At 41.1% G+C, this 70,132-nt stretch overlaps 4 protein-coding genes across 6 annotated transcripts; 1 reads left to right on the plus strand and 3 right to left on the minus strand.

The window, feature by feature from the left end:
* Positions 1–871: 871 nt before the first annotated feature.
* On the minus strand, positions 872–10,428 carry treh (trehalase (brush-border membrane glycoprotein)). Of its 3 annotated transcripts, none has more exons than XM_063906624.1 (16): positions 10,262–10,428; positions 9,602–9,702; positions 9,356–9,503; positions 9,176–9,263; positions 8,274–8,374; positions 8,043–8,135; positions 7,785–7,901; positions 7,043–7,165; positions 6,898–6,947; positions 6,090–6,290; positions 5,764–5,981; positions 4,374–4,485; positions 2,961–3,073; positions 2,022–2,075; positions 1,581–1,725; positions 872–1,487 (listed from the first exon to the last, which is right to left on the minus strand). In XM_063906624.1, the coding sequence occupies exons 1-15, from the start codon at positions 10,342–10,344 to the stop codon at positions 1,588–1,590; spliced, it is 1,740 nt and encodes a 579-aa protein (XP_063762694.1). In that variant the 5' UTR covers positions 10,345–10,428; the 3' UTR covers positions 872–1,487; positions 1,581–1,587. The 3 variants fall into 3 exon arrangements, with proteins under 3 accessions (XP_063762694.1, XP_063762693.1, XP_063762692.1); XM_063906623.1 differs by having other exon boundaries at positions 872–1,490; positions 10,262–10,427; XM_063906622.1 differs by having other exon boundaries at positions 872–1,725; positions 10,262–10,427.
* Positions 10,429–10,484: 56 nt separating this feature from the next.
* Positions 10,485–20,936, minus strand: ddx6 (DEAD (Asp-Glu-Ala-Asp) box helicase 6). Its single transcript, XM_063906626.1, has 14 exons — positions 20,815–20,936; positions 19,491–20,073; positions 19,343–19,406; positions 18,711–18,815; positions 17,818–17,947; positions 17,366–17,512; positions 16,418–16,512; positions 16,193–16,315; positions 15,969–16,097; positions 15,701–15,817; positions 15,189–15,252; positions 14,384–14,485; positions 14,101–14,280; positions 10,485–13,646 (listed from the first exon to the last, which is right to left on the minus strand). Exons 2-13 carry the CDS (start codon positions 19,682–19,684, stop codon positions 14,105–14,107), a joined length of 1,446 nt encoding a protein of 481 aa, XP_063762696.1. The 5' UTR covers positions 19,685–20,073; positions 20,815–20,936; the 3' UTR covers positions 10,485–13,646; positions 14,101–14,104.
* Positions 20,937–22,720: 1,784 nt separating this feature from the next.
* Positions 22,721–25,152, plus strand: LOC134879798 (C-X-C chemokine receptor type 5). The gene is made up of 2 exons (XM_063906313.1): positions 22,721–22,885; positions 23,720–25,152. Exons 1-2 carry the CDS (start codon positions 22,853–22,855, stop codon positions 24,710–24,712), a joined length of 1,026 nt encoding a protein of 341 aa, XP_063762383.1. The 5' UTR covers positions 22,721–22,852; the 3' UTR covers positions 24,713–25,152.
* A 641-nt stretch (positions 25,153–25,793) lies between these two features.
* On the minus strand, positions 25,794–56,502 carry bcl9l (bcl9 like). The gene is made up of 9 exons (XM_063907206.1): positions 56,170–56,502; positions 36,314–36,384; positions 35,567–35,978; positions 32,942–33,064; positions 32,055–32,229; positions 31,878–31,962; positions 28,747–31,117; positions 28,395–28,649; positions 25,794–27,841 (listed from the first exon to the last, which is right to left on the minus strand). The coding sequence occupies exons 3-9, from the start codon at positions 35,895–35,897 to the stop codon at positions 26,661–26,663; spliced, it is 4,521 nt and encodes a 1,506-aa protein (XP_063763276.1). The 5' UTR covers positions 35,898–35,978; positions 36,314–36,384; positions 56,170–56,502; the 3' UTR covers positions 25,794–26,660.
* Positions 56,503–70,132: the final 13,630 nt, after the last annotated feature.

Below are 70,132 nucleotides of genomic sequence, written 5' to 3' on the forward strand. Positions count from 1 at the left end.
GCAACCTGAGACCGGTCTAGATGGAGGAGTTAAACTGCACTACAGAGATAATTGTTGCGACACAGGACATTGTACACAAAGCTGCCATTTAGAAATAGAAAGCTATAGTGTCAATAGTGATTGCTAGGTTTTTGTTTGTTTTTTTTAATTGGAAGACCACCAAACCCCAGTGTGCACTAAGCAGTATACTTCATGAATTGCAGACGTTCCTCTTTTTGTCAATGAAGGGATTCAGCGAGTCGTACGTTGAAGGTGATGTCACTGTAGATTCACATTGGGTTGCTATGGACATTACTTGAGAATCTCCCCTATACTGAGCTGGTACTTTCTGCAGTAGAACAGGAAAATAGAGAAAAAGGACCTGGTTCGAAAAATAAGGCTAACCATGATGCAGAAATTAGGTTTACATTCAGTTAATCTGTATATAGCATTTGTCTTTGTTAGTGGCCGAGTCCGCCATTCCCATGCTGGGTTTAAATCACTCTCACATGTACTAGTGATCCACAGGGAAACAATGCATGGATGTACTCCAGCGTGAATGTATCTCCGATCCGCTTTTCTGTTTATTTATCACCCTCTTTCCATGTCAGCTGTATTAAGTTATCAATAATGCAGACCAAACACCCTACTTGTAGCCACAGGAAATGTATTTGTTTTTGTGGTTATAATATGCAATGTGGTATTGAGTGTTGTCTAATAAGATCTTGGTCGTGGGGTGCGTAGGAAGATAAAATCCTGCCAAAGACAGTTAGGAATTTCCACACACTGCCAACTCTAGATTACCAGCATTGTAATCTGAAACTGCTTGCTTGATTTGTAAATATGTATTAAAAGTGTCTCGAGGAGTCCAACATAATAAAGACTGCCATCATCAATGTTTTCACTCTGCATTTTATTCCTCACATAATCTTGTTCACATTCTAACTCTAGGTTGCATGCAAATAAAAAGGCATCCGAGTGAGTTAAGCGGCAGTACAGCAATAAAGTTTGTAATTGAATTAGGTGAATATCTTTTGGTAATGTCAGTGCAATATCTGGGACGAATTAATGTTGTAATCCGAGCAGCAGCGAGCACTGACAGCCTGCACTGCCAGAGAGTCCAGAAGTGCCGGCATGAGCTGCATCTTGTGATATTTCCAGAGATCATTTTCCTCTGGGGATAAATACTAAAATATTCATCAAAGGAATTCTAAGTTTATGATAAATCATATCTAGTTTCCTACTGATTATATATGATTTAGCAAAATATCATATCTTGCTAAAATATGCAAAATTTAGTCTCTTTTATTTTATTTCTGTGTTTGAAGTTGTCAGTAGACAGGAGTGATGTAGTGCAGTGAAATCAGATATAATTCAAAGAGTATTCAGAGAGCAAAGAGTTTTGCAAAGGCCAATCTGCTCCAAATTGTAATGGGTTCGTTGGTTGATCATGCCACACCATTACACTGAGTTTTATAGAATTCAGGGCCAGTAGTTCTTCTGTAATCCTGCTGAAAAGCAAAGCGAAACGGAAAACATAACCTCCTTGGCAGGGGTAATAAAATCCAACCTCAAGTCAGGTTTTTTTTTTTTTTTGTCACCTCTGATTTACTGGAGCATGACAGTGGCTGAGATGACCAGCGGCAGCAGGAGGCCAGAAAACACTTGGCTGCTTCCTGAGGTGAGAGTGGCCCCATACTGGTCCAGGAGCTGCAGGGCCACACCATTGGTCCAACCGAAACCAAGCTACACACACAGCAACACAGTGAAGCATAAGCAATGATTTCATTTTGTACTTATACACTTGGAAATAAAATAAATGTTCAATTTGTTTGAAGGAGATGGTAATACAAAATGAAAAGTACAAAACACACAACAGAGTAGAAGATTGCACATAAAGAAGATGATACTGACGAAGAAGTGAGGAGGAGTATACGTGTACATGAGCATGCAAATGTAGAAAGCATTAACAGGGCTCTGCATGAAATTAGAGAGACTATAAGCACATTAGTTCTACACCCTCAGCACATGAAAGAAAATACCTGAACTTCATATTCGCCTCCACCACCAGGTTTGCCATCGCCATTCACATCATACTGTCGGGAGGGAGGAAACGACACACTGAGCCAGCTGTGTTATCACTGTGCTACATAACCGCTTACATGCTGTGACACATTTAGAGAAATCCGCCACATTTTACGTGGATGTACAATCAGTGTTGATGGATACGGAATTTGAATTGACGCAATAGACTTCTCAGTGAATGGTATCTTATCAGGGAAAGCTGGGTTCTATGTCTCAAATCTGTTTTTTCATGCTACATTCGGCGGTGTCCTTTGACGTTAATGTGACATAGTTGGAAGCAGGGAAAAACTCCACTCAGCTTTGTTTTCTAGACAGGGCGCATGATGTACAGTAGAAGCAGTTGAAAGAAACAACCTCTGTTTTTTATCCTTGCATTGCAACATTTTTTACTACAAACATCAAGAGAAAGGTTATCCCCCCCCAAAAAGAGTGCAGAGGACTATACAAGTGATGTTTATTCGCCAAATAATTGCAGCGTAAAGAGCTCGAAAGTGAGGCTGCAGTTAGGAGGAAATGTCTGGCAGGGACCCTCCTGTACCCGAGGTGCCGAGAGATAACTTTGACTGGTGGTGCATTTTGCACAAATTGCGCTCCAAAGGATAAAGAACCAAATCATTCTGACTCAATTCATGTCAGCTGGGGCTGTTTTTCCTGCATGCTGTCGCCTACGGAGTGTTTAGCTTTGAATTAAAGTTTACCTTCTCTCTTGGAAAGAGGTGAGCTAATGAATCCTGAAGATAAGCGGTCTAACACGCAATGCATGGTACATGTAGCCACACACCTTTCTCTGTCAACATAGCGCAGAGGAATTTAGTGCTTCAATTGACTACATCCACCATGAACACTGATTGGTCATCCACATGAAAGGTTGCACAATATTCCTTTATAAGACTCACCTTTTCAAACATGGCTTCATACTTCATGTATGCCAGCCAGTTTGTCTTGATCCAATGCTGGGCTAAATCAAATGCTAGCTGTTTAGCATCCTCTGAAGGCAGTTTGGATAAACCTGGAAATACAAGAACTTTTCCATCACAACAGACCCAAGAAATTATGTGTAGCATGACGCTGATCTGAGCAAAAACATAAGGAACTGGTTTACTCTCAGCATTAAGGTTATTTGTGATGTCATGGCCCTTTTGGGTGGGATTGCATGTTAAACATTTCTACCCCGATTCTATAAAAAGAGTCATTCTGATGCAGATTCAAGCAACCAAGACGTTTTTAGCGCCAAAACTCTAGCTACTCTCTGATCATGTGTCACACAGACAAGACCAAAGGCAAACATCTCACTAAATAAGCAGTGAAGCTAGATGCAGAACAGGCCTGGCAGAGCATCACCACTGCAGATATCAAGTGTCTGCTGATCTCTGTGGGTGGTTTGGTTTGAAGTCAAATATGAAGCATAAAGACTTTATGTAACTAACCCAATTACTTTCTGTGGAGTTTTTACCACTGGTTAAACTATGGATCCACATTATCTTTGTAGTGGGTAAATGCAGATGCAGACACGATACACATTCCTAAACGTTCCCACTAGTCCACTGACTGACAGGTGGGGGTAACATGCTTAGGCACACACCAATGTCCAGAGAAAAATGCTTGCAAGCATGCTGGTTTGAGGGGCCCTTTTTGCTCAATTTCAGATTTCATTTTTGTATGTTGTGCTTCTATGTGTCATGTCTTCATGCTTTAATGTTCAAAAAGCTCTTTATTTTTTATACTGCAGTACCTCTTTTCACCCTCTGTCTGAAACCAGAGAACAGTCTGCTCTGATTGGTTAGCTGGTTGGCTCTACTGTGAATGCTTAGAGATATCCCGACCCTTAGCCTATCATGTCTAATTTGCTGAGGCGCTAGCCAATAGGAGGCCAAGTGTTATATAGTGATGTCACTATGCCACAGAAGTAAACAAAGGAGTCTAATGGAGGTGTGGGGGGTAGTGTTTGGGAGAGAAACTCCCTCTGGATGGAACTTTGGGATTTTAACCTTTGCAGACCATTTACATGCGCAACAAAAGAAAAACTACAGAATAGGGCTCCTTTTAAAATGTTATGCTGTTGGCTTTTTTTCAAATGTTGATTAAAAGGGGAACATGCATGTTGTGCGACGTCAAACATAAAAACAATGCATTTTAGTAAGTAACACTCTCAGAATTATAACTATGTGTACGGTAGAGGATGTAAGCAGCCTCAAATTACACCTTAAACCGCTGTGCATTTTTAGAAATTATTCTGTAGAAAACAACAGAACTAGTGGAACAATTGGAGAAGATTTAGTACAGCAGCAAATCAATTAACTGCTACCTACCATCGATAAGCATGTGTTGCAAAGGAGGCCATGCGTTCGGATAGTCCCACTGCTGCCCAGAATCTCTCAGGGATGTCGGAACTCCATTGGGGAACTGCAGAGCACCGCTCCTCTATACACACATTTTAAAAAACAGCAATCCAAGAGCGTGCATTGATTAAACCAGTGCAGTGTGTGTGCCATCTGCTGGAGGACATGAGCACCATTTATATAGGCATGGGAAGTGGGCTTCTGAGCAGAGTCAAGATTCATAGCTGAGTAAAAACTAAAAGGGAAATAAAAAATGATCTAAATAAGTAATTCAGCTTAGTATATTATGTCCCATGGAATCACATTGACGGTTCTATAAGGGAAATGATCACACCACAGTTTAACCCTAGCAAAATGATGTTTGTAGTAAGATATGGGCAGATACATGCCTAATCAGGATATATACAGGTTAAAGGGGTTCCGTCCTATAAAAAGCATAAATACATACTTAGAATAGATCAAAAAAAGGTCTACTTTTTGCATGGAAAAATTAATTATTCTTTGGGTTGCATGTGCCAAATCTAATGTTATCTGATATTAGTATATTAAAACACATCACATGCACATTAACATGAAAACACAATAGAAGCTACATTAAAAGGAGCTTCTAGATCTCATAAAAAATGTCGGGTCCTTGAATTTGAAAGAATCTTGCCGGTGTAGTCCTTGAAAAGGCCTTCAATTTTATGTTTAAAACAGATGTGAGAACACTTTGAATATAATGAAGTCCTGTATAATTACATCAGATGGGTTTAAGTTTCTTATATTCTGCCCCCTTGTGCATTTAAATAAGGAGGACACATAATGAGAAGCACCTTTCAATATAACGAAGTCCATTAAACACCACACCACAAATTACAAACAACCTGACAATCACAAGGTAGCCACAACATAAAATTACACTTCTGCTTTACACCAATATTGTTTTCTAAATGGGATCCCCATTTACCAAAATTAACATCCTCTTACATTGAAGCCGACTTGAAGCCAGTGGTCTAGACCATAAACTTTGTCAGGAAAAACGTTTACCGAGGTGAGGCACTGATAGAGGAGGCTCATTTTCTCATACACTTCTATACAATCTGACTTTTTTTGCAGCCAGTAGAGTCTCCCCCTGCTGGCTATTAGAAAGAATGCAACTTTTTGCATTGGCTTTACTTTTACAAGATGGATGGAGACAAATTTCTATAAACTAGAATGAATGAAACTAAACATACAGTGGTTCCTAGCTGCTGTTGGGAAGTTGGGAAAAATGCATCTTTTGTTATTTTGACTGAGACCCTTTAAATAAACACTTGAATACATACAGTACAATTATTGATTGTTTATAATATATTTGAAGCCAAGAATGGCTACCAACCTTTAGATACTGTACTGCCTTCTCCCCCATCTCAGGCCCAGAATAGCACTGGGCCCAAACAGGTGCCAGGTTGGACGGATAAAACTCAAAGTGTTTGGAGTGTGTCACCAGGTTGAAGTCAAACCAGGCTCCTCTCTCAGCATCCCACAGCAAAGACTCTATTGCCTCCAGTCTGCGGGCAGCCGCCTGGTCATACAGTGCGGCTGAGTCACCATCACCTGTCAGGAAACAGCACATCATGGTTACGCAACAGCAGTTTGGAGCTAAAAGATTTATGCAGGCAAAACAATGTTAGTGCCAAGGTCAAATGAAGCTCAAGTACACACCCAGTATCCTGTGAAATGAAGCAAGAGTCTTCTCAGTGAGGCACAGCAGGGCATTAAGGTCAGTGGGCAGGATGTGGCTGGTTCTGGTGTCCCCCAGGGTGCCGTTGTTGTGCCCCTCACCATCTACATACCAGCGGGATGTGAAGTCCCATCCAGACTCCGCACCCGCTTTCAGTTCCATCAACAGCTGCTCCTTGCGCTCTGAGGGCAAGAGAAAGACAGTAGAGCCACAACAAATCAGCATCCAAAATATTAAACTTATTCATGTGTGTCATGTTTGTTAACTGGATGTGGAAAACGCTAAATATGCAGCCTATGAAAAACCTGTTTGTTTCAGTTTTGCCTTTTTTTTTTACTAGGAGCTTTAGAGAAAAAAAAATCTCTTTCAAGATGGAAAAATAACTAAGTGACCATGACTATTTGTTATTATTAAGTATATTCTGACATAAAGGGAAAACATTTTCAGGAATCTGTGCAAACATTTCTCTTGCAGATTTTGTTTTTCTTTAGCATCTTGGAAAACCACTGAGCATTTCTCCTTGGAACAGCTTTTCTTAAAATAATTGTTCAGGGTCACTGTGAAATAATGAATGTTTGTTCATTAAAACATGGTACTTTTGAATTTTCTGAGTTAATATGTTTGGCACAAATGATCCTTGAATAATTTTTCTGTTGGAGAGGATTAATAATACTACTGTACGCCATTTACAAATACCCTTTATTCCATCTCTCATGGAATAAAATGACCATAGACCCTCTCAGAAAAGTTAATCAACCAGCAGAATATGAACCGCAAAAAAGCCTTTACCTTCAGGAAGTCCTTCAGCTAATTCCAGATCATCTGTGTACGATTCAGGCCTTGGAAGAAAAACAAAAAACATAGTTCAGTGTAGGTGAAAGCACACTACACAACACACATCTTACATTTTTCTCAGGTTTTATTTAAGACGTACCTGGGGGAGCCCACCTGCACATGATACCGGTTGAGTACATGCTCAGCCCCATTCATTTTCACTCCCACAGAGCGGTTCTGCATCCAAAAGCGGTACTCCTGCTCCAAAGCAGGCAAAGCTGTTCTAAAATAGTCAAATGTGAAGTGTGAACCGACAGGAGGGAACAACATTTTCATTAAACTACTTTTAACAGTCTTTGAAGGGATCAACATCTGCCCATTTTTTAAGTTTCATATCTGTATTTTCTGCCTCTACTGTGACATGTCTCCATGTTTTAATGTTCAAAAAACTCCTTATTTTTCTCATACTGCCTGTGCTGCAGCACCTCTTTTCACCCTCTGTCTGACAACAGAGCCCAGTCTGCTCTCATTGATGAGCTGCATAATTCTGTTGTGATTGGTCAACCGCTTAGTGACGTCCTGCGCCTTAGCCAATCACTTTCAATGTGTTCGAACCCTAGCCAATAGATGTCTGAGGGTTACCTTGTGATGTCATGTTACGCGAGTAAACAAAGGAGTCCAGTGGAGGCGTGACAGGCAGGGGGGCGGGTATAATAGGGCCCCTTTAATAGCATTACACATAAACGTGTGTCTTAAATGAAGCATGTTAGCAGAAACAAACTGTAGGCACAGAGAGAGGAGCACTGAGGTTCTAGTGTTTATCACGCCTTTTTTTCTATTTTTAAGGAGATGCAGTTTAAAAATGATGTGTTATCAGAACATCGGCTTAGCCATTTTATCACCTGAGAAACTCTTTATCCATGGTAGCTCGATAGTAGCTCTCCACCATTAGAGTGAGGAATGGAGGCTGGCTGCGTCTCTCATAGTAAATCCGCCCACCATTTGGAATGAATCCATATCTGTGAAAGGTTGAAAATCTGTTACTGCACAAAACGCAAAATCCCCCCTGGAGAGCTCCATACACAAAATGTACAACTTAGGTTGTTACTTGCAGTGCGATGAACTTTTAAGTGAAATATGAAAGTTGCTTTAAGGCTCACCTGTTGACAAGGTAGAGGAAGTTTTGAATCATTCCCTGTGCCGTGTCTGTCATCTCCGACAGCAGGAGCCCATTGATGACCCAGTAGGAGTCCCTGTTGGGCACAGAGAGGTGAACGTCACTGTCTGCACACGGCATCAAGCTGGGCTTTCAGCAGAGACCCCTGCCTGGGTCTGACCCGGAGAGTCTTTTCTCCTAGACAGCTGAGAGACAGCCTTCATCCTTCACTCACCAGTAGTAGAGCTCCCTGAAGCGCCCTCCAGGCACGACAACAGGGTGCGGGGTGTATATCTGCGAGTAGAGCTCGGGGTGATCCTTGACACCGGTGCGGATCTGGAGGAGACATTATTCTTCAGCAGTCTTCAGTCATTCAGCAGGATGCTTCAGCCTCAATATACATAGTAAAGGTAAGTTAAAATGCATGTTTATATTCCTGTGGACTTACCTTTTAAATTATGTTACTAACCACGGTTGTATACGTATTTGATTTCATGTGTACTTTCCTCTTTATGTAATGTATAAGGCTACTTCGTATATTTTTATCTGAACTCTCCTCTATGGTGGCCCACAGACGCCAACACGCTACACGGCCAAAAACACTTTCAGCAGCATTTACAAAACATTCACCAACTCCATGAAATATGTGCAGCATTTACAAGAAGTGCTGCACAAACAAAACACTGCTAGAAGCTAAAATCTAACGGAAACAGAGACCCTAAACACTGACACACACAGCTGGAACCAGAGTGCTTGTTAGCGTTCAGTGATTATAAAAGATGGACTGAACATTTTCCCTGCAGTAGGGCGAAGTATGCGTATCAGATTCATCAGGTCTTCATTACATTTTTGTATTATTCTGAATGTATTTTTTTTATTAATAGTTTGGTCTACTATTCAGAAAATAGCAATTAATTTCCTAAATCTTGATTTTACATTCGATGGCTTATTTTGTCGAACAAAGAACAAAACCCCAAAGGTATTCTTTTTAATTAGTTTAAGAATTCACATCATACAAACTGAACGCAGGGATCTTTATCAAATGTTGCTCTCTTTTTTTATATGTACTGCATTAAATTAGTTAGGGTTAGACTAAATTAGGCCAATCAAATTATGGTTTCACTCAGATCAACTTACCTTTCTGCCGAGGGACTTCCACAGAGTATGGATTTTTACAGCCCAGTCGTGTAGTTGTTGGTCTACTATTCCTCCTAGAAACTTTGGCCTATATAGAAATCAACATAGCTCAACAACGTCGACCAAACAAAGAAAAACAGCACAAATCTGATCAAGAATCCTTTTGTAACTGATTCTCACTTGTTATGCCAGTCCGGTGGTGTCCATGACTCAAACTCCGTCCCTGGTTTCTCAAAGTATGTACTGAGGAACACCTGCAGTTTAGCAGGAGGGACGATGTTGTTTGGAGATTCAATTGAAAGGTTGTGGAAAGCAGACAAAACAATGTCTGCAGGAAAATAAAGTGCAACAAGGAGTCAAAGAACAAAACTTATATCTATATATCGATATCTATGTATCATTTAATTTACAGATTTTTAAACTTACCAGGAGTTTCCTTCAGTTTCATGTCCACAAAGTATTTATCATCATCAAACAGTTTGGCGGTCTGTACCTGATGCAAGATGGGCCCGATGCAGTATATTTCACTGAAATTCATTTATAGTGGTTAATTATTAGACAGAAAATTGGCATTTGAGTCCTGCAGGGAAGCAATAAAACCATAATCACTGACATGTTAAGTAAACTGGCGAGGGCAAAGGTCTGCCGATATATGCTAAAGGGAAAAAAAGGTTTGATAAATTGTGAGAAAGTTCTGTTCGCTGGCTGCAGAACATGGTGGTTTTAACATTTACAAAATCCAAAAACAATTAGCAATAGAAGAATGATTTTATCCCGCAAACTAATCAAGCAAGTGTAAGACAGCTGACTGCTGCCAAAATAAATGGCTAGACATTTGAAAATAAGCATTGAAGTAGTTTCCAATACGATCCATTACTGTTGGAAATTCACTTTAAGATGCAGGGTTGTCCACATTTTTGCGACTCATTTTACATGAATCGATTTTACAGCCATGAGTCAACCAGATCTTTAGAATCAAGGAAGTTCAAGATCAGGAAGCCGTCTCAACAGTCTGTTTCTTGGATACAAAAACCTTTCAAGGGGATAAAACCCCTAAAAAAAACGTACTTAACTTAAAAGTCTTACCTGTCACATGGCGGTGGAAAAGCACCATTTACACAGGCATAGAGAGCCACAGTTGATAAACAGAGAAACAGTGACTTGAGCATTTTGAGTCCAACTAAAGTGGAATTACATGCGAGCGTGAACTTCCTCCAGGTCTGGGTTCAGAGCCGCAGCGACACACTGACCCCTGGCTTTGAGAGAGTGACAGGACACTGCAGTGTTCAAGAAAAACAGAACCACACCATAAATTTCAGTGAGCTTTATTTTCAACATAACTTTCAATTGTTTCCAACAATATTGATGACATCCTTTTTAAACTCGTCTATTTTAAAATGAGCTCCACTGAAAAAAAAAACTTCCAATTGAATAACGACCAAATTTCAATCAAAAAGAAGGAAAAAAAATTAACGCAGGCTTTAAATTCTTCACTTAAATTTGGAGATTTTTTAATTTTTTTTTAAGTAAGGTAACTCCACTTCTTGAATGTTTCATTTGAAAAAAAAAAAAGACAAATCCAAATTCAAGGGCAACTTTTTCAAAACGTTTTGAACCTATAACCGTAACTCTGGAGCCCCTCCCTCCCCAATTTATTTTCTGATGCATCAGTTTTGATAGCAGTCCTCTCATTTCCTCCTCCAAAAATAAGTGCTGGGTTGGCCAAAATGTACACACCAATTGTGTTTTTTCGTAAATTTGTTGGAAATCCCAAAGAGAGGATGAACATGTGCATCAGGGCAGCAAGAGCTCAAATTTAACCCACCCCACAAATTTTAAATAATTCCTTAAAGAATGAGACAATTTAGTTACACAAACTATCAAATTGAGTGGCCCAATCCGGGGCGAGATGCTCTTGTCTCAGTCTTTAAGGTTCTCAACAGTGGCAGGCACTGGCAGTAATGCAGCATCCCATCAAAAAGTAGCGATACACTAAACCTTAAAGGATAACCAAATTACGCCCCCGAAGGAGCGTTTTTTTTGCCGTTACTGCCAGGGGGCCAACATGAGACAGGCAGCTGCCAAACACCTGCGCAGTTCGATCCCAGTTCTCTCAACGAATGCTTAATTTAATTTGAATATTTTTAACAAACAGCCCTCCCACCCAACCCACAAGCCGAATCAGCCAAATTAGATGTGCATGTATTTAGGGGACAACAACGACGCTGAGAGAACAAGGATCAGTCCTAACCAATGAGAAATAAAAAGGGAATTTTAAACTGAACATGGTTACATTTTTAAAAGAGCTTAAATTAAATGTGCAATACTACTTCTCATTGATTCGAACAGTTAGGAAAGCATCTCACCATAACAAAGGGGAACCCAGTTTGCAAAATAAGGTTACACACAGGTGTCCAGATGATATTAATGCAAAGTAAGTTATGCTGCATAAAAAATTAACCCACATATCAAAGCCAAGAGGAATAGGCCTTACACTCAGCAGCCTGAGGGGTTTGTTCTTTAAACAAGCAGTCTGACCAACAGTCATATGTAATCCTTCATGCCCCCTCTGTGCCATTTTTTTTTGTTGTTCTGCACCACTGTTCCCATTTGGGCATGAGGAGCATTAAAGCAGTGCAGTCAGTGTTTCCTGAACCGGTCTCTGTGTGCTGAGGTCAGCCTAACCCGCTCAGGTCGTTTAACCAGGCTTCTTTTGCCAGCCTTTTTTTATTTCTTTGAATAAAGCCAGCTAACTCACGATGCACAGAGATTAAATATCTGCTACATTTTAGGTCAGATGGTTCATTTTGATGCATTAGGCTAACATTCTTAAAAAAAAGGGGGAAATAAATCCACGGCTCCCTGCTCAATGTGTGTGAAGCAATGTAGCCGCACAAAGAGCACGTAGATCAACGTAACAGCTAATACTCCCCCCCCCCCCCAAAAAAATAACTGTTCCAATTCAGCTGCACTGCAGCAAGTAGTACTACTACATGATAGAATATTATTTCCTCTTCCAATAACAACACTCTCTCTAACTGCAGATCTTCAGAGTGTGCTTCACAAGTTAAGGCTGGGGACAAACAAATAATTAATTACTCAACAAAGCCGTCCGTCCACACTGAACTCTTAATACTGCTAGCAGGAGAAAAAGGGCGACAATTTAAACAATCTCATTTTAAGTGCAGCTGTGAAGAATTGCACTCTCCTTCGAATTTGGAGGGGCTCAAAAGATGATCAGTGACGGACTCTGCCTCCTGAAACATTCCATGCACACGGTCATTTCAATGTTTTAGATTCTAATAAACTCTGCACTTTCTAAAATTATAAATAAATTCATAGGCCAATATTGCAGATCAAACAAACCGGCAGTAAAAAGGAAACAGTCTCCAGTGCTAACAAGAGAGAAAGGGGGGGACAAAAAAAAAAGCTCTTCAGTTTGTCAGCCAGCCTTTTGAACTTGTTTTAAAACAATCTTAAAATGAAGGTATATACACAGAGTAGAGTGCAGCCAACGTGTCGGCTGCACCTCTCGCAGAATTCAGTATGGCCATCCATAGGAAGGTGAAACACAGGACAAACAGAGGGGGGAAAAAAAAGCGTTCCCTAAAATTAAACTCCACCGAAACAGGAATCCTCATGACTCGTGGTGTTGAGAGGCTGCTCGTTCATGTTTAGTGTTCTGGTGCTGAAGACGGAGGAGAGGTTCTGGGTCTTTTAGAAGCACAAGCTTCTTCCAAGCGACCGGGACAAGTCTGGCTGTTTCTTGGGAAAAATCCAGCATCTCTGTCCATGGAACATCCAAGTTTTGTCCTCATTTATCAGCCAGACTCGAGTGCAGCTAAGCCAGCAAAAAGATAATTCTGACCGGCCTCCCTCCTAAAGATCTCCATTCCTTGCAAACGTATGACTCAACCAAAAAAAATAAAAATAAGTGATGATTTCACCTGTCTTAGGACGTTAAATTAGTGTAGCCATTTCTCAATTAGGTGAACGTGAGCGTGTGGCGTGGAGTGATCAAGATGACGGGTAATGGAGGGTTATTACTTTAGAACGAGTTGAACTGCTTGTTAAGGCACTTGATACAAATTGGTTAAAACTTTCAAAATAAAACGTGGAGAATGGAGGGTGCCGTACAGCGGTCTGTTGGTGCTGGCTTTGTGTCATTGGTGGATATGAATCTTCACGATGTGCATTGATATATATTTTTTTTTTTTCTCGACTTGGTCCCATGCTCTCCTCCAGGTGCTCATGTCTTCAAAGTGGGGGGGGGTGCAGCACTGAGCCCTATCACAAAGGCAAATGAGTTCTTCCGAAACGCTTCCATCAAAATACACATTCCTCATGGTGGCATCCAACAAAGGAAGACAGACAGAAACTGTACATAAAAAAACTAAAACAAGAGAACTCCAAGACGGGGGGAGGGGGAAAAAGAAAAAGATACAAAAAGGGGAATGGAGGATGGACTGATCTGTAAAGAGAGAAGAGTGAAAGAAAAATGAGTTACCGAATACATTAAATGTGTTGAATGAGTCAGCAGGCAGGAATGAAAAGATGACATTCCAGTTGTTCACACGCAGCCATGTATTATTTTTATTCAAGTTTTAGCCTGCGGTCACATTATACTAGGTACACTACACTGCAGCTGCATATTTAACAAACATTTCAGGATCAGATCAGTCCCATTTGTTAAAAAGGGGGGGAATCGTATTCGACGCAGCAGGTAACCCACCATCAGGGTAACAGTAACAACGGTTCAGTTATCTTTTGTTGTGCTATCAGTTATACCCATGACCCACGGTCTCATAATGTATTTTCTTGGCCCGGGCGAAAAAATTATAGTGTTGCATCCAAACACAGAATGGCATCTGAATGATCCTGAAAGAGTAGATACTGTTTGTTTTTGCCGTTGTGTGTGTACTCACTGGCTCATGGCTTGATTTCTTCGCCACTCTCGCTGTGGTACTCTGCCACGTATAAGCTTTTGTCGATGATGCCGGGGATGGGCTTGATCTCTGTTCCGAGCTGCTCCTCGATCCCCTTCAGGTTGAAGCGGTCATCGTAGGTGATGAGGTTGATGGCCAGACCCAAGTGTCCAAACCGGCCTGGATATGACCAATTTGAAGGTTTTAATCATTGTATTTCAGCTACCGCAAATACAATTATTTGTACAAGAGAGGGTTACAACATAAGAGTACCGGCTCTTACCAGATCTACCGATGCGATGAAGGTACGTTTCTCCCAGCTTGGGAAAGTCGAAATTGATCACAACATTCACAGCTTGAATGTCAATTCCTCTTGTGAAGAGGTCTGGAGGAAACAGAGACAGGAGGCAAACCGATAAACACCATCTAAGAATATGCAGAACAACCATTTCAAGACAACAAGCACTATTTATTTTTAACCCCTATGACTGCACTGGAAATCAAAAGATCAAACACAACAATAGCGTGCCGATTAGTACCAAAACAACAACCGAGGAACTTTGCCAAACCTGTGAAGCAAGTCAATTCAAACCAACACGGCACAACAAAAGAATCTGTAAGAGTGTGACCACAATAACGCATTGTTTCACTTTGGTTTCTTTTCAGCAGATTATTTCCGCTATGAGACATCCTTCTGGGACACCCTGTGAGCCAAACAGCTGCGTATGTCCACTACTCAAGCATACAACACACAAACTCTGGATTGCATGTTCTACCAAGTACGTTTTGGCAATGCAGATTGTGTTCCCAGCTGTAGCTTGCTAGTTGGATTAGCCTGGTTAAAATTGAGAACAATATGTCAAGCAGATGGTTCACTGAAGTCCATCCCCCAGTAAGCAATACAGATATTATATTTGAACTAAATTGAACTTTTTTTCAGAGCATTTAATTCTGAAATACCTGCAGGACAGTTGCTAAAGAGATGAAAGAAGATGTTATCACGTCTACAAAGAAGCTTTAAAGCTGCTTGTTGCAACTCAACGGCCTCAATACTTTCGCGAGTACATGCACAGGGCTCTACCACTCACCAGTGCAGACAAGATTCCGGCAGAGACCGTTTCTGAAGTCGTGGAAAACACGGTTGCGATGCTCCTGAAGGACAGAAAAGACACGTCCAGTAAGCCTCACGTGTGGTGGAGCTGCAGTGCAACACTTCAGTTTTTGTTGTGTATTAGCACCAGGATATGCAACTGTAGCATCGAGTGTCTATACAACTTTTCTAAAGTAAAAGCTACCCAATAAGGATGATATGTGAAAGCATTAAATGGAATAAGAAGACAAATGACAAGTGGAAAGGCTGTGTGTAGTACATGTTGTCCAGCGACGCGGTTGTCAGCCGGACTGTTTCTCAAAGCTGGCAGTGGCAGCGACGCTCCAAGAATAGAGCATTCGCATCAAGTGGAGGTACATGCATGTCCACTTTATTGCACAGCAAAAGTTAAAGCAGGAGCTGTTCTGGCATGCATCCATCGCCACCTGTGTGTATTTTGGTCTTAAAGCTGGTCGGGCTGGTATTTCTGAGGCAGTGCTTTGAGCTGACCTGTCTCATCTTGGCATGAATGTAGAAACATGAATAACCGAGCTGGGAGATCTTCTTGGCAAGGAGCTCTACTCTCTGAGAGGAGTTGCAGAAGATTATAGACTGGTTGATCTGGAGCTGCGAACAAAAAAGAACAGCAGTGAACCAAGGTGTAGTCATTTAGGGAGAAAAATATGCCAAATTGACCCAAAGGCTGCAGTCAAGACGGCCTTTTACATCAGTTTTAAATAACACAGCTCAAGTTTTTTTAAAGAATAATCACACTTACCCTGGAGAACAAGGTGTTAAGGCAATGGACCTTTTGCCTTTCAGTTACATACGCGTAATACTGAGTCACACCCTTCAGTGTCAGCTCCTCCATCAGGTTGATCTCATAGGGTTTCTGCAAGTGTGCGTTCTACAACAAGCAGGGGTAGAGGAGCCGTTATGTTCAGGTTGTGCCACGGATCATGAAGCAGCAATTAGTAAGGATCACACTGGAGAACTATGTACCATAAACTTCTGCACGCTGAGTGGAAAGGTAGCAGAGTAGAGCAGGATCTGCCTCTGTTTGGACAGGAAGCCCAGCATCTCCTCCATCATGACCACAAAGTCCTGAGACAGGAGTTTGTCAGCCTGGAGAGCAGAAGGAGAAGTTGATATCAGCTAATTAAATTATACTGTCACACTGGTTCGTTTAGAACGATTAAGGACTGTAAAATAAACGAGTCAACTCACTTCATCCAGGACGACCATCTGCACTTGATTGACTTTGGCCACTCCTTTCTTGATGAGGTCCAAAATCCTCCCAGGAGTGGCAATGATCACATGTACTGTAAAATAAAAAAAGGACTCAAATTAAATAAATGTAGCACACACACAGGGTTTAAACTAAACAAAGGCACAGTTATGAGTTGGCTCAGGATTTTATTTTTAAGTACAGCTCAAAAACAGTAATACATTTTATTTATAGCCTTTCAAGGGTCTCAAGGTCACCATACAAGGTACACAAAAAACAAAAGTCAATACAATCTACTAAATGTCAATCGCACTGGCAATATTCAGCTACTTGTGACTGCAGTACAGAAAGTTGAATCATCTTCTTTGAGGAATAACTCCAATTAATTGGCAATATTCACTCAGCCACAGAGCAGGCGTTTCGATTGGCTGCCAAAGTTCAATCGTCAACACCCATTGTCTTCCAATCAAAACTCCACCAGAGATATAAAAAAACACAACCAGGGAAACATTTCAGGGTTTACGGGCAATCTGTTTTGAGTTGCCTTGATACTCAAAAATAACTTTGTGGGCAATAATAATGGCCAACACAGGAAAAAATGACCAACCCCCTCACATGTGGCGAGTAAGTATCAAAATGATTGCTTTTAGAGATACTCAGATCGACAGTATCCAACCAAAGAGGATAGGGACCCTTGACAATCTGCGTGAGATAAGATTCCAGACTCAAGACTAAAAACTTGAACTAGACTGACATACAACTTCACCTCGTGTCCAATGTATCCACCTAACGATACAAAACACATTGGGGTTTCGAGTTGCTTGTATATAAATAGTACGCAACCAAAACTTGTTTCAGATATACATTAACAATAAATAGCAGGAACACAAACAAAGCAATGCCCTATGTAAACATCGATGGCACAGTGGGGGGTCAGTTGTGCTTACCCGTTTCATCGAGTCTCATGATGTCGTCGCGGAGGTTGGTTCCCCCTGTGGTTGCCATGACCTTCACTCCACCCATGTGTTTGCTGACCTGGATACTTATTTGGCTAACTTGCAGAGCCAGTTCTCTGGTGGGTACTATGACCATAGCTGGAAGCAAAGCACACAAACAATCTTGTGATAAAAAGTACTCGCAGGTATTTCAATCTTTATTTGGAAAGACAAAAAAAGATTCACAAACTCCTTGATTACAGTCTTAAATAAAGCTTGACATACAGAGGATTAAACATTTTTATTATTGAGACATATTGAGAAATATAGAACTTACTTATCAATCAAGGCTAAGAACACTAGTAAATATTCCTAATTGATGGACTAGAATTTCAGATTTTTGCTTGAAAAATGATGAAAGAGATTTTTTGACTTTTACTGTAGCAGAAAATGAGCCGTCTCACCCTGTATGCAGTCCCTCTTCAGGTCAATGCGTTCAAGTAAGGGAATGAGGTAGGCTCCACTCTTCCCTGTGCCGTTCTTGGCTCTGGCCAAGATATCTCTTCCTGACAGTGCGATGGGAATGCTTTCCTCCTGCACAAGCAGAAATGACAGATTCATACATATCATTCACAATTCTACATGTTTTAGTTGGTACAGTGAGTGCAATGCCTGTTCTAACAAAAATATATTAGAGTCAAACTGGATGGAAGGTAAAGTAGTAACAGCTCTGAGTTATTGGTCTATTAATACCCCAAGCAGGCTGCTCAGCAACACAGGATAGACCCTCTCACTGGGTCAATCTGAATAGGTCAGATGAGGAGAACTCAGGGGATCATCAAACTCCTTGAACTTGTGAACGTACAAAATGTAAAGGCATTTCAGCTATCACTATTTAAGTCTGGACAGAAGCAGTTGACTGAGCGATAATGCCATGCCACTTGTTTGCTTCAAAAAGGATTAACTCTTTGAATAAAGGCTTACTTATTTGCTGCTTCACCAGAGTCTGCCTAAGGACCTAATCAAATTCTAATCAAGTCCAATTTTCAACCCTAAACACAACAGTAGCCAGATTTGTTTTTAAATCCCCACCGTTAGGATTCATTTTGAAATTAAGACGGAGGAGTTATATTACATGAAAAGCCTGAAAACTGACTTACTGATAGAAAATAATCAAATGAAAGTATTTTGAATTACTTTAATTAAGCCAAAGTATCAGATAAAATGTTGTGTCAAAATACTGGAATGACTGCCAATATTATAAATAGATAACAAACCGTATAATTAAAAAAAGGCATGCACTTCCTTAAGCACAAACGCACCTTCTTGATTAAATCTGAGTTTTGTCTCAATGTACCTGGATTGGAGAAGGTTTTTCCCAGCCCATCTCAAAGATTCCCATTAGCAGCTCCCTCTTTAGGCAATAGTCTTCAAACTCGTTGCCTTTAGTTGCAGTCACATCCTGTTGTGGTAGAAAAACAAGGAATAATTACCAATTGGTTGACGAGATTTAAAACAGAAAGTATTAAATAAACATAGCTAAGCTTAGCAGGGTTTTCTAGCACGGCTGGCAAAAAAAAGAAACTGCTGTGATTTTAATGGAAAGTTTGAAAATAAGAGCATGTGACATTTTGTATATTGTGTAGATTCTCATCTTTAAATTTCAATTTTTTGAAAGTGTGAGTGAAATTAAGCTGTCTTTGGCTCTTTGCTGTAACTACTAATAAAGGTATTCTGACAACTGGAAATAACAAAGACCCTCATCACCCCAGCAACAAACTGTTCTGCCTGTTGCCAAAATATTTTATTATAATCTTATTTAACTTTTTAATTTGTATCATTTTTGTCTTTTATAACTATGTTGCATTTTTGTCAGGACTTAAGATTTTCATTACCATTTCTACTGTAGCTTATGTGTATATGACATTAAAACCTTTGAATCTTGAACATGGCAAAAGCAAAACAGGATAAGAACTATGATGTACAAACCGATGTTCTCATCCTGGTGTCTTTTGGGGGCAATTTCAAATTTTTCTTCCAGTCGTCTCCAGGCCTATGAAAGGTAAAGTTATTTTTAGAATGAAAAATAAGAATTGACTAATACCTGTGACAACATACCAGATATTTAATCACTTACTTAATGACAGCGTTGGTTGTAGGGGCCGGTAGGGAATTGCCATTGTTGATTGTGCCTTTCATCTGATTAAGTTGCTGTTGAGGGCCTCCCCCACCTCCACCTGGCACTCCAGCAGTCTTCACTGAACCTCGGAGCTGTCCATTCTGGTTGGACAAGCCCAAAATCATTGGGTTCTCTGTCCTGGCGGTACTCATGTTTGCTATGCTGTTTTCTTTCAGTAGCAATGAGGTACCTAGCAGTCTCTAGATGCAGCGAGTCCGCTCTGCTGGGACCACTCAAATCTTAAGATTGTCCTTCCCTCTTGAGACTTCAATAATTATCCAAATGTAAATTGTTCAAATCGTGTTTGTCTCAGCAGGTTCCTCAAAAGTATTGCGTTTGTGGGACGTCAAGTGTCAAAAATAACAAAAATCCTCTTTTTTTTAAATTAGGATTTAGCATAGATGGAATTATCTGCCATTGTCATATGGTAAACCATACACCAGAAGGGCTGAGATAGCTTTCAAGTACTGGCAGACTCTTCAGCTAGCCATCTTGTTTAGCTTCACAGAGCCGCTGCGTCCTTTAACAGGTTTCTCCAACCCTGAAACATACGGGACAGAGAGTGTTAGAAACATCTTATCCGACAAAACAATTACATGATGATATGCGGCCAATTACAATATGCTCTATTTGGAGGGTGTTATGGTGACATATCGAGTCATTATTCAGCTTGATAACTGGCCGGCCTATATGTCAAAAGTTGACCGACACAACGGTGCTTCGTAATGTTATTTAGTTAACCTTTGCCTGCGTATACGAGTACAACGTTGATTTTCAAAATCAATCCCAAACGTAGATTAACTGTAAAGTAACCCCAACTCTGTCGCCTGAAAGTCTTAGAGATGAATATCTGAACACCAACGAGGAGCAGTTTGTCTGTTAAATACAACCAACTAGAAGCTAACGTTAGCTTTCTGCTAGCCATCGACTTCAGCAAACGAAGCTTTAGCTTCATGCTAATGTTTTGCTGGTTCGGTTTGCGACGTTAAAATAATAGACTGAATATATGTGTGTAACGGTCAGTATTGTATAACGCCATTGCAAATAAAACTTGACACTCTTTCCAAAGTGTGCTATTTAGCAAAATTAGACACCTACCATTACCTAATCTGTCAGCTAGTTAGCTCAGCCGACCCGTTTTCCGTGCTAGGTCGGCTAGCAAGCTAACAAACTGGTGAAACAACATTTACAGTAAACGCCAAATGTAGTCACCACAACATAATGAGAAATATGGCAAAGAACTATGCAAAAGTAGAAACACTTAAGCTGTACGTGCAGTTACCTTGGTTAACTGAAATGAGCGGTTCTCTATGCGGTGTTTGTAAGGTGTACTCAATTTTTTAGCTGACTACGAAAGAGGGTTGTCAACCGACTGTCCAAGATGGCTTCCACTCGTCTTTGAACCCGCCCCCATCCACCTAATCAGCTGATTTCATTTTAAATCAAGGCTTTACCTATGGGGTGAGCTTCCAAAAATGATACTTTAAGACTAATTCATATTACCAAGTTACATCCACTCAGCTGCAGCCATTGAACCAGAGCTTGTCTCGGTATTTAGCATCCGTGTTCCTTTTCCTTCAAATGAATATCGATATTCTGTTTCAGGATTGATGCCACTTTCTAAAGAAACAATTCAGTCAACATTTGCAATTGTAATAGTTGTAATTGATAACATTATAATACCTACTCTGACCACTTGGAGGGGGATTATGCCAAATACTTAACATTATAGTGTCAAATGCACTTCCACATTCACATTACCGAAGCTTTGCTGTGCATAATGTACTTTATTTCCTTTTTTAACCTTAATAGATGAAATGTCATGAGAAAGGGGCAAAATAAATGAATGCATGGTAACCCCACCTCAACCCAAGGTGGGGTGATTTCTGTCCATGTCACTGACCATATTATTTTCATGTATATTGTTTATGGACAAATAACTTGCTGACATATTTTATTACAGCCTGGCGTACATTCCACTTACATTACCAGGTAAGTTAGACAAGTTTTACATTTAGAAATGGTGTGTCAATAATTAGTTTAGTTAGTGATTAACTTAATTGCTAGTTAGTTTAGTGTTTTGTTTTAAAGTGGTTCTGCTGCTCTCAAATAGTGGCAAGCATTATTGAATTATGAATTGGTCAGATAAGAAACTGAAATCAGTATGGGACATTTACTGAATATCCATGTTCAGCACCTATATTTATTCAACTAGGGCTATATAACTGACAGCAAAATGCTCTCCTTTTCAAGAATGCCATGTTTACACTCACATACAGACTCAGAATCTGACATAAAGGCCATGGAGCAGTCAGGGGTTGAGGGCCTCGCTACAGGGTTTCAAAGTGACCTTCCCCATCTGAATATATCCTAGCTACGGTTGTAAATAATACTTTCTGCTTTCAATCTTATCACTAATCCAGTTATTAATAAGTTTAGGCTATTAATTGAGATATGTTTCCAGTAATCTCACACTGAAAGCTAGAACATAGTGTTGTATAGGCAGGGGCAGGGGCAGAGCCAGAGGGGTGGACTGGGGTGGCCACCCCCAGAACCTAAGTGACGTGACGAAGTAGCAGCAGTTAATTTAACCAAAAGCACAACTTTTAGGAGACCAGGATAAGTTCATCTGTCATACAGTTCTTTTTCACATGGGTGTTGAGAGATGTATCCATAGATCTCTTAATGTTTGCCCCCAAAGTGCACCAAATTGATGCATTTAACTTTAAACATTTAAAATAAAATCTTCTCGGGGGACCTTCCCCCCGGACCCCCCTAGAGAATGTGAGGTCCCCCACATAAATCTAGTTCACACGGTGGATTACTAAATTGATTGCATACTTTTTATATAGTGCATCATGTCTATATGTTTCTGTTTGGGTAATAGATTGGACTATAATATAGGGTTCATATTATTGGATACTCTATTGATATATACAGTATATTTTTTTATGTACAATTGTCTGGCAGGGGCTAAACCCCTGATGTATTTATATCCAAGTCACGTCACTGTCTGGATCTTTAAAACTGTCATTTTTACAGTTTTACTTTTAACAAGCGATATAAATGTGCCACCCTACTCTGATTCTGTGCCCCAGATTGGCCACTCCACGAAAACAATTATAGAACTGCCCCTGTGTACAGGGTGTGGTTATTTGCATTACTACTCTTCATGCTTACTACAGAAAGCCTCATATTTAAAGCGTGTCTTTTTCCACGCTTTGTTTTTAACAAACCCACACCCAGCATTAAAAGGCAGTTAACGCTCATTGAACTACGGCAGTGTAAGAAATACATTAAGGTGACCAAGATTGACCAACATGGCTGTAACAAACACATTTACTGTTTTTGAGGTAAGAAATGATTTAACATTTTTAAAGTGAATGGTAATTGATGTTAACATGATAAGTCTCTGGTGTTCTAGCATCGAAGGTCACAATCTTAAATCTAATATGAGATATTAAAATAAAGCATATGTGTATCATTTCTATGTACTTAAAATAATGGGTGTCATTGTAAGCAACTGTCCAAGTCTTGCTGTGATTTGGTCTAATGTCAAATGTACTTTTAGTAGCCATAATAACTTTAAATTGTCTGCTGCAGCATCTAACATAAATCACTAGATTTTAAGGTTCAACAAACATGTAGCTACTTTATATAATTACAGTTCTACATGTATTTTGAATTGTCTCAACTTTGAGAAACATATTTCATACCCTACACTATCTTGAATTACTGAACCGTAAAAATGCACCAGACAGGCGGGTCTGTTACATAATGTGCATACTCTTTCTTTCCTGTTGATTTACAAGGGAAATAGACAAGGAAGAAATACCCTATAATACATCCTCTGGTATATGTTTGACATAAATATGTTCACCAGATATGTCACTCACATGTTTGTTACTTAAATTGAAAAAGGCTTAGAATTATTTGCCTAAAAACATTGCATTACTGTAAAGAGGAAGTGAGAAAAATCTGGCATATTCTGTGTTTCCTTCCCTTTAATTTGACTAAAAAACACGGAACAAATCAAAACCTAGTTGTACTATTAAAGCTTATGTAATGGTTCATTCACCCTAACCCAAATCAGTGTAGTTATTAATAGCTATGGTTAATACACAGCACACAAGGTGATTCTCAAACTCTGATGTGATACATTTTTTTCAAATGTCCTCTTTTCACAGCTGGATGGCACAGAATATTTTGATAATTTTACAGACTACATTTACGACAAGAAGGAAATGGTCTGTGGAGATGATGGTATCGGTCTGCAGACCTTTCAAGCCGTTTTCCAACCGGTGCTGTACAGCCTGATCTTCCTGCTGGGAGTGGCAGGAAATGGCTTGATGATAACCATCCTCCTGCGACGTCGGCACCGCCTGCGCATCACCGAGATCTACCTGCTGCACCTGGCCCTGTCTGACCTCATGCTCCTTGTCACATTCCCCTTTGATATAGTTGAGAATGCCACTGGTTGGTTGTTTGGGGAGCTTCTCTGCAGGCTGATGGGCCTGGTGCAAAACCTAAACCTCCACTGTGGGAGTTTTCTTCTGGCTTTCATTGGCTTTGATCGCTATTTGGCAGTTGTTCATGCTATTCCCAGCATGCAAAGTCGACGTCCCAGAACAGTGCTCTTAACATGCTTTTCATTGTGGCTGCTGTGTTTGGGTTTATCAATACCCAATGTTGCTTTTCTTTCTGTGGGGAAAAGCAGCGAAAACCCATCTACGCTCTTCTGCTCCTATCATCTTCAAAGTATCTTTGCCAGCAACTGGGTTTTGACTAAAAGAGTATTAGATCATGTTTGCTTTTTCCTTCCTCTCGCTGTCATGAGCTATTCTTACACAAAAGTGGTAGTGACTTTGTGCAAGATTCGGAAAAGCAAAGCAAAGCACGGAGCGATTCGACTGGCTTTACTCGTCACGCTCGTCTTTTTCTTCTGTTGGCTACCGTACAATATCACCTTACTGATCACAACTATGGGAGACCTGGAGGTTATCGTTTATGAAAACTGTAAATCTTATAACCTAGTTCAGTCAGTGCTTGATGTGACAAAAAGAATCGGCCTCTCACACTGCTGTCTGAACCCGTTCTTGTACGCCTTTGTTGGGGTGCGGTTCCGCAATGAGCTGATACAGTTAGTCAGTGCTGCGTCCGGATCTGAGAGCTCAGTATGAAGGTAGATATGTATGAAGGTAGATATGGTGCATAATGCGAGAGCTTGTAAAACCTGATGTGAGCACTTGGAGAAAAAAAATCTTAGCTTGTGTGCATACATTTACACTTGAAGTTGGATCAACATATTTGTGTGAGTCTGCCTTTTCACATATGAAAATCATTAAGTCAAAATACAGATCCACCATGACTGATGACCACCTTGCGGCCTGCTTACAGCTGGCACTGAGCTCCTACTGTCCGGACTATGAGAGACTAGCTTCCTCCTCTCAGTGCCAGAAGTCCCACTAGGGTAGAGAACCACTTTTCCAACTTAAATTAGGCAATGTATTAATTGGGTTGTATGTTGTTGTGTTGTTATGGGCCAGTCCTAGGCCTACTTGTGCTTATTCTTTGCACGACGTACATTTACTTCAATAAATGTATTATTATTAAAACTTGATCTTTGTGTCAGAACATTGTGTTATTATATAGGTCCACAATTAATTGTGGGTACGCTATGGCTTCGATATGGCTTGGTAGATCTCGACACACTATCAACTTTAAAAGTAGATCTTGGTTCAAAAAAGGTTGGGCACCCCTGGTTTAACTAAAAAAAAAGGTTATTGTTGTCTGGAATCTGCTTTGACTTTTACTCCAGCTACTGCTATTTCCATGGAATAAAAATATCACATATTATAAATAAAACGTGTCCTGTTATCAAATATATAAAGCAGAGGTTTTCTAAAAAATATATAGTATGAGGGCAATACTTGTATGTAAGATATATCAATTATTGTGAGGACATGACACCTGTATTCAAGATGTCGTCAACGTGGCATCGGAGCTCCGTAAAAACAAAGCTGTGTATGTCTCCTGACGGTCTATTTGACACAATTTTCATATTCTTGGAGTAAGTATACAGTTTTTGATGAATGGAAATATGGTTTTCTAGCATCGCTTTAAAATTGCACGGGGAAAATCTGCATTTTTGTATGACGGTGCACATCAAAAGCAAGATGGTGCAGCACCCCTGTTACCCGGTTTAGACAAAATCCTGTAAATCATTAATAACTGACACAAAAACAGAAACTAAAACCACCATAGAGATCAGTATTATTCTATTTTTAGACTTCTATTAAAACACTGTTATACAGAACAACTGCAAACAATCACAAATTGCATCTTATATACAGCAAGTATATATATATATTATATATATTTATATGTATATACATGTATACACAGTATAGATATACTGTATATACTGTATATGCATACACATATATAGTTCCTTTGCACAACAGTTTGGTAGTTGGAGAAAATAAATCAATGGTATTAAAACAAATAGAAATTTGAGGCACTCCTCTCCTGACCGCCACTCCGTTCCAACAACAAATACACACATTTTTGAAATATACATATTTTACAGTATTTTAGAAAATGGCTTCAGATTTGTCATGGAATCGTGTTACAGTGCTTTTAAATATTTAATTTCAGTTGTAATCCAAAATGATTGAACATTTTTACAGATCCTCTTTTGGATATAACTTCAAGAATAACATTAATGAAAAAAAATCGACACAATGGTAAGGTGACCTAGTCGACACGTTGTTGTTTTAGTCCAGCAGTGGCTCAGTCTGTCCAGCAGTGGCTCAGTCAGTAGGGGCTTGGACTGGGAATCGTAGGGTCGCCGGTTCAAGTCCCCGAACAGACTTGAAATATGGAAAGTGGACTGCTACTTGGAGAGGTCCCAGTTCAGCTCCTAGGCCCTGGTGTGGTGCCCTTGAGCAAGGCACCGGACACCTCCAATCCCTGCTCGCCGGGCGCTGCACAATAGCTGCCCACTGCTCCTAATGCAGAGGACCAATTTCACTGTGTGTGCTCTGCTGTGTGCATGTATGTGACAAATAAAGAGGGTTTCATCCTCCGATTCTATCTATCTTTTTTATACAGTTTATTTGAACTGGATCAGAATGGCATATTGGCCATACCTCCAGGGCCATAGCCAATGGGACCGTCCAGAGACATTCCCCGCTGTCTGAGAGACTGGGGGCCCATCATACCAGCCTGTGGGTGGTTAGGGGCCATCATGGGACCCTGAGGGGACATAAGAGGACCCTGGGGGCCAAAGGGATCCCCTGGAAGTGACATGCCTCGCTGCTTAGCCTGCATCATCATAATGTTTTGCTGTGCCATCAGATTGTGCGAGTGCTGCTGGGAGGACATCATGCCAGGGTAAGGGTTGGAAGGATGGTGGAGAAGGCTGTTCGCCATCATGGCTTGCTGTTGCTGGAGCTGCTGCTGGGGCCCCATGCCTGTCCTTCCCATCATATGTCCAGGGGGGCACATGGGGCCCATGCCACCACCAGGAACCATCCCTCTGGATCCACCCTGAGGAATACCCATGTTTTGGCGTATTCCACCATGTGAGGGGTGAGGCGTCAGCTGCTGTTCGGCCATCATATTCTGTAGGTTGGCTAAGTGGGGGTTGGATGAATGACCGCCGCTATGTGGAGGGCCAGAAGACAGCTGTTTGAGGAGCTGCTGTGAAGTAGCTTGTGGCCCCTGATGTGGATTCTGATGTGGCTCGCTCTTAGGGAAATACTGAAGAGTGCTACTGGGCTTATCAGAAGGAATGATGCGGGAGAGATCAAACTCAGGGATACCCGTGTGACTGGGTCGGATAACCTCACTCAGATCAGGGCCGTCCCCCATGGATAAAGAGGAAAATGAGTCGGAGGGATGTGAGGGCCGCTGGTGAGGGTGACCTTTTCTAAGCAGGTGTAACTGCTGGGGGGACAGAATATCCTCGTTAGACTGAGGGAAATTATGTGACATTCCTCCGATGGGTGAGTGCATGGGCCCATGAGGTGGTGGGTGGATGCGAGAGAAGCCGGCCATCTGATTCTGAGATAAAGGTGAAACATTGCAGGGCCCCATTCCATCAGGGGCCCCTCCTCCCATCATGGCTGAATTCATGGCAGGCATGCCCATTGGATTTGGGGAGGAAAGCATGGGTCCGGAGGCATCATGGGACAGGTGTTGCTGACCTTGGCTTACAATACCCATGGGGCTTTGTGGATCACTGTGGGAGCCAATGGAGCACTGGGAGGCAAGCATCTGGGAGGTCTGGCTGTTCCCCATGTTTCCTGGTGATAAAACAAGGCAAGAAAGTTAAAAAAAAAAGTAACATTTATCAATACGCTAAACTTTTTTCAACCCATTATACTAAATAAAATAAATGCAATATTAAATGGAAGTTTATTGATATTATACAGCAGCTCTACCATAAGATAAACTCTTAGCAGGCAGATTTCTTTTTAATAAAAAACCAACATCTAAAAAATTGAGAGACCACTCCAAATGTTTCTTAAATCTTTATCTCTACATGTATGGCAGCCTTTCCAGTGTCTGTTGAATTCCAACACAGAGAAATGTTGTCAGTAGTTTATAGAATACAATCAAAAAATGATTTAACTCAAAGAAATATCTATAAATAATAAAACCAGAGAAACTGATAATGCTGCAGTGGTCTCTTAATTTTTTTCCCGGAGCTGTAGATGTGAAGTAACACAGTTTATTTATTCTTTTATCCAGTTTATCCCTGTCTGATGGCAAGGCAGTATCTACAAATTAGACTTTGAACTAGTATTATCAGTTTTTTTTTGTATGTCTGAGTCGCACTGTGCCCTCATCTCTTACCTCCAATGCTGACACCAGATAAGAGAGGTCGATCTGGAAGCATCTCGTCATCGGAAGTGGCAATTGTTTTGATCGCATCGTGGTAAAGAGGAGTAGAACTGGGCATGGCATACTTGGACATCTGAGACATGATAAGAGATAAAGGATTCTGAGTTGGGGGGTTATCGGGAGAGGAAGTAAATGGTATGCTGGGATTCATAGAGCCTGGCTGGCTAATGGGTGTAGAGTTGGAGCTCCTGGGAGGAAGTGATTGACCTGCAAGGAAGATAAAAAGAGAACTGATTAATGTCATAGTAATGTCAGAAACAGCATTACTGATGACTCAATGTCCTCCTGGATTTTAAATGTATACCTGTCTCAGTGGAACTACTTCCTCCGTTGCCCACTACCTTCCCACCGGTCGGACCACCTGGACTTGGAAGAGCCGTTTTAGGGGACGCCCACCCTGGAGAGCCCACAGCCATAGCAGGGGACTTAAGATGTCCAGGAGAGGCAGATGGAGAGTGCAACCCGAGGTTGGAAGACCCCATTATCTGGGGAGACTTCATGGAAGAAGAGGAAGGAGTCCCAGCACCAGACGCAGGGGGAAGAGTCGGATGATGCCCCACAGAGATCTGCGAGGGGGACTTCAGTCCTGGAGCGGAGGGGGAGGGTAGGAGAGGAGAGGGCTCTTGGTGGAGGGATGGAGACTTGATCTGATGGGGACGAGGCACTGAAGGAGAGGTCAGGGGGTTGATATTGATTGATAGGTCAGAAGGGTGCCTAGGACCGAGGTCTACCCCCCTGTGGCCTCCAGTCATGGGCATGTGACTGAGCCGCGATGTACCTCCCATTTGATTGTGACCTTGTGGGTCAGGCCCAAACATCTCAGGGCCCGGTTGTTGAAGATAAGGCCCGTCCACCTGACCTCCAGAGAAGGGGCTATGATTGGGAAACTGAAAGGGCCCGTCAGGTCCTGGAATCATTCCCTTGTTCCCCCCTCTTCCGTTCTGTGAAGCCCTGATTCGTGAAAGCTCTCCAGGGCTGAACATCTCACCTAAAGTCCCCCCACCTGCAGGACCCCCTCTGAGCTTCTGAGAGAGCATTATCTGCTGTTGCTGCTGAACATTCATCTGTGGGTTCATGTGCATTGGGAGGTTGCCCCCAAGAGGAGAATCCACCAGGTCTCTCATCTGCGGTCCCCCTCCAGGAGAGCCCATAATCTCCCGTGATCCAGGAAAGTCCATGGGATCACCTCGAGTGGGGGGTGGACCCCGGCCCATTCCCAAATTGTGAAAGTCTGGGCCCCCATGATTGTCCATGATTCTTGAGGCCAGGTTGCCCTGCTGCTGCTGTTTGATTAGCCTCTCAAGTTCAAACCGGGGGAGCCCCTGCATTTGACGCTTCTCCATCAGGCGAAACATCTCCTCGTGCGTTAACAGTTGCTCTGCGTCCCCTTGCAAGTGTTGAGGAGGCCCCCCAGGGTAGCAGCCCTGAAACGGACCTCCACCACCTATGTTGTTGGGCATATCTTCAAGCCAAATCATCCCTGGCCTGGCGGGTCTTTGAGGTCCTAGACCCTCTACTGACAAAACCACGCCTTTACTACCCGGAAAACCACCTCCCCCAGGGGGCCCTCTCTGCATCTGTCCCAGGAACCTTGGGCCACGGGGTCCCTCTTGGTGCATGTCTATCATTCGTGCATTTCCTCCACCCATCATGTTGCCAGGACCCCACTGCTGGTCTCCAGGCTTGCTGTGGTAGGGAGGAGGGGGTCCCCTCATCATCATGGGACCTCCATGCATGCCAATGTCGTTCATCATTCTAAAGTGCTGCGGATGTGTGGGGGGTTGTACTTCCTGTTGACGCCTCTTCTCTTGGTAGTATTCTTCCTGAAGTTTCCTCCACGCTATCTGCTCGGGGGTCAGCCCTTCTGGTCCGAGTAAGGGACCCATGTCGATCCCAGGTGAAGACAGCTGGTGATGGGGGTGTTGCTGTAGGTTGTGGTGAGGGTCCATTTGAGGGTTGTCTAGGGTGGGTCCAGCAAGGGTCTGTGTTTGAGAAATGATGGACTGGAGGGGTTCTTCATATTTCTTCATCCCTCCCATCATATTACCACTACTGCAGTTTCCAGAGCTGTTGGTACCATTGTCCTCGAGAATTCCACTCCTATCTGCGTTGTTGTTGTTATTTAGGTTGGAAGAGTTATTACCAGCATTGTTGTTGGGGCCTCCTGCGTCTCCGGGGCCTCCACCTGCCCCACTGCGCAGAAGCAGTCTCTCTATGTCTCTCAGCGTCTGCAGAGAGCGCTCCCTGTGCTCCAGCTGCTGTTTTGAAAGACCATCCATGTTCGCTGGGCCACTCCTCTGGCCAATATCCCCCTGTAGGTGTGCAGAAAGGATGGAGGGACTTCTGGAGGGGGAAACAGTAGCAAGTGGAAGAGACAGACCTCCTGTACCCTCCCCATCGCCGGTTCCTGGTACTGGGCCTGAGGGTGTGCCCGTGCCCCCGCCCTCTGACCTTTGGATGCTGTTAATGCTGGAGCCTTCTCCAGGTCTGGTTTGAGAGGATTCATTGTCGGAGTGTCCTGCTGATGTCGGCGTCCCCGCAGGATGCATCGGGCCTCCAATCCCTGCGGAGGCTGGCCGGGGAGTTCCACCTTGGGATTTAGGGGTGCCTGTGGGTGGGGAGCTGCTGGAGTTTACCTTCTCAGATAGGTTAGGAAGCTTCCCTGATGGGTGGCCCTGAGACCAACAACGGCAAAAAGAAGCAATTACATTATTATTAAGTCTAAAAGAGAAGACAGTTTAAAGGATATTATCTGATATTATATATATGAGTTAAACATGCTAAAACAACACATAATGAACTTCACTTTCTGAGTACAAGTAGTCAAAAGAGCTGCTAATAGAAACAGGAACAAAGAGGTATCGGAGACCAAAATAGCCCAACATGTTAACCCCCCCACATGCTTTACATCTGTGGTCTTGACTGTGGAAAAACACTTTTTCCCTCCCATGGTTTCACACAGGGGTGTCCAAACTACGGATAGGGGGCCCACTGCGGCCTGTTGTCCATTTGGAAATGGGCCTCAACATATTAAATAACTATAATGGAATATGGCCCACAAGCTTTTCTTATGTTGTACTCCTGGCTTATTAACACATGAATACTACTTTGTAATATCTGTTTACAACTCATTTGCACAAGAGCTTGAAATATATTCCCTTCAAACAATCTGAGGCTTGTGTTTTAAGGAATGAGTTGCCAACACCTTTTGTAAAACAATAAATAAATTCCGATGGAGGGCCGTTTTTATTCTTAAAGCATATTCAAGTATCAAGAATAATTAATACTTACATTTGATTAATTTTGCTAACTTATAAATGTACTTATGAGGTAATATACCTCTAGTTAGGGGCCCAGCCTTTCATATATTTGTCTGGGCCTCAGTGAAAAAAGTTTGGACACCCCTGGTTTCACACAAACTTGACATTGTCTGACCTGCTCCAACTTGGTGCGTGAAACATTTTGCTGGTGAAACAGAAGGATGGAATCGCTCTGTCCTTTGAAAACTGCCTCTGCAGCACTGCCAAAAACAAACACAGCAATAATACAAATGAAATTAGCAGGTATAAATATTGAAGTCACCCAAATGTGAGGCCTGCAAATAGTTCTCACCTGTTGGCTAGGTTGGTTGTGAAAACATACACCACTTGCTGCGAAGGCTGAGTTGGCTCGGTCTTAAGCCCGGGTCCCACTCCACATCCCATAACAGGCCGTGCAGCTTCAGCTATGGGCTCTGCAGACAGGCGGTCAGGAAGCCCTGGGGGAGGACCTGCCAGCCCACGCTCTCCTGAGAGAAAACAGTAGCACAGTGGTTTTAATCAATAAATCAGAGTTTATTGATTAAAAAAAAACTTATTTTCATAACAAGCTTGGAATACCATTCCTATGTACCTTTATTTTAAGCAATTTCAGACATCTGTTGTAAGGGATGAGTTGCCAACAACAAAATAGAACCCTACAGAGAGCTGTGATGTAGGCTGTTTTTTTCTTAAAGCTTATTCAAGTATCAACCATAATTTACCTGATTAATTTCACAGACCTATAACTTAACTTATGAGGCAATATACCTCACCCCAGTTTAGACACCCCTGCCTTAGACCCTTACAACGGACAAGGCAATACTCCCAAAGAAACCCCACAGTTGATGGGGGGAAAAGGAAGAAACTTCAGGGATCCCTCTAGGTTTAAATTGTCTACATTTGTATCATGGTTTATGTAATACCAGTATCACTTTGGCCTCAACATCTTAACACTAGAGGGAGCTAAAACACATGGAAAGTCAAATCAGTGGAGAGGAGCAACATGGCAGAGGCTGACACTATCTCCCTTTTGAGTTTATGTACAGGAGCTGAAAAGAGTTGTGGGAAAATAATGGGTTTTCAGCCAGAATGAAAAGGTGATTTCTACATGGAATGTTTACAATGACACTATCACTAGAGATGAGTGTTCTAAAATCAGACAACAGGCGTTTTCTCCTGTGTGGAGATGGACGGACTCACGGTGGGTCGCAGTGTGTGGCTTGTCTTCATCTTCTTCTGTGTCGGGTCCAGAGCACCATTCATCTCCACTATACGGCTGCTTCTTCTCCAGAACACAGCGCCGCTTACTGCGCATCACACCCTCTAGAGGACAAGACACACATGTCAACAACAACTGTCACAGTATTGTCACTTTAAAAAGGGTGTAATCTATATGATTTTCTTTTTATTCACCTAAACGAACCACCACTGTATTATCCAAAGCCAGAAACTACTTTTATGTCTAATTGCAGTTTGCCTTACTCGTTGGAGTAATAGGATCCCGGCTTACAGCTGGATTCCAATCTTTACCTCTGCTCGCCTCTGTATACATTTTAATTTGGTTTTCGCAACAAATGGCTATGCATGCTAATCACATCTGCACAAGCAAAGTATTTTGACGCATGAGCTGAGCCTGCTCACATGGTGTAATTAAGATTTTGTGGATGCTGTTGGCCGGAGAGTGCAAACAGCTGCAAGAAATATGTGGCAGCTTTAACATTTCCAGGAGGTAACCTGCAGTAAAGAGGCAGCGCCAACTTCTGACAGTGAGTTTAAACTCCAAATGGGGACAAGAGAAAAGCGACTTTTGGAAACATATTCATATATAATAAGAATAATAATTATAATAAGAATAAACTTTATTTGTATAGCCGATTTCATGCATAAAGCATATTAAAATAATATTAAACATATTAAAACAATATTCAAATAAATAGAGAACAATCTAAAACATCATCAGTCATCCTAATTAAATTCCCTTGAAGTGAAGCTGACAAGAAATTAAAATAGGTTTTAATAAAACAATTAAAAAAAGAAAGTCAAAAAAAAAAGTCAAATAAAAGAAAGCAGAAAAAATACAGTAAAACATGGACAATGATACCAGTGAGAATTGACTCACTGACTTTGTGGCAGAAAGAGTACCTTCCAATAAACACATAAGATGAGCTTGGGTAACCACAGACTTAGAAGACGCGTGTGAATGAATGTACATTAAGGAAGGAAGTGTGCATTTACAATATAGAGAAAAGGACGGCAGATGGAAGTCTGCAGCCTTGACACAGAAAGGAGTAAAAAGAGCTGACCTCGTCTTCTGTTGACGCTTTTGTTACCAGCAGTTACCGATTTATCATAAAGGAATCGAGACAGTAGTGCACAGTAGTGAGATTGCATTTCAGATTTGTAAGCATAAGATTTTATGTGTTTTGGGTGTTTAATTGGGCCCCAATGACTTTATTTTATCAAGGATTTAAAGGGGCCCTTAATTTCACGTTCATATTTGTATTTTGTTCCTCTACTGTGACATGTCTCCATGCTTCAATGTTCAAAAAGCTCTTTATTTTTCTCATACTGCCTGTGCTGCAGCCCCTCTTTTCACCCTCTGTCTGAAACCAGAGCCCAGTCTGCTCTGATTGGTTAGCTGGCCGGCTCTGTTGTGGTGAACTGCTTAGAGATGTCCCTTAGCATATCACATACGATGTGTTGCAGCACTAGCTAATAGAAGCGCACGTGTTACATAGTGACTTCACTATGTCACAGAAGTAAACAGAGGACTTCAATGGAGGTGTTTGAGGCAGGGGGGTGGGGGAGTGTGGGAGAGAAACTCTCTGTAGGGAACATTTGGATTTTAGCCTAAGCAGACCAAACACCTATTATTACACTACAGGAAATGTAAAACCCAAATAGCAGAATATGGCCCCTTTAAGATTTTTTTGTTTCCTGCGTTCTGGATTCACCATGGAGGCGTGCGAGAAAAACAACATTTTTATCAGGGTTTCAAGGTAGCACAGGGTGAGTAAGGGTTAAGCATTTCTTTCAAGGAGAAACTTAACAGTGTGCGAAGACTATTCATCACCACACAAGTCTCCAGGTTTGGTGGCGTGACGAAGAGAGGAGATACGTTTACGTTTTGTTTAAATGCACTTTTGTTCAAGCAAAAACGTGATAAAGGGAAAGAGAACAAAAGCGACAGAAGGAGTGTGTGGTGTGTGTGTGTATAGAGGTCACATGGAGTCCTACTTTCTCACTCTTTTAGTCTCTGTCCCTCTTTGTATTAGAACCACACCTGAGTGTGTGTTTAAAGAGATTCAAATCGTGTACAGGAAGTCCTAAAGAGTTTAACAAAAATCCCACTGTCCTCTGCAATCAATCACTCACAGAAACACTTAAATGAGCAACACCAAATCAAATAGTGTGTGCTGAACCACATGATCACTCATATAAGACAGTCAAACAAGTCTCTAGGCTTACTAAGTTATCGTGACCTCATGACCCGTCTGAGCACTACAGCAGGCCCAGATGCCTTTTCATCTGGGACACGTCACTGCAGCGCGCGGATGGCACAAGGTCTGAAAAGCCAGGGGGAAATTCTGACGCTTCACGGAAAGGTCGGGGCATTTCAGCGAGGGAGAAAACAAGTTACTCTCTCAGTCCTTACATTCACTTCCTGCTGTGGAGGAGGTGAACGCTCGTAATCTGGTATTTCGGGTAAAGATTTGGCTGATAGGAAGGTAGAGGAAGTGAACTGCTGCATACTTAGAACACAGACAGTGTGTCTGAGTCCCGGACTCTGAGACAGTTGTGTGTGTGTGTGTGTGTGTGCCTTACCCCCTTTGGCATCCGTCTCGAGGGCCGGGGGAACTGCATTTCGGGAATCACCAGAGTCGATGGAGACGCTCCGCTCCCGCTTGGATTTGGTTTTCAACATCCCTCCGACGCTGCTTACTGATTGGCTGACTGCCTTCAGCCCAGGGTTGCCGGGGGAAATCTGGTTGCTTTTGACTCCATGGCTCCCGGCGCTGACGCCCTTTGGGCCCAAGTGGCCAGCAGCTCCCTGCTGCTGCTGCTGCTGGGCCTGCTGGTTCACACTGGGGATCTGGGATCGGCTGTCACTGGTGACCTGCTTGCCATGATTGGCCAGTTTATTGTCTGGGTGCATTTGATTGGCTGGTGATTGCGGTTGAGGTCTGGTGTGGGGAAAGCGGTCGGTCAGTTGAGCTCACATGGTGTACAGGCGACACTGATGGAGAGGAGAAAAAAACCATCAGAATATCAGACAAAAAAAACCTAAAGTTAAGAGAAATTTGAAAAAAAAGTGGAAAAATAGAGCATAACCCACACAAGGTTCAAATCAAGGAATACTATCATTTCTTATTTGGCTTCGATCATACATGTGATCCTTTACTTGGCAATCTGGATTGCTATCATTTGTTCTTTTACATAGCCCTTTGAATCCCATTATTGAACCACAACCTCCTTTTGCAATACATTTAAAAAGACACATTTCTCTACAGTGCCTGATCACATTTTGTAAGTGGGTGACCCTCTGGTTCCAGGTTAGGCCTGTTCACTTACCTCATCTCAACCAGGCGCTCAACTGACACTTTTCCATGCTGCTCTCCAGGCGTCACTGACCACACATGGACCTGGAGGACAGGAGGGTAATATCATCAGTGGAGCCAGATAGCAGCCTTCACAGTCAGCACTGTGTGTCAGTGTGTGAGTGTGAGTGTGAGTGTGAGTGTGAGTGTGAGTGTGAGTGGTGTGTGTGTGTGTGTGTGTGTGTGTGTGTGTGTGAGTGTGAGTGTGAGTGTGAGTGTGAGTGGTGTGTGTGTGTGTGTGTGTGTGTGTGTGTGTGTGTGTGTGTGTGTGTGTGTGTGTCCTCAGCCCATGGGTCAACATCAACTTCATGAGCAGAGACAAGAAGCCAAAAGATTGATAAGAGAGCAAGGGCCGCTGTGAGGTGACTGTTCCTTTAAGGGAAACACAGCACAGACTGAGCTGGTGGGGGGAGGGACCTGCAGCTCAGAAGTAGCTCAGCAGTGTGTCGGGTCCCTCCCTCTGCCAAACACTTTGCAAACCACAAAAACTCCACCACACATTCCACAACACCGTCTGTAGCAATACCTGTCTCCCCTCCCTCACGCAGACACACACTTTGAGCGTAAGCACAACAGCTAACAACCTGTTTGCTACAGATTTAGGTTTAGGCCTATATAGACTTCCACCAAACCTTATGAGCTGGTCAGCTTTATTTTGATCTGGTTGAATGTGTTTTAAGAGCCGAGATGTTGAAGGCTAAGGTCTTACATATCTACTTGAAGCTTGACTGGTAATGTTTGGGAATAAAAAAAAAAAACGAAGCAGGATTAAAGCTCAACATTGACACTTTCCAACCACATGAGGCTTCATTCTGGGTTCAAGTCCATAGCCTGCAAGCTGACGCCCTTTTGACACCACCACCTGCCTGTGTCCATAACCCCGAGCTTCTGATTCTAACCTTTGCAGCTTGGGTGTGCGTCTCTGCGCGTCGGAGAATTTGTGTGCCGTACACGAGTGTTCGTGCTGCGTCTCCCTCTGAAATCTGCCTGTGCACAGAGCGTTATACAGCAGGTCTCAACAAGACCTTTCCACACCTGTTGCCGGCGAACAATAGTTGGTCCAAACAGTCATCACAGTGTTCGAAGAGATTTGATGCAGATCTCTTGTAAACATTTCCACTGGTTTCCATTCTTGAACGATGACACGGGGCGTAGTCATCGGTCAGACGAGCTGCGACGCTCTTATGGAACCGTCCGTACCACTCACTCACCTTGACGGGTGATGGTAAACACAATGCTGTAATGAGTCATTAACTAACAGCGGCTCATGTCGGCACAGAAAGGTACCTTGTTCGTTGGCTTAGGCCTCCATCACTCATTAACTCAAACAGGGACAGTCAGACGTCGCTGCTGTTGACAAAGTGTGACTCACTTGCTTTGTGTAACACAAAGGGGAGGCAGACTAATCACAAGGCGCTGACCTTCGAGTAGACAGTTTAGAAGAGATAGCCCTGTTTAAACTAGAGGTAGACTCCCAGTCAGGTTGATAGTTTGGACTTCACAAGAACTTTGAAGCAGATGTACAAGTCAGCGAAGGCTCCACAGGTCTTTGTAAAGCTGGAGTTAGGCTACCATTATCCCCACTCCTTGCCACGTGAATAGAGCCTACATTTAAGCAATCAGCCAGAATGAACATTACAATGACTTAAGAACAGCAAAAGTCTTTATCTTTGAGAGGGTTTTGAGTGGTTTTTAGGTTTACATTTTTACAAACCAATCTGGTTTTAATGAATAATTTAACATGTATTAGATGTGTTTCCGTGACCTTTTGAAATAGTGGCTCGACAAGATGTTGGCGTGACTAGCAATTTTTTGGTTAGAGCATTAATGTTTAACTGAACCGTTATGCAGCCGCAGGTCTCAAACAAAGCAGGTTTCGCTATTGGAGCCAAGATGTTCTGTTTGTTTAGACCTGTTTACGGAGTTCAAATATCATTTTCTTTGGAAGAATCTCAAGACCCAATTTCAGTTGCAACATCTGGACAAAAGTGTATCGGCGCATTTCAGATAGGAGAATACTATACAGAATATTTGACCACAGTTTATTTTAGATTAGACCTGTAGCTCGGAAAGACAGATATAATTATTATTATAATATTATCCAGGGTATAAATGAAAAACTTAAATAAACAAATAATGGAAGCTATGGGTACACCAATTTATTGTGCTGAATGTTTTTCCAACAAAGGTTTGTCACACCTTGACAACACACAGATCACACCATTCAGATTATTATGCAACTCTTCCAAACAACCGGTTGCACCGGTAATGAGTAGCGTCATACTGTGCGTGAACTACTTGTTGTATCGTACATGTTCTACTGTTCTAAATATAAATAGGTTTCTGATGATTTTTAGTTTTCTTTTTGTATATCAGCCTAAGAAGAAATTATTGATTCAACGCTGTAAAATAAAAATAAAGAAATGACAAGGGGGTTTATAGTTGTTATAGGTGTTGCTGAACAGCAGTAAAAGACATGTTTAGCTATCATTTCTGTTCATAAGAGGACTTTTATTCATACACACATAAATAACTAACACCAAACTTCATTGGTGTCATCTGTATTCATCACATCCTCACCTTAGCCAAGTCTTAAAGATATATTTAACACTGAAGCTTTAGAAATGATCCGTACTTAATGACGGTGACATTTGAATGATGAATTAAATCAAAGCCACCTGGCTGCTATGCAATTATTCTGAAATTTAATAGAGGTTGAAAAATCTATTAAATTAATTTAATGTTCCTTAAGGGCGAGATTCTCACATTCGCTCCCCCTCCCCATTCCAACATTTTCGCCAAAGCCAGTTTGAACAAGAAGGAGAAGAATCATAAATACAATTGATCAGATGTATTTAAGTTTAACAGCCATCCTCTAATATATATAAAGCCGCGGAAAAAGTTAAGAGACCACTTCAGCATTATCATTTTCTCTTGTTTTATTATTTATATATGTCTTTGACTTCAATGATTTATTTTTATTGTATTCTATAAACTACTGACAATTTTCCTCTGTGTTGGAATTCAACAGACACTGGAATGGCTGCCATACATGTAGAGATAAAGATTTAAGAAACATGTGGTCTCTTAATTTTTTCCAGAGCTGTATATGTGTCTCTTAAAATACAACTGTAATAAACCCTTTTACATGATGGATGGTACATTAATTGACAACTGCGGCTGTTTTTGCATGGCATTATACAAAGGCATATGTGCACCCAATAGTAAACACGGATATCCCATAGAACGCCCAAAGTAGCATCTGGAGAAATATTGTCTCAAGGGGACAAAGCCTAATATAGTAATTCAAAAATAGTTTAGAAATAATACAAACAAAATAAACAGGTTAATGGTTCCACTCAAGCATAACTTGCCACTAACTCAGTCCTATTTAAGACTGTCTAGATTAACACACAGGCTTTAATCGAATGAACTTGATGGCCATTTTGGAGCCATGAAATCACAATCAAATGCTTTTAATATTTACTTAACTAAATACATTCTTCAAGTTTTAAAATGTCAAGCCAATTTGCTCGAAATGAAAAAACAAATACAGGAATCTATCAAATGAAATAAACAAACTGCTCTAACTTTGGCTTCAAAAATTAGAGCTCATGTCAGATAAAATATCTTCTGAATAAAATGGGTTTTTCAGGCCCTATGAAGTGACCTCTGTATGCTCGATAGGTGTCTGTATTGCGCAGGAGTTTTACATGAAGCAGCCTTGTGAGAAAATAGTTACTAGCTTATTACAATTTATAGCAAGACACCACGAGTGAATGGAATATTTACAAACCCCGAGATATTTAATCAATCACTATCAAATAGGCAGCAAAACACTTATAGCCTTACTACAACGGAAGCATCATGCATGCCACAGTAAGTGTTTTCATGACAATTTATTACTGCCAATGTTCCTGACGTGCATATTCTCACTGTCCAGTCCAACTGACACCTCTTGATGACGTGGAGGAATTCTTCTAGATCAACAAGTCAGCGTGTGTCCATGAGACGAGGAGCCAGCAGAATAACTGGAAACAAAACTAAGAGCCCTGGAATTATTATGTTCATGCCCTGATTCTTAAACTATGTGAGAAACTTATCAAGTATTTAATACTTCCCAGTCTAACAAGCAGAGATCAGCAGGGCATACGTTAACGCAAAGGGTAGCCGTTATCCAATCAACAAATGAGTTGCTGCATAAGATGTTCTCCTTTCCCTTTCGACATTTGACATTTTCACAAGTTGTTTGGGAATAAAATTAAATTTAACAGTTGGATTTTGTCCAGTTGCATCCAATCACTGCCCCAAACAAATAAGGGGAATAATTGAATGATGTTTAAAATCCATAGCACATGGTCTTTACGTATAGAGCCAAGTCATTCATGGCCATGATGATTATATCCACACAAAACCAGGCAAACAAACACTGCTACAATCCTTTAACATCAACAGAAACAAACTTCTCTGCTAGGCTTGAAGGTTTGATTCACTATCTTGTCAAAATGTACGTGTTTAACGCGGACTTTTTGTTTTTTTAAATGACTATCCAGGAATTTAAAGTAAGTTAGTGGGTGATTTGATTTCCAGGTTTCAGTGTGAATACCAGGAAAACATGGCAGCCGCTATAACACAGGTCAGAATGTATAGCCGCTGTGTGTCAGTGAGCCTACGGTAAGAGGTCGAGCTCCTGTTTAGTCCCAGTGGGTCACACAGTACTCTGTATTTTTAGAGCAAGCTGGTATTAATAGACCCCAGAGAGCCCAGGGAAGTGGGGGGGACCAACAGCGAGAACAAAATACGAAGCCAGGTCCAAAAACACAGATGCCACAGTACTGCTCGGCGGGTCGACACACCAGTAAACACTGAGACCAAAGTACTGCTGAATGAATAATGTGGATGACTCTGCGGCACACAGTTGCGAAGGAACACAGTTGAGATGTTTGTTGCCGTCAGCTCGTTAACAAACTGCATTTGCACATGGCGCCATACCAATAGCCCGAGAGAAGGAAAATAAGTTAGATGTACTTGACCACTTTGTTTTGTAAATTGGGAAAAGGCCACGGATAACACAACATGAAGGACTATTTTGCAGATAAAAAGTGTCCTTGCAGAGTCAACCAAGTCCTCTAGTTTTCAACGATATAGTTCTTTCTTTGATAGCAGTTTCTGCAGCCTGCCAAAACAAGGCGTTACCAGAGCAAACAAAGCCCTGGTGTTTCCACACTAACTTGAAATTATAACTTTATAGACACTGTCATGTTCCTGAATGAAATGAACCATGCTCTGGACCATTTGACCATGACTCGTTGTGAGTTTGCGGTGTTGCGCAACTGTCTTCCAGTAACAAAAACATGCCGGTAAGGCCAGGAAACACATCAATATTAAATCAATATCATGATATGATACGAGATATCGCCTTGGATTTCAGACACCACATTATGGTACAGCTGTTGTCTTTTCCTGGTTTTAAAAAAAGGGACCCATTTCAGTTAAGGGTTATAGTGTCATTTGCTGAAATTACAAGACTGTTTAAGCTTAGTTATTACATCCACTTTACTGATGATTATTCATCAAACATGTTACTGCGTATATTTGGTGAAATGATAAACCCTACAATATTTTAACAATAGCGATATCAAGGTTTTTGGTAAAAAAGATTGTGATTTTCTCCATATCGCCATGCCCTACATGCTGTCATTCAGAAAAACATGTTTAGAACCAAAGTATAGTATTCCGGATCGGCCACCCTGAACGCATCCGTACAGGCCCCAAAACATAGATATTAAAACACTATTATATGTTCAAAGCATTGTTTTATATATTATGCCCAAAGGCCAATCACATGATTGATAAGTGTAACTATGTAACTATGTGATGTTAAAATGAAACTCTATCATAATAAAACATTTTTAGAATGCAATGAATAGATACAAATTGAGATTTTTCTACAAGAAATTGCAGGATTCTCATTTTAAATATTCATACAAAACAGAAGTTGGATTGAAATCCAATAACAAGAAGAGTGTCCTATTTCTCCAATGTAGAAACACAATGCTGAATTGATTGAAGTCACTGGGACACATGACATTGACAATTTTATTTAAATGTTTATATGATATATTCTAAAATCAAGAGTTGTTTCCTACTTGTCCAGTGTAGATATACAATGCTGCATTGATTTAGAGTAATTAGGTTTACATGACATAGAAACTACTGAAAATAAATGAGACTTTTCGGAACATGAGACAATTTTTTCGGGACAATATTCATTATCAGAGTTGTTGTGCGTTCATTAACAGAGCTGTTGTGCGTTCATTAACAGAGTTGTTGTGCGTTCATTAACAGAGTTGTTGTGCGTGCCACAAAATATTTCAACTCCTTTACTCAGGTGCTGAGTATCAGTATACAGCTCTGGTTTACACAACATGTTAAAAAGAGCACACAACACACCTCTGAGGGGGTTTTTCCTCACCTGCTTTTATGTTAAAACTGTGTAATGTGGGTTTGTGGTGGATGTAATGGCTCCCTTCATGTCCACACAAAGGTTTTAAACAAGCCTAAAAAAGTCACCCTTATCACCGCATACCACCAAGTCAGACATGCTGTTTATTTCAGTGTCAGCTTCTGCTGCATAGCTTCTTTAATAAGTCAATTAACCTTTAGTGGACCGCTACAAATGTTCAAATGTACCAAGTGAAAGCGCAATTACAGTTTGGTTGAGATGCACTGTGATAACGTGGGAGATATAGCATTAAAATAAGAGGTAACAGCAACAAATGGTGTCATTTCTCAAGACTGACTACTGAATATTACCATTCATTTTAGGCACTGGTTTTGCTGCTACACATATATCAACCAATAGAACCCACAATTCTTGATCTAGGCTAATATAGCTCAAGAACAGGATTAAAACTGAGAAAAAGACTTTGTTTCTCTGCAGAAACAAAACAAACAACAAAACACACAGAACAAAGAAAAACTAAGTGAGAAATTGTCTGAATATAGAAAAAAAGAGTCAGCTTATAAACTTCAAGCTCCTCTTCAAGCTGCTAAAGTTGCTGCACTACATTTATGAGAGGAAGAACACAAAATGGTTCTGTCAGCTAGCGTTCTATTGTAAGAGCCCGGCGGATTTGCAAGCCATGCGACTTTAGAAAAATCTACAAGGACGCTGACAGCGAGCTCTGCGAGGTTTTAAGATGTTGAATCAGCCAGCAGGCCGCTGCCAACTTTCACTCATGGAAAATCAACTGACACCAATAGTCTGTAACGGCTTCCAAGTGGAAGCCATCAGAACATTTTGAGTGATTATTGGTGCCAGCTAGGGTTGGGACACGATTTTCGAATAGTCGAATATTCGTGACACGTTCGAATAAAGAATACTCATTTCGAATGCCGCATTGATTTTTTTTTTTTTTTTTTTTTAATTCTTTTTTATTGTATTGCCGCATTGACTAGTAGGCCTATTGCGTTTCACTGGGAAAGAATGTCGCATTGTTTACATAGAAATATACGTCCGAACCTAATTACGTTTCATGTGGTAAAAAAAAGAATGAAGAGGTTTCCTAGTCCCTAAACGATATTTAAGCTGACATATGCAAATTCTGCCAGAAGATGCCGCTACAGTAGGAGTAGAGTACAGTAGGCGAAACAATAACAGTAAACAAAAAATAACAGAAGAAGAATTTGAAACGTGCGATTGCTCAGGCTACAACAATGCAGCGAGCTAGTAAAAGTTCTGTATGGTCCTCCTTTACTTTGATCAGCGAAAATGAAGTTCAATGCAATCTCTGCCAGGTAAAGCTGGCATACCATAAATCAACCACTACCATGCACAACCACCTGAAAGCGAGACACCCCGTAGAAGTGACTTCGGGACAGCAGCAGTCAGTTGCCGCGTTCATGGTGAGGTCTACTAAGATGAATGCTAGGCGTGCTGAACAGCTAACGGCGCTTCTCGCGAAGATGGTAGCAAAAGATATGCTGCCTATAAGCTTTGTGGAAGGAGAGGGGTTTCGAGAGTTGATGAACTTTGTTGAGCCTGAATACAAAGTTCCATGTCGGAAAACAATCACTAGCAGACTCGAAAAACTTCACATTGAAAATGCAAGCATCCTACGCAATGATTTAGAGAATGCCGATAAAGTGTCCCTAACCACAGATTCGTGGACGGCACTGACCACTGAATCATATGTCACAGTCACCTGTCATTACATGCTTGAATGGGAGATGCGGAGCGCTGTTCTGCAGACCAAAGCCATGCCTGAGCGGCATACGGCTGATAATCTGGCAAATGTCCTGTCTAATGCGAGGGATCACTGGGGTCTCACTGGAAAAGTCACTGCCTGTGTACACGACAATGCCAGTAACATTGTTCTCGCCAATTCCCAGGCTGGGCTGGGATGGGACTCGCAGCCTTGTTTTGCGCACACCCTTCAACTCGCTACAAATGACGGGTTCAAATTGCAAAACATAAACCACGTCGTTAAAGCTGCCAATCGCCTTGTATCTCACTTTCACCATAGCACGGTGGCAACAGAAGCACTGAAGCAAAAGCAACAGCTCCAAAACGTCCCTGGCCACAAGTTAGTGCAAAGCTGCCGTACCCGATGGAATTCAATATATGACATGTTCGAACGCTTGCTAGAGCAGAGATGGGCTGTGTGCGCTGTCTTGTCGGACAGGACTGTCACTAAGCTACCAGACGCGCGCACACTGGAACTGGCCGATGATAGCTGGACTGTGATGGAGGAACTGATGCCAGTGCTGCACTCCCTGAAATGCGCCACTACCGCCTTGTGCGGAGAGTCAAATGTCTCTCTATCCATGATTTACCCGGTGGTTGCAAATCTTCTGTCTAAGCATCTCAAGGAAGTCCCAGAGGAGTCCAACAAAGTCACAAATTTCAAAAAAAATGTGGCGACCTCATTGAAAGCGCGGCTTGCACCTGCGGATACCAGCAGCGCACGAAAAGTCGCCTACATTGCCTCATTTTTAGATCCCAGGCACAAACACCTGAGGTTCACAACTGATGAGGTGCGTGACACAGTTCAGGCCGAGGTGAGAACTAGGGTTGGGACACGATTTTCGAATAGTCGAATATTCGTGACACGTTCGAATAAAGAATACTCATTTCGAATGCCGCATTGATTTTTTTTTTTTTTTTTTTTTTAATTCTTTTTTATTGTATTGCCGCATTGACTAGTAGGCCTATTGCGTTTCACTGGGAAAGAATGTCGCATTGTTTACATAGAAATATACGTCCGAACCTAATTACGTTTCATGTGGTAAAAAAAAGAATGAAGAGGTTTCCTAGTCCCTAAACGATATTTAAGCTGACATATGCAAATTCTGCCAGAAGATGCCGCTACAGTAGGAGTAGAGTACAGTAGGCGAAACAATAACAGTAAACAAAAAATAACAGAAGAAGAATTTGAAACGTGCGATTGCTCAGGCTACAACAATGCAGCGAGCTAGTAAAAGTTCTGTATGGTCCTCCTTTACTTTGATCAGCGAAAATGAAGTTCAATGCAATCTCTGCCAGGTAAAGCTGGCATACCATAAATCAACCACTACCATGCACAACCACCTGAAAGCGAGACACCCCGTAGAAGTGACTTCGGGACAGCAGCAGTCAGTTGCCGCGTTCATGGTGAGGTCTACTAAGATGAATGCTAGGCGTGCTGAACAGCTAACGGCGCTTCTCGCGAAGATGGTAGCAAAAGATATGCTGCCTATAAGCTTTGTGGAAGGAGAGGGGTTTCGAGAGTTGATGAACTTTGTTGAGCCTGAATACAAAGTTCCATGTCGGAAAACAATCACTAGCAGACTCGAAAAACTTCACATTGAAAATGCAAGCATCCTACGCAATGATTTAGAGAATGCCGATAAAGTGTCCCTAACCACAGATTCGTGGACGGCACTGACCACTGAATCATATGTCACAGTCACCTGTCATTACATGCTTGAATGGGAGATGCGGAGCGCTGTTCTGCAGACCAAAGCCATGCCTGAGCGGCATACGGCTGATAATCTGGCAAATGTCCTGTCTAATGCGAGGGATCACTGGGGTCTCACTGGAAAAGTCACTGCCTGTGTACACGACAATGCCAGTAACATTGTTCTCGCCAATTCCCAGGCTGGGCTGGGATGGGACTCGCAGCCTTGTTTTGCGCACACCCTTCAACTCGCTACAAATGACGGGTTCAAATTGCAAAACATAAACCACGTCGTTAAAGCTGCCAATCGCCTTGTATCTCACTTTCACCATAGCACGGTGGCAACAGAAGCACTGAAGCAAAAGCAACAGCTCCAAAACGTCCCTGGCCACAAGTTAGTGCAAAGCTGCCGTACCCGATGGAATTCAATATATGACATGTTCGAACGCTTGCTAGAGCAGAGATGGGCTGTGTGCGCTGTCTTGTCGGACAGGACTGTCACTAAGCTACCAGACGCGCGCACACTGGAACTGGCCGATGATAGCTGGACTGTGATGGAGGAACTGATGCCAGTGCTGCACTCCCTGAAATGCGCCACTACCGCCTTGTGCGGAGAGTCAAATGTCTCTCTATCCATGATTTACCCGGTGGTTGCAAATCTTCTGTCTAAGCATCTCAAGGAAGTCCCAGAGGAGTCCAACAAAGTCACAAATTTCAAAAAAAATGTGGCGACCTCATTGAAAGCGCGGCTTGCACCTGCGGATACCAGCAGCGCACGAAAAGTCGCCTACATTGCCTCATTTTTAGATCCCAGGCACAAACACCTGAGGTTCACAACTGATGAGGTGCGTGACACAGTTCAGGCCGAGGTGAGAACCCTCCTGTCCATGGCCGATGACCAAGAGACCGAAGAGGCAGCGGAATGTGATGAAGGGCCCTCCGAGCCAAAACATCCCCGAAAGGATTGCTTATCTGCAGCGGCAATCGCGGTCCTATTTGGAGAGGAGTACAGTGCAGAGGGGGCAACATACACCACTGAACTGACTCAGTACTGCCAGGATGTGTGCCCACCGCTCCACACTGACCCACTGACATGGTGGAAAGCAAATCAAAAAAGATACCCCCGCCTGGCAAAGTTGGCGAGCGCCTATTTGTGTGTGCCTGCAACGTCCGTGCCGTCGGAGCGCGTGTTCTCCGCTGCCGGCTTAATAGTTAATAGGCTGCGCACACGTCTCCACCCCGAACACGTTGACATGTTGATTTTTCTGAATAAAAATATGCAATAGGTTTTCGCTATTTTATTACTATTCTATTACTTTGCTATTTCTGTTAAATCCATTCGATCTCGTTGCTGAAACTGTTTCACCCGGTTCCGCCAAACAGGCAGTTAAATGAAAAACAGCGCAGCGGTTGCAATTATAAAACTGTTTGTTTGTTTGTTGTCATGCTGTAGCTGAGATAAATGCTCAGGGAATATGCCCATTTTACCGTTCTGTAATGTTTTTGTTGATTCAGTAAACTGTTTGGTTAAGTCTACTCTTTCTGTCGTGTGTGGTGGTTGAAGGAGGGGGATGTCGCACGTGAACGCGCGTGTGTGTGTTTTTTTTTTTTTTGGGGGGGGGGGGGGGGGGGGGGGGGCTCGATTTTCGAATAAAATTCGAATGTTGTCTAGCGAATTTCGAATAGTGTTTTGGACTGAAAGTCACATCCCTAGTGAGAACCCTCCTGTCCATGGCCGATGACCAAGAGACCGAAGAGGCAGCGGAATGTGATGAAGGGCCCTCCGAGCCAAAACATCCCCGAAAGGATTGCTTATCTGCAGCGGCAATCGCGGTCCTATTTGGAGAGGAGTACAGTGCAGAGGGGGCAACATACACCACTGAACTGACTCAGTACTGCCAGGATGTGTGCCCACCGCTCCACACTGACCCACTGACATGGTGGAAAGCAAATCAAAAAAGATACCCCCGCCTGGCAAAGTTGGCGAGCGCCTATTTGTGTGTGCCTGCAACGTCCGTGCCGTCGGAGCGCGTGTTCTCCGCTGCCGGCTTAATAGTTAATAGGCTGCGCACACGTCTCCACCCCGAACACGTTGACATGTTGATTTTTCTGAATAAAAATATGCAATAGGTTTTCGCTATTTTATTACTATTCTATTACTTTGCTATTTCTGTTAAATCCATTCGATCTCGTTGCTGAAACTGTTTCACCCGGTTCCGCCAAACAGGCAGTTAAATGAAAAACAGCGCAGCGGTTGCAATTATAAAACTGTTTGTTTGTTTGTTGTCATGCTGTAGCTGAGATAAATGCTCAGGGAATATGCCCATTTTACCGTTCTGTAATGTTTTTGTTGATTCAGTAAACTGTTTGGTTAAGTCTACTCTTTCTGTCGTGTGTGGTGGTTGAAGGAGGGGGATGTCGCACGTGAACGCGCGTGTGTGTGTTTTTTTTTTTTTTTGGGGGGGGGGGGGGGGGGGGGGGGGGGCTCGATTTTCGAATAAAATTCGAATGTTGTCTAGCGAATTTCGAATAGTGTTTTGGACTGAAAGTCACATCCCTAGTGCCAGCGGTCAATCATTTACAACCTTCAGACTCTGTGTGATGAATGCAGATTGTGCATGCTTCTGTTAGCTAAAAACAAAGGGGCAAAATCATTATTTCCTTCATGGGTTTGATGCTATGAGACTACAGTATCACTTTATATGATAAGTGCAGATCATTAAATACGGAGACTAGTCACCAACTTAAAGAAATGACCGGATGTTGAAAAGAATATCTCTAACACAGAGGCAGAAGTTTCTAAAGTCTGAATATTGAAGTACAGTAGAGAGAAAACTATGTGTGTACGCTGTCAGAGAATGTAAGCAAGGAGAGGACCCGACTGGAACTTCTTCAAAAGGCTTGCAGAAGACAAAAAAAACTGCAGTACTGCATATTTTGCATTTTTTGGGCAGAGCAGTGTAGCGCTGTTAAGGGTTTAACAAGCAGGGAAAACCAGTTCAATAGATAATTAACCGCATTCGACTCTATAGCTATATCTATTTCTCACTTTTTACAGTTCTTGCTGTAACTTTTTTCCCCTCCCTGTTCCTTCAATCGCACGCTTGTCCTCGTCTCCCAACATGCACTTTGTTTTTCAGCAGCCTGGTGCTGTAGGAATGTATCAGTCTACGAGCATAACAAGGGGTTACTTTAGGTCAACATCCATCTAAATGAACTTCTGAAACTGTTCAGTCGTGACCTTTCATGTTAAACCTTTAATGAAAGAGAGTTAATCCACAAACTATTTACAAGCCTGCGATCATCATATTCCTCTCTGCACTCGCTATTATCAGTCTCACAGTACTTGTTGGACTGCAGTGCATTGTGGGACAGTGCACAGGTGACAGCCAGCACACTAGGGGGGGAGGGGGGTTGTGGCAGGTTGCTATGGCAACAAAACATGTCACAGGGCTGAGTAAATATAGGCTAACCAGAAGGCACCGTGCAGAGAGAAGGGCCTGCAACAGAGGAAAGGCTGCAGGGGAAAAAAGGAAAAGTGTGACATTTGTAAAGATCTCAAAGCATCGCTGTCTTTTGATGTAACAGGCCTCGCTGAACAGTCATGACAAAAGAGATGACCTCAGATGTACCTTCTTTTATCATACCAAGAAAAGAACATTACTAAAAATTCAGAAACGCAACAAAACCAAGAAATAACCTCAGATTTTTATATGCCATCATCTGGGTGGATATTGAAGGTTTGTAACTGTCTTCAGGACTGGCTGAAGTAGAGAAGGCATGAAAGTGTGGCTCATTTACACAGGATTTGTTAGCTTTTCCAGACAAACACCAATAAAGACTTCCTTGATAGGCTGGACATTGAGTGGTAAGAAGACTCTAGGCACCTAGTACATGGTTTCGCCTCAGCTCCGGGACAGGGAAGTACTGGGCTCATTTTGTACAGAGGGTCAAGGGTTGTATCCTTTCCAACACATTCTGGGAAAAAAGCCAACTAGAGCAAGGAAAAAGAGCAAACCGCAGCCTCAGAACAGACAGAAAGCAGATATTACGGCACAGAAGCAGTGGGCTGATGGACAGAAGCCACTCGCTGTCAAAATGAACACACACCTACCAGTCTGCTCAAGAGAGGACGCCAAGTCCGTGAAATCAAGTACAATGTCTTGGTCTTTCCCTGAGGCCAAACTTCATCATCATTAAAATGTGTGTAGGAATGCACTCCTCCGCCACACAATATGTTGGCTTGGGGAAATAAAATGTTTCCAACAGATTCTTTTTCAGATTTGGCAAAAAAGATTTAAAAGAATAAGTGTTGTTTCCTCAACGGAGCGGGTTATGGGTTGTATACAACATCCTCTTCCCAAAACAACACTCAACTAATTGTGAACAGAGACCAACATGTGAGCCTAAACGTGATCTGACCATAACTGAAATAACTTTCCTGAACATTTAAAAAAATTGGATGAGAAACATCAACATTGGCTTAAAAAGACCCTACTATGAGTTATAACTGAATAAAAAGTGGTGAAGATAAAAGAAGAATTGTAAGTGTCCGGATCTGAAGCAACCATGCATGCTGGGTAGGGCTGTTCCTGATTAGTCGACTAATCGTTAGTCGGTGGAAAAATAAAAGGTCCATCTGCGCACTGCATGTGCTATGATGCGTCTGCCGGAAACCCCCTCAGACTTCATTCAGAGCTGTGCCTGGCCCTTCAGTTATTTTGTCGGGCAGGATATCCAAAGTGTGCGATCCTTCAGAGCATGTAGGGGACGAGCCCCAAAAGGTGACATGCAAACTACGCTGGAAAAAAGTTGCCTCCATATCCACGCCATCATAACAAAACACAGAGCTTTATTATCCCCCACAACGTGTGTTCCTTTCTCAGACTCGGAGAAAAACAGCAGCAGTGTGTCAGACAGTAGCCTAGCAGTGTATCAACATATGTAAACCTATAATATATAATCATTCTGAGCTCAGGAAACGATCAATTCAAGCTTTCATTTCATGACCAGGGCGTAATGTGCGGAGGGATTTTTGCCGTCGAGCATATTTGTCGCTGTATCTATTTCCGGTGTAGTATTTATTGGGTTGTTATATTCAGATATGAATTATAGAAACTAGAACTCAATGCTCAGTGTGTGGTGTTTGTTCACACACACATTAAGAATCCTTACCGGAGCTTCTCCTGTTTGTACCGTTGCCGGGCGGACTGCTCCGTCCGTGCGGTGCGCTGTGACTCATGCGCTTTCTACGTCTACAATTCAATTTATATTTCAACGGTTAATTTTTACAATTGTATTTTATATTTCATGTGAAGCACAACGTACCATGCTGTTAATAACGTTCTTTATCAGCCTTTGAAACTGAAACCATTTTATCATAATATATAATATATGTGAGGCGATTAGTCGACTAATCACCTGAATTGACGACTATTAGTCGACTAGAAAAATCTTTAGTCGAAAAATCTTTAGTCGAGGGTAGCCCTAATGCTTGGAGATATTTGAGATGGAGCAGAGATGAAAGGAAGCCAAAGAAAAAGAGTCAAAGTATACTTGTAATTATTGCAATGCAAATGACCTCCAGAAAGTCAGAGTTTTAGCACATGTTGGGCCTTTGCTGGTTGTGGTGCAGTGTGTCCTTACAGTCACGTTGTAAGGTAATCAACTATAATTGGAAAGTGGTGTACATTTGTTAAAACGTTTTATGTTGGTTATAAAATTTAGTGAGTTTTAGAATATTTCATGTTTGATGTCAAGTTGAGGTAATGGTCTGATTTTTAAACCATAGGACAGGAAAGCTTAAGAAAATAAAAGGTGGTGAAAGGGGCAGCACACGGATGTAGAATCCCAGTCAGAGTTTGATGAGGATTTGTATGTAATAATTTTAATACAAACTGCTTAATACAAACTGCTTAAGGGTAATAATGGTATCCACCGTTAAATGCTAATTCTCAGTTTCATATTTGTATTTTGTGTCTCTACTGTGACATGTCTCCATGCTTTAATGTTCAAAAAAATCTATTTTTCTCATACTCTCTATTTTGAAGCACCTCTTTTCACCCTCTGTCTGAAACCAGATCCCAGTGTGCTCTGATTGGTGAGCTGGCCAGCTCTGTTGAGAACCACTAAGAGATGTCCCGCCCGTTAGCCTATCACGTACAATGTGTTGGCGCGCTAGGTAGCCAGGTTTACGCAGTGATGTCATTATGTTTCAGAAGTAAACAAAAGATTCCAATCAAGGCTTTCAGGCAGGTGGGGAGTGTGTGGGAGAGAAACGTTGGGATTGTAGCCTTAGAAGACCATTTACAAGTCATTCATTAAGACCTATGTAACAGACTACAGGAAAGAGAAAACCCCAAAAAGCATAAGATAAACCAACCCAAAGATATAATAACATGTGCTTTTCAAAGCAAGTCAACCTGGTAAGAGTTCAACATTCTCATACAAGGAAGTGACTGAACAACATCTACAGAGTGTTTCAGTTCCTTAGTTACAAGCATTAAAGCTGCTAAGGGCAATACGAATGGCAATGAGATATTTGTTTGTTTTGGTAAAGGTTTCAAGAGGGTTGCCCAATATATTGTGTTTTTATTGTCATAGCGATCCCATATTGCATGATGCACACATTGCGAAAGATGTGTGTTGAAAGATAATATCACAAACTACCATTCTTTCCTTTTTGGTGCCAGCTTGGTTCAATGTTCAAATTCTTCAATAATAACCAAAAAATGATCTGCTGTTATTTTTTTAGAAGAAAGGTAGAACTCAGTACACTTTATAACTCATTTATATTGATATCGCAATATCCAATAATGTTATCTTTTACCGCACATTTCCGTTATACTGCGGCAAAAAGAAAACCAAAACATTAAGAAACTGGTAGACAGTTTCATACATACTTTCATAAGTATTGCACAATCATTTAATACAGACTTGACTGTAATGCAGCTTTGACTTGATCAGTCTTAGCGATAAATGCATAAAAGCATCAGAGGCTATCAGAGATTCAGTATTTTCTCATGTATGGGGTAAAATGCTAGCTCATGAGACTCCCTATCTCCTCACCAAGACTGTTTATGTTTTATCTCAAATATGAAAAATGTGACACCAACTCTCAGTTCCCACAAATATGTCTTTCACAGAGCACACTTAGCTAGCCCAGTTCACCCACTGTAATATTGTAAAAAATAACCTTTGATGATATGTTTGATCTAATCACACCTGAGGCCTCATGGGAAAGCAGTAACGTGGGCTCGATGGGTTAACAAGCATGTGATCACACCTAAGGGGTTTTGTATGTGGAAAAGTTTACTTCGATGCGTTTCTCTGTTTGAGTCATCTAACTTAACATACAAGTTTCAATTCAAATGTGTAAACAAAAGTCGCACAGAAGTACAAGTTTCTAATATTTTTGGATATAATTTCGCATACAATTTAAGACTTATTATCTTGTGTTCAAATGATCTTAATATAAGCATCCGTTGTGACTCAATATGTTACATAAAGCTTTCCAGGCATAAGTAAGTGCTGACAAACAGAGGTGAACACATGTCCTCTTACACCCATGAAACAGTGTACAGTATCCGAGGGTTAATTCTTGTCTTCGGGGTCACATTACATTCTCACTTCTAGCAAGCAGCACTGCAGTTTGCTTGTAAAGGGACCTGCGTGCTGACCAGGTCTAAGTGTGGTTATTTGGTATGCACACAAGTTCAAATGGCATTGTTCTCACCTCACCGAACAAACGAATGTTAAAGCCCCTGAATACACCAATGTCATTTGAAATGTGGAAGAGTGGACAGAAAACATTTGTCTACAAGACTGCATGCAAAAATATGCAAAAGATAAGCACAGGGAAATGCACTGACACTGGGACATTAAACAATAATGCATAGAAATGTTTCCCCTAAATGCTTTCTAGTGAGGGATGAGACTGGGGCCTTGCAGTTAAGTGTCTAAGTGTATTCTGTCGTGTGGAAACGTTCTCAATATCACATTATTCTTTCATAGCTCACCTTAGCAGTGCTCCCTGTAACTCACCCCAAAGTTCTCAGATCACCTAGCCAGATAAGAAACACTTTGTCAGCAGCGCACCAAATCTGTCTCCGCTCGCACTGGGGCAGGCTGTGTAGTGGACATGTAGTGGCTGTCACATGATTATTCATTCATAATCAACTCTAGCTCAAACACAACGAGCCAAGAAATAGACTGTTCATTCACACATTGGATATGTCAATCAACACGCAGGCTTAATTTCTGCCCTACTGTACAATTACAGAAACATTAGCCTTCATGTTGTTATAAGAGGACTGCTTAAATAACAACTGTTCATCACCAGTTTTAGCCAAGCTAAATATAAAGAAGTGTACACAATTGATTAATAAAATATCAGTTTTTATTGAACTAAGTTACGTATTGACGTAATAGAAAATTGTGGTCTATTAGATCCTGTTAAAGTATTATATTAATATCCCGTAATAGCTTATTTCAAGGGATTCGTAAGGGAAAACACATACAGTAGAAAGACAAAATAAAACTTGCATGAAGGCGTCCAGGTAGATCATACTTAAAAATCGATAAAGATGCTATGATCCCAGAGATATCTCACGTCTAGTAGAAAGCATTGCACAGAGTACTGTAGCCCTGAAAGACAATTCGGATCAAGTTGCAAACTCTGTTAGGTGCTATATATAGCTCACCAGGATATTGTAGATACACAAACAGCATTGAAGCGTTTGTGTGCTCTCTCTCACACACACACACACACACACACACACACACACACACACACACACACACACACACACACACACACACACACACACACACACACAGATAGGCTGAGTAGCTGAAGAGGAAACCTGTAGTATCTCTCTCTGAGAACAGGTTCAAGGGGAGCATTATCACAATATATTCAACAGGCTGAACTGAGCAGGGTCATGGGTTCTCATAAGGTTACTGCACTGACACGCAAGAAAAAAATGGGTGTGATATAAAAAACCTTTCACAGGCTATATAACAGAATTTAGCTATATAATTATAATCAATACAACTATAATAAAGGCAAAGGCTATTAAAACATATGCATTTATCATGATTAAATTTAACCAGCATAGCGTTTTAGTCGTCAGGCATAGCTTGACGTCCAGCTGCACAGCATGCTTCAATGTGTGTTTCTGAATCACACCGGGGCAGGAAATGCCCATTAAAATAACATATTTGGATATATTTGTCTAAATGAAGATAGCGCTGACTACAACAACAGTTTCACAGAAGTATAGTGTAAGGCAGCGGCAGTATTAACAGCATGTTGCTGGTCTCCACATGCCCAAGCAGAGTCTGTGTTGAAGTGACAGGTAACGCTATCGTTACGCAGTCTGTCCCCTCACTGAACACCATTTAGCTGCTTAGCACAAAACCATACAGATGCTGCTTTTGCTGCATCTTTCAGATTAGCCTCCTGACAAGCTAATAGTGCTATTTAACACACATATATGGATTCACATGTTCGTATCTGATCGTACAGTTGCAAGCACCCCATCCTCGTTAGGAGAATTTAAGGACACATGCCCCTGAAGTGAACCCCGGCGCTCATGAGTGGGGACTTGCTGCGCCAGCCTGGTCCACGGGCTAACTTAGCATGCTAATTCATGTCTTCGCTAGGCTACTTGCTTGTAAACTGACGTCGCCGTAGCACACATCTGCAGGCGAACCAACGCTAGCTAACGGGATTTGAACTTTGTTATTGGCTTGCTAGCGAGCCGAAGACTTCATAAAAAAGAGGAGAAAGTTCGTCGAGTCCAAACGTAAAGAGGACAGCTGTGAAATTAACGAACAGCTAGCATACTAAGGCAGTGACAGTGTAATGAAATGCTGAGTACTGTACCTGGCGTGTGAGATCAGAAGAGGCCGATGTCAAGACTGACGGCCAGTCGACATTCCCCGGAGTGACCACCGCCGCCGCCACCGCTTGCTCTGTCCGCCGTAACACTGCGCAAGATGGTCCCTGTCCCGGTCTTTGATAAGAGCTGTTGCCGTTTGACGGGAGGTTAACACGGTGATAAACAACACGGCTTGTCTAGGTTGAAGTTTCGGTTGAAATCAGGGGACGCGTCACCTTGCAGCGGTTCATGACTCCCACTATTCAAGATGTAGAAGGGCAGGACGTTGCATTTCTCTGCGAGTCCATATCACTCCCAGCCGCTGACAATAATTAGTGTGGCCACACGGGCATCCGTATGTCACTGTAGGAGACTGATCTGTCATGCTGGACTACTGTGCTGGCTGCTGGGAAGCTCATTTGCATTTTGGTAAAATGAATATCAATGTCAATCCCTTCAAAATATGATTATTTATAATATGTATTATATATAAATACATTTGGAGGATGATTTGTCAACACCCTGAAAACAAAATGTATTTGGGGGATTCAATAAGTGAGTTATTTGAACTTCATGAGACATATCTGATCCAGCAAATCATCCTTTCCATCTCAACAGATCACATCACATTCCAAATTTGCACCAGTAGCATAGTTTTTAAATCCAAAGTAAATCAGAAACTCTTAACGTAGGTGCTTCAGGTTTAGGGGGAACCATTGGAAAGTTACAGAGTGAAGATTCAGTTGTTGCACTGCTAAACCTGCTCCTTTTTCAGCTGTATACTCCCTCTGGTGGTATGGGTTGTGAAAGTAACAACATACCTTCAAGTTAACTTATGGTGTAGGCTTTTTTTTTGTAAAAACACTGGCTTTGTTTTAAACTTAAGATGGGAGTAAGTCATGTTTCATGCTGATTATTATTACATAGGAAAGGCTGACTGCAGACTGCAGCGATTTATGGACACTTACACGGCTATATCAGGAGCAGCATAAGGCATCCATGTCTTCCGATGCTTGCAACCACTTACTGAATTGATATCCAAAATCAAGCAAACATGGAGCATTGTTTAGACACAGAGCACCTCTCGTATGCTTTTCTTTTCAATATGATGCAAGGATTAGACCTGCAACAGTTGCTTTTATATCACCTCTAAAATGTAGGTTTCTATACCCCCCTCATTTTTTCATCTTGTTTGCTGAAGGGATGAATAAGAAACCATTTTTTTATTATAAGGCAACCAGTTTAATATCAGGGAAGGACACATCAACTACAAGTCATAAATCATTGAGGAGGGAGCTGTAATGATTTATACAGAAAGGGAGTGGAATATAACACAAATCTGCAGTGGCTACGGGTGGGAATGGAGCAGTGGAAATAATTACAAACCATAGAGGTGACGTGCTGAGACTCCCTGACCTGCATACATGCAGCAGATCAGGCACACGTGAGAGTCGTGCAGGAGACCAACCACTGTCTCCACGACCTTCTCCTTCCAGACAAGGACTGGCCGGCATTAATCAGCCGAGGAAGCCCCATCACACCTGTTGACATCAGACATTTTTAATCATTGAGTAATTAAATAGAGATTTTAATAATTCCATTGGGTAGGCTTGTGCATTATATGCCAGATCAGAATAAGGCTCAGAAAAGCCTTTTTTTCCTTTGTTTGAATAGCTAAATTAAAGGATGAAGATCATGATTGAACAGAGGCACCTTGTTTTTTTCTCATTCGTTTTCCCTTTTATTTGTGATTGTAAAGACACGCCTATTGCCAAACAAAGAGTCACTCCTGCCAAATAGAACAGCCTGGGGATATTTACATGTGAATAAAACAGCCTACAGACAGACTATGCTGCATTTGTATTTCATGATGAAAATGCAGAAAAAATATGCTGTGACACCTCCCTCTGAAATATTTTTTCATCTTAGCCCATTTTCCTCTGCTGGTATATAGGCTCAATTAGGTGAGGAAACGAGAGGAGGAATTTGGATTCCAGGTATATGGAGAGGAGGAAAATGATACATTGGAGGAAGGTCAAGTGAACATAAGAAAGGAGCAGTGGGGAACGAGAGAACCGGAGTGGAGGGAGATAGAGAAGATGAGAAAGTGAAACTATGTTGTCATGGAAACTGGCATGGATCTGAAGAGCAAAACAGGAATGTAAATTGGTTTACCCTCAGGGAATGTGATGGCGCTACAGGGAAGAAATAAGCAGGGAGATGTTTTTGAGAGAGGACTTTCCATCAAGAGATTGAAAATCAGAAATAATTGTATATTAATAATGATGATGACAAATCATTCAATCTAAAGGGCATACAATATCTGCATAGATTGATATGGGGGTATTTGGGAGTATCAGCCCGTATCTATTTAGGCTGGGCAGTCTCTTACAAATGGAATTAGTATTGTCAATTATTAGGCAAGATATGATTGAATGTGGTGTAGCTTCTTATCTACTAGCTTTGTAACGTAATGTTTAAACCTTTTAACAATTTCACATGTCCACTTACATCATTGTTAATAATTGATGTTTTTGTTTATGTCAACATCTGTGCATGTGTATTTCTGTATGTTATTCATTTAAGTATGATCTTTTTTTTGTTTTTTTGAGTGGGGGTATAATAGCATTACATTCAATATATCAACATGACACCAAGAAATTAATTAGCACCAAAAAACACTTAATGGGAAAACATTTTTTCAAAAGGATATATATATATATATAATAGAACAACAGAATTAGTAAATTGGTTGTCATTAAGTTATATTACATCCCCACTCATGTTTTCAATACAAACAAACAAACAAACAATGACAAAACAACATTTTAAACCTTTATCAGAAGAAATGTATGTATGGTGTCCCTACTATAATACATCCTGGTCATTAGTTTATACAGAATTTACGTAGATTTTCATTTTGTAGTACATTGTATATTAATATATATATATATATATATATATATATATATATGTAAATTGTAAGCTTGAAGTAGGTATCACTTTTTTAAATGAACTTTATTGTATTTTTATTTTGTATTTCTTCTTCTTTGGGGGTTGTACATTTGTGTAATGTCTTTTACTAAAAACGCAGTGCCAATACAAATATCTGTAATAAAAAAAGGAATCAGTCTGTGTGTTGCAGAGGTCAGTATGAGTGTGTGAATGAATAATATTGGTAAACCGTTTGGGTCTTTACTATAACACACATTTTTTAGGTTGACATGTATAGATTGAGGTGCATAGCCCTCTCACACTTTTCATTTCCCCATGACGGGATTGAAGCCTAAATGTCTGCTTTCCATTCTCACAAAGCCACCTGTCAGCAGCTGTGAGGAGCCTGCGCAGAGTCGTTATGAAGGAAGAAAAAGTTTTCTGTACCTCATCATTATTCCCCCACCCTCACATATGTGCGTTTTTCACACTGCTGAAGCCCTTTGCCGACACTTTGCGCGCAAAACATTCCTCTTTTTCAGCCCACTGCTGAAATCCCATCATTAGGTTTGAGCCGGCCCCAGATGATAGGAATGTTGCCAAGAAACTAATGGTTTCCATGGTGACAAACACTACCAGTGCCATTGTGTGTAGCAATGTAGGAAGTCAAGACCCTCACCTGCAATCTCCACCAGCGATTCCAGAGTGGAAACAGAGCACATCTGAGAACGGCGTGTACTCAACAGAAAATAGCCTGTGTTTTAACCTTTGTGTTCTTGTACAAACGTATCACATGTTCTCACATTTGTTTGTCGAAATTGTGTAATTCATCATGCATCCTAACAAAAATACCTGCAGAAAAGGTTGTCAACCTATCTATGCATACAAAACATAACATGCTTAGTACAAAAGGATGAAACTCGACACAGTGCATGTAAAATACAGGACTCAATGAAATGGAATAACACAAAAATACGATCATTGTTAGTTACATTTATGGAAAATATATTCAGATATTCAGAGTAAAAGTACTAATACCGTACCGTACTGTCAAAATCTTAAATTTCAAGTAAAAGTACAGCATTGAGAATGGTACTTAAGTAAAATTATTTACGTACGATGAGGAAAATGTACTCAAAGTATTGGGAGTAATAGTACTCACTTAATTCCACTTCATTTTCTGTTAACTCACTCGTGGTTTTAGTCCCTAAATATAATGTTGAATGGTTTAATCTATAGCAAATAATCATAATTTTAAAATGTTTCCTAAGTATTATGTGTCAATATCTGATTTTATAAAGTAACTAGAGAACAAATCTGTAAAATAATGAAATGTAGAGTAAAAAGTACAACATTTGCTTCCTGTATAAATAACTATGAAATGAAAATACTCAGTTAAAGTACAAGTACCTCAAATGTGTACTTAAGTACAGTACTTGAGTAAATGTCAAACACAAAGAGACAATGATGCATCAGTGGCTGACATTGAGACATAGCTTAGATAACCTAGTGTGCAGATGTGTTTGTGTGTTCAGTAAGAGCGTAATTGTAATTGGGGAATGTGGTTGCCGTGGCAGCAGGTTCAGGCATTGATGCACAGGAGCGGTATCTCAAACAGGTGGTTTCCCCAGATGGGCAGAGTCAGCAACAATCATGTTCTCCTCTTGCCCTTACTTTAAAAAATAATGCAGGTCTTTGGTGGAGGGCAGCCAGCAGATGCCGAAAATGAGAAACTGCTCAGAAAAGAAGGAGGCAGAGATGGATGCTGAGTTTCTTTTATAAGGATTTGGACAATTTGCTGCAAAGTGTTTCAGCTGTTTGGACAGGAACATCTTCCTTCAGTCAAACTGTATCTGAGGGGCTTCAATGTATTTAATTTACTCTTTATATATTAAATATTTCTGATTACCAGAGGGAGACGAGAATTTTGGTTTCGGTGGAGGTCATTCTAATCTCCACAGTCTTGTTTGTCTTAGGATCGGGGTTGTTGGCACACCTGAATACCCATGTGACCAATTCTCTGCAGCACACGGCCAGCTTGGTTTCTTGGATGAGCTCCGGATTGGAGGTGATTTAAGGTAATGTTAAATTGGGTAGATTAGGTCCAGTGATTATCACACTGGAAGTAGAGGTTTCATTGAAACACCATAACATAGGGTTTTCATTTGTCTCCCTCATTGAGATTAAATGGAGTGGTTTTACAGGACATGAATACGAGGGGGAAAAGGGATCTGGTTAAGAAATGATGTATAAACACAAACAAATCTTACATAAATCATACACTTTGATACATTTAATAAAAACACTTATCAATATTATGAAGGAACAATTAGATACAATGAATTTAGGACTTTAAAAAATATATATTAGTTGCCTAAGCACCTCTTTTGAATTGATTCACTGCTAACTAAACTTTTTCTATGGAACTAAAAAGTTAGTTTCAAACACAATCAAATTATGAACACGAAGAAAAATGTTGTTGGAGCGATATAACCATTTGACCTCAACTGTCTTCATCTTGGCAAATTACCCATAATTTATTCAACAGACAAGTGAGGTACTTTGAGCTGGAAAATCATACTTAGCTGCAGCTCTAAAGTTACTTATACACATCACAGAAATCTAGCGCAGGATTTAGACAGAAGTGAACATAAGTGGAAACTTCTTGAATAGTTTCAGATCATTCCTATGCAAATGCTATTCAGAAAATCTGTGTAATGTAATTTAGTAGTCAGTGTATAATGTCCATTTTTGGTCTTTTCAAATAAGAAAATATATTTATAAAATCTATATATTTCACTTTTCAGATTTGGTGCTAATATCCCAGAGTTCATTTTTAGATTATTGTTCATAAATCCACAGAGACCATTGCAGAGCTGTGACTTCATAGCCACTTTTTTTTTTTTTCCTACTGATCTTATTGCATTGATGAACAGCACTAAAGGGTCAGTCTACAGCTGAATTATGAATAGCTATAAAGCAAGCTAACATTAAATACAGAACTAGAAGTGGATTTAAAGTATACTCTTTGAAGTCAATGTCATTTGTACTGTATTTGGATCACGACAATAACAATATTCAGTAAGTGTGTTTTAACTTTGTATTCATGTAATTGTCCAAATGCTTATTAGAAAGTCATCTGCATGAAAAATAAGGAAATTAAATGGCTTTAATAATCATACAGAGAAGTTTACTATCTACCCAAGTTCGGACTGCAGACAGTAGATGGCGACACAGTTACTCTGATGAATTCACTGTGTGCAGGATCAGTCATTCCTTTGGTGACAGCTTAAGCACACACACATATGATTTAGACAGAAGCAGCAGAAGAAGAAGTTTGGTTTCAAGATCGTTTATATCAGACTCCAGATGTCTTTGAAAAGATTGTGTATAAACTTCCTTTTTGGCGTTGTGTTGGCATATCATCATGAATAAACACATGCGCAATCCAACCACACACAGGTGTTTAGTACCTGGGTTAATACAAACACATCTTTCTTATGTAATATGTATTTAAAAAGAAGGATTTTAAATGGATTACACCTATACTGTAGGTGTAAATATTTCACATTAAAACAACACTTCACCCAAAAGATAGCATTTGCAAACCAATAGTTCACCTTGTGTAAACGTGTCTTCTTGCATGCTCCACGGTGATCAGAGAGTCAAAACAGGAGAAAGTTTTGGATGAATTCAAGTAAATTGGGGCTGCATTATATACTGCTTGCTCATACTTGTGAAGAAATCTCTGTATGAGTATTTTAAGATAATAATGATGCTTTGATATTGTTTTGCTGTTGTAAAATACTGCCCCATTCACTTTACTTCATCAAGACTTTTCTCTGTTTATGTTTTTTTTGTTGGATACTTTAGAGACATGCAAGAAAAGTTATGTTTTCCACAAGAATTCAAGGTGACAAAAGTGTGTTACAGATATACAAATACCTTTAGCAAACACACTAATAAGCAATATTTCATTCAAACCCAATTCAAACTAGTGTGGTACTAGATGTAAAAAGCATACAAATAAAAATATCGTTGTACAATAAGGTGTAACATCCGACTGGTTGCAACTGCGTGTATTTACATTTGTGAGGGTAATGGGAGACACAATGCAGGCCATGCCTATGAAATTGAATGGGGCCACCTGAGGTGAGGTCCTTCACTATTTGTGAGTTGAAGCTTGACCCTAAAGAGGTTATGGCGACTGGAGGTGTTGCTGTGACCTTTGGTAAAGCTCCGAATGCCTGGGCCTGGCTGCTCTGCGCTCACAAACACACAGGACGTGCATATGGCCGCATCTCCCTTTGAAACAGTGAAAGCTCCAAACAATCTGGATCCTATTAAATCCCTTTGTGTGTCTCCCATTCTCCCCTCCTGGTTGTGCTGTCTGTTTTTACTTTGTGTTTTTCATATTCATTCCATTACGACCCCTCCTCCCATCCTCCCCTCGAGCATCCCACAATGCATTTCGTTGAGACTGCTGGGCAGATGTTTTTCATGCTGCCGAGCCATATGAATCCCGGGCACAGAATTTGTTAGACAAACTTGGACAATGAACATAAAGCTGGGAAATAATCTTTAAAATTGAGTAATGAACATGCTTGTGTGAGATGTCTTTGGTACTATAAAACAAAGCAATGCCGTAAAAGAGACAACCATCCTATTCTATTGATCCCGGCAGAAACCGTTGCCCTGAGCCACATGACAGAGCAGCTGGCTGAGAGCAGCCTCATCTGGAACTGCCATCAGCCGCTTGTTAAATGCAGTGTGCGAGTGGGGCGGGAACATGGCAGCATGCGGTCTCAGCCAATCCATACCCAGACACTGTGAACTGCGAGCACAAGCTGCAGGTCATAGAGCAGTTTGTTTAATGTGTGTGTGTGTGTGTGTGTGTGTGTGTGAGTGTGTGTGTGTGTGTGTGTGTGTGTGTGTGTGTGTGTGTGTGTGTGTGTGTGTGTGTGTGTGTGTGTGTGTGTGTGTGTGTGTGTGTGTGTGTGTGTGTGTGTGTGCATGGGCTACATGCCTATGCTGGACCAGACCATGATATAGAATCTGCTCTCCCCTCCTCTCGCTCTGAATCCTGTCTAGGTAATTGATCCCAGACTGGACATTTGAGTTGCCAGCAGCAATTCATATCGTTTTTATCTTTTAGACAAGCCCTCTACTGCTTCCAGATGGGGAAGGCACTCCGGGGTCCAAGTTTGTTTTTGAAAAAAAATAAAAATGTAATGCTTTAATGTTTTTACCTTACAAAAACCATGCACCAAGAGGGAAATTGCATACAGCCCGTCACAGATTTGTGGCCCTCTGTAAAAACTCAGAGGCCGTGTAGAGTTTGTTTATCTTCCTGGTGTTTGTTTACATGGCTACTGTGTGTGGGAATGGAAGCATGCTGGTGACAAGTAAGTGGTTTTGGAAAAGGTATAAGTCTGCCTTTTATGTGTGTGCAACAAAAAGTTCTCACAACATCCACTTCTTTTCTTTTCTTTTCTATTTTTATGAAACATTTAACATAAAGGGAAGGTTCTGCTGCTTACTGTATGAAGGTTGTTCTGCAACACACTCTTCCAGTCTTCCAGTGTGCGTATTTGTACTGCAAAAAGCACTTAACACCACCATACTAAATGTAACTCCTCAAACATGGCGTTGTAATCAAGTGTGTAATCACGCTGGGGAAAAGTCTCCATTCTACCTTTAAAAGATTTCAAAGAGCCAAGAAAAAAATAGTTTACTTTCTAACTATGACAACACAAGTCTCGTTCTACTCATAAAATCTGTAGGGTCCAAATAATGAGAGGAGAAACTAAATTAATTACCTTTTTACTGTCACCTTTCCCACCCAAAAAGCTCCCGTGACCTCCTTCACATAAACGGCAGAAACCACTTCAGAATGAGCAAGTATCCATTTTAGAAGCTTGTAAAGTAGCTGCAGGGAACAGAAGGACGGCAGTATTTGATGGTGGGTTTTTAACCTTTTGTCTTACATGGAAACATCTGTTATATGTTACAATGAGGCGTTTGGGATTAGAACAAACCGTCCGGCAGAATCGTGAACACAGATGACTGTCAAGCTGGCAATAAAGTTTGTTATCCAAACTTTTTTTCATGGTGCAAAGATCTTTTTTTTAATTCAAATAATGGTTATTTACAGTTTGGTGCCGATCTTTATATGAGGCCGTTTTTCATCGTATACTTGTTTTGAGTAAAAGTAACAGTGAAAATCAGGACTATATTTATTAACAGCACAGTTCTACACATTTAATTTCAGAGGACATTTAGTTTTAAGTGTAGTAAACAATAAGGAAGCTACCGACTAGATTCATTATCATCAGCTCTGAACATTTTTACATTGATTCAATCATCCGTGTATTCTCATTTGATTTTATGATGTTAATCAGCTACCTTTCGATGATAAGCAGCCATTTTATTGGCATCTATACGGAGGCCAACAAGTGCAAACGCACTACAATGGCCCAAAACAATTGAAATTAAGAGAAAACTGCCGCACTTAAAATACGATGCAAATATAAATACACAACTGTGACAAAGAACTATGTTTATGAAGGAACATCTTCACCAACTTGACAAAACATGTGCATTCCTCCTAATGGAATGTTTTTGGGCTGTTGTAGCGTGTTTGCACTTGTCAGCCGCCATACATCACCATAGACATTGTGCCCCTTTTGGCTAAGTCTGTAATAAAGACATAACATTGAAACTATTATTTGTTTTGATTATGCAAAAAAATCTTTGGAACATCCTGAATTCTGGAAAGATTCCTTAAAAACATTGATGTAGCTAGACCCTGCTTTCACTCACTTAAAGTGAATATGAAGCTTGAATGGCAAAAACATTGTTTTTGTTCACGTTTTTGCAAAAAGATGATTTCACAACTGTTCTTCACTTCACATCAACTGCATTACATGAACACCAGTTGTATTTGTTCAGACCCGAGCCAACAGGCGGGTGGAGTAATACACACACATTAGCAGCTAGGATTTATGACATGATTTAATAATGAGAGCATCATTTGTTCCATTAGGTCACTATAGATTATAGATATATTTATTACTCTAAGGTTTCAACACTTTCTAGCCTGTGTGAAGTTGTCCTGGGATTTTTTGGGGATAATAAATGGTCTGCTTCATCCATTTAAGAGAATTGAAATTATAAATGATTTTTTGATGAAAAAAATGGTTATATTTTATATATATATATATATATATATATATAAAATATAACCAATTCCAGCTGCATATTAAGCAAACTCATGTTCTTTCCTGGCCAAGGCTGAGAAACTTTACTTTGAGAACTATCAGATTTCTGCCACTTGTAATCAGCAAGCATAGTGCCAGCCAGCCTCCTGCACGTTCACACCCCCGCTAACACAAATTAGTGGTGTGCTCGTAAATTATACACAGAATTTTTTTTCTTCTCCAGTAGACGAAAGAGTTAAACCATGTTTGACAACTCCATTACAACAGTGGGAACAAAATAGCAATTTCACTGTCATGTTTGAAAGCATTTTTGCAGCTAATTTTTGGTTTTAGGCAAACGTCTCAACATTTAAATTGTCGACATGCCACAGTGTTGGCTTCTGTTGAGGGAGTCTAGTAATGTACTGTCTTACATCTGGTGATAAATTGGATAATAATAAAAAGTGTTCCTGAAATGCTGTAGTATAAACAGTTTGAACAAGAAAACTAGCGTCCAAATGACAGCGAAATATTTTGTGTGCCACAGATGAAAAAATTGAGTTAGCATCTGCCAAAAGCTATTAAAAAACCTGCATTGCTGCTACCCATTTACCATGCATCACATATTGTACAGTTACCATTACCGCTAATCACTTTTGAAAGTTTTGAGAATTTTCCAGGTATTCCCAATAGTTTGATCCATTTCAGATAACAATACAAATCATTATGCACACGCTTTCAACTTTAGTTTCATGCATAATATTGAACAAAATGTTAGATTTTACTGTCACACACTGATTAAACTGGAACAGTGACTTAAATTTGAATAATTATGTCAACAAATTCCACTTAAATATTAGATTAGTTGGAAGCAATACTATTAAGTTGAACCTAATGTTTTTTATTGAAACTTAATATTATCGCTTTCATACTGTTATTTGTTGACATAAAACATTGAACTAAATTCAACGTTTCAGTTTTTTTCAGTGCATTGTCAGAAAGTGATGCTAACAGACTAAAGACAGCAGCATCAGCCATAATTTTTATCACTTAAAAAAATACATTTATTTAACAGACACTTTTGTTTAAAAGGTAGTGCATTAAGCTTTCTAGCTACAAAAATAAAATGTCAGTACATTCTAAGTTTTGAGCGACGAGTATGTTTACTGTCACTAGTGTCATTTTAATTTTGGTGACAAAAAGTTCAACAAACAAGACGTAATATGTTGATAAGAGAGCTTTATGCTAGTAGGCTGATTTATTTATACCTTCGGATACAAACCTGTTTTTATACTATGCTAAGCTAACCAGTTGCCAGTTGTAGACACATGTGTAGTGTACATATTTTAGAGTGTTAGTAGATAGGTGTATACCCGGAAATGGTCAACTATTCCTTTAAAACCTTCAACCACAGTGGTATGGCATTTTAAACTAACTTTAAACCATGGCCACCAATAAGCAAAACTACTGATTTACTTTTCCCAATTCAAATAGTTACAGAACATGCTCTAAGATCGGTTAGCTGAAGAGGTATATGTTTAAAATGACAAACGTTGTCCCTTTTTACAATATACATATTTTTGCGTCTTCAAATTTGTCTCTGTACACCCCAATGTGATTTTCATTGAGAAACCCCATTGTATTAACCTCACTCTCTCAATCTAATGATGACTTTCTGACTTAAATGAGTTAAACCACAGAAATAAGCACAACCAAAAAAGCTTAGGCTCGGGATTATTGCATATTCCTCTTGTTCTCTGCCCTCAGCTGCCATGGGAGCCTCTGGAGAACAAAGGGGCCTATGACAGACCACCTGCTCAGAGAGGATTGTGGGTATGAGCTACTGTACACTAAACAGCTGAACCAGGAGCAGTGTGAGGGTCCCGTGGGGAGAAAGGCTGCTGAAGGGGGCGGTGCTGGAGGGGGTTGTGGGTAGGCTGGTCCAGACTAGGCGGTCTTGTATGAAATGGTTGCAGGGGTCGCGGCTGTATGTGGCATATCTGCTGCCCAGATCCTGATGGACAGTGGTCAAGTCTGTGCTCAGTACATAAATACTCCACGCTACATTAGCCGCCAAAGCCTTTCCACATGTTGTTTGCAGAAGGCCTCTATGGTGCTTAAACCCCAATCCCCATCTGGCTCTTTCCAGGTCAGCTCTTCCAGGACTTCACACACGTTCCCTGACATGGACCTGCTTTCTGCTTCACAGGACCGGAGAGTGCCAGGCCCTCTGTACTCCTGTGGTTTACATACCCAACCTAGCATGTCGCAAGCTCTACTTAGACCAGTATACTGTAAAAAATGACCACAGTCAGACCCTGCTTTGGATTATACTGAGACTTAACATTGTTTCCTTCTGAAAGCATAATAAAACTTCTTTCAGCGGACTGCTGTTCGATCCAATGTGGCTTCTCCTGTTACAGAACTCTTAGTGTAAACATCGACAGAATAAGCAGATCTCAAGAGAACTACACTTGATTCGAGTAAATCGTTTACACAAGTTGATTTTAATTGTGAACAAGTTAAATAATCTTACCCTGATGATAGATTTGTCTTCTTGTTTTCAGGAAAAACAAGATGTCAACACTCAGCATGAAACTAAAGAAGCTGCTCTGATGTACTATAAGTGCTTTGGAAGAAATCCAAAATAGTTTGGCTCTAAGAGCAAATGCATCTACGCCGGCCTTTGAAAGACAGTCGAGCTTGTCTATTTAAAATCATCTTCTCAAATATTTCAAAGCATTTTAAATATTTTATGTCAATAATGCAGTATGTGTTTATCATTCAATGTGTATTACTTTGGAATATACAGAACTATACTTAAGACAATTGATTTATATTTATTTGTTAATCATTGGTGTTGTATTTATATTATTTTAATATATTCTTTCACATACTTGGGTAAAACACTATTCTTTAAGCTGTCCTTCTTCCTATCTGTTATGCATATTTCTGTGTGAGTATTTCAAGAGAAATGCTGAAAAAATCTGGAAAATTATTGTCAATAAAATGTATTCTAATTTGAAAATGGTAATTATTGTGCTTTACTCATCTGGTAAACAGATGTTCGACCTTTGGGCAGAGCCAGGCTATGTTTTACCATGTTTCCAGTCATTATGCTACGCTAAGCTAACCAGACAAATATGAGAGGTAGAGTATATCTTCTCATTAAACACTTGGGGAGGGAATGATAGAATGTATTTCCAAAAATGTTCAACTATTGCATTAAGTACATAGATGTGAGATGCTCTACTCTTTTTTTTTTTTTTTCTTAAAATCTGTTTGTAAAAACCTTAGTAAGAAAAAATATTTTGTACATGGCTGCAGGACTGCAGACGTAATCTGTAAACTTTCTGTAAAACAATATTTTGTGCTTGTGTTCTCCTGGGGCTCAGTTGAGGAGAGAGGGCCCCTTCCTGCTGCCCTTGTCCCAAGGCCAGTCAGCTGTGGCTGTGCTCTGCTCTGTGATTCAGGTAGAGGCCCAACAGGGAGCCCTGTGCACAGGAGGCCCGCATGGCGACGTCTAAGGGTATGAGATGAGGGAAATGGAGGTCATGGGGGTGGGCCTCTGTGCTTTACGAGCACAAGCCTCTGCACAGCCTTGCTTACCTCCGCTCTGCCTGCCTGGTAGATAAATGATGATAGAGAAGAAATATACGGTAGACTGGCTAATAAATGTTCCCCTGTCTGCAGAAATAGTACAACAGCCTCACTCCACCTCCGTGATGTGTGGTCCCTTACACAACTGTCAACTGAAGAAAAAGCAGAGAGGAGGAAGAGGAGAAGGAAACCCCACAGCTGCAGCCTGTTTGAGATGTATGAGACTCGGGTCGGA

Source organism: Eleginops maclovinus, chromosome 18, assembly GCF_036324505.1.
Source record: "Eleginops maclovinus isolate JMC-PN-2008 ecotype Puerto Natales chromosome 18, JC_Emac_rtc_rv5, whole genome shotgun sequence".
NCBI classification, from domain to species: Eukaryota; Metazoa; Chordata; class Actinopteri; order Perciformes; family Eleginopidae; genus Eleginops; species Eleginops maclovinus.

Excerpts from the sequence above, each read along its gene's own strand:
- treh (XM_063906624.1), bottom strand. The coding sequence starts at position 10,344 with ATGCTCAAGTCACTGTTTCTCTGTTTATCAACTGTGGCTCTCTATGCC. Across the intron at positions 9,264-9,355 it reads CCACCGGACTGGCATAACAA|GCCAAAGTTTCTAGGAGGAA; the intron begins GTGAGAATCAGT and ends ATTTCTATATAG. Across the intron at positions 5,982-6,089 it reads TTCATTTCACAGGATACTGG|GTGATGGTGACTCAGCCGCA; the intron begins GTGTGTACTTGA and ends GTTTCCTGACAG.
- ddx6 (XM_063906626.1), bottom strand. The coding sequence starts at position 19,684 with ATGAGTACCGCCAGGACAGAGAACCCAATGATTTTGGGCTTGTCCAAC. Across the intron at positions 16,098-16,192 it reads TCAGCGTGCAGAAGTTTATG|AACGCACACTTGCAGAAACC; the intron begins GTACATAGTTCT and ends TGCTTGTTGTAG. Across the intron at positions 15,253-15,700 it reads TTCATGCCAAGATGAGACAG|GAGCATCGCAACCGTGTTTT; the intron begins GTCAGCTCAAAG and ends TCTGTCCTTCAG.
- LOC134879798 (XM_063906313.1), top strand. The coding sequence starts at position 22,853 with ATGGCTGTAACAAACACATTTACTGTTTTTGAG. Across the intron at positions 22,886-23,719 it reads ACACATTTACTGTTTTTGAG|CTGGATGGCACAGAATATTT; the intron begins GTAAGAAATGAT and ends CTCTTTTCACAG.
- bcl9l (XM_063907206.1), bottom strand. The coding sequence starts at position 35,897 with ATGCACCCAGACAATAAACTGGCCAATCATGGCAAGCAGGTCACCAGT. Across the intron at positions 28,650-28,746 it reads AAGTAGTTCCACTGAGACAG|GTCAATCACTTCCTCCCAGG; the intron begins GTATACATTTAA and ends TCTTCCTTGCAG. Across the intron at positions 27,842-28,394 it reads ATCTGGTGTCAGCATTGGAG|GAAACATGGGGAACAGCCAG; the intron begins GTAAGAGATGAG and ends TTTTATCACCAG.